General features: G+C 42.9%; 1 protein-coding gene across 1 annotated transcript; it reads left to right on the top strand.

The window, feature by feature from the left end:
• Positions 1 to 28736: 28736 nt before the first annotated feature.
• On the top strand, positions 28737 to 62223 carry DOK5 (docking protein 5; the record flags this gene model as incomplete). The annotated part of the gene is made up of 8 exons (XM_079543336.1): positions 28737 to 28802; positions 44690 to 44797; positions 53303 to 53417; positions 53516 to 53635; positions 54373 to 54562; positions 55425 to 55560; positions 60085 to 60205; positions 62156 to 62223. 8 exons carry the CDS (start codon positions 28737 to 28739, stop codon positions 62221 to 62223), a joined length of 924 nt encoding a protein of 307 aa, XP_079399462.1.
• Between the last annotated feature and the right edge of the window lie 9866 nt (positions 62224 to 72089).

Here is a 72089-nt window from a genome sequence, read left to right as displayed (position 1 = left end):
TATAAGGATTCCTGACAGAAGTAATATTGTAGTTGTGATCTCATTAGTAGAAGCAGCAACGGTAAGACGAGTTGCAGTCTGGATAAACTTACTGCCAAGGCTAAACTATTTATTTTCAGCAATATCCATCTTTCAAAGAGCAGATGGTTTAATTTGTGAAACAGCTGCTAATAAATGGGAGAAGGAAAATCAGAGTTGGAGAAGGAACTGTTATTCACCCTTCAAAATTCAGCAAGATTTAAAGGTATGCAAGTATTTCAACCTCAAGTAATAGATTTTTCTTTCCCTCAGACTAAAGTACTTACAGCCTCAAGTGGTATAACATAATGAAGCCTGTCAAATGGCAGTGTCTTCAAAGTTAGTTGAAAACACTGAGCTTAGATGTGCAGAGTGCCAGAATTTTGGATCCTGATTTTCGTGGTTAAAACTTGAAGCTCAGCAGGTGCATTAGTTAAACAATTGTATGGCATTTTCCTGTGTCACCACATCTCATAAAGACCATTTTCCCCTGTCAACACACATTTTCATAGCTGGTACCGCAGAGTTATGAAAGCTGTTCCCAGCAGTAGCGAAGATGAGACCTCTGCTGCTTTCTGCTTCGTGTCCTGTCACTCATGATTCAGTGGCTGATCAGGAGGTATTTGCTGGTGCCTATTAGGATGGGGACATTTTTCTTATCCTGTATACAGAATTACTCGGTAATTTTTGGTAGTTCTGGCCTTGGTGAACGTGCTCCTCCATGGAGCAGAACTGAGCAGTACACATCTGTACATCAAAGTCAGCTTGCAGCTGTAAATGATGTTCTCATGATTTAGAACAAATCATGGACTCTGACCTGCCCTTCTGAAGAACTGACAGTACTGAACAGGGCATCTTGGAAAGAGCTGCAGACCATAGCTGCACCAGGGCACTGGAAGCTTCAGGCTTTCCAGCAGTTATGACACAGAGTTGTTGGTGCTAATCTCCATGGGAATGGACTCCACTCTTGACATTTTCTGGTAGCTGTGCATTTAATAACCAGTTGCTAGTCAAACACCTCTCTAATGTAGGGGGACTGACCTCCTTCATCCCTTTATTAATCGAGTAATGGGCTGGAAAGGAAATGAATGTATCTATTAAAACTTTCCTGAAGCAGAAACCATTACAATATTCTGGCTCAGGAACAAAAACTAGCTTGCTGTGAGCCTTTGGCAGTGTTGAAAACCCACTAAAAGTAATGAATAGCACCGCCTGGGTTTTAACACCCATGTGCTATTGTGATTCCTTGAGGACTGGACAGAATGTGGCCTAAACAATTCGTTGACTGTCTCATCAGAGTAACCAAACAAGTTACACAGCTTCAGGTGCTCTCAGAGCAGTATGTTACCTCATGCATTTATAGTTCATTTCTTTTTTGTGTTCTTATTCTGGTTGGAGATTTGAATGTTCAGGAGCGTGGCGTGTTTTGTTTCTACTTCATTTTGTCGCTGTAGAGAAATATGTAGGAAACAAGAAAATAGGTTCCTCCTTCTCACTCTGTTTGATAAAATGTCATTACTCAAGAGAAATCTGTACATGTTGAATCATTGCCTCAATGGAGCTGAAATGTGTTTATGCAGTTCTTTGAATCAAGGTTTAGGCTATTTGTACTTCAAATATCAGCTGTAGATGAAGATTCAAGGTTTCCTTCCTTACAAACAATGCGTTTTTGAGACCATACAGATTTTTAGTTATGTTGATCTTTTGTAATTAATACTTACCATGAGTTGCTATCACTGAGTTGAGTCTGTATCCAGTGCACAGATTTAGATCTAATGTGCTAAGCGTCCTCTTCTTCAGAGCGGAGATGGTGATGCCAAATATAAATTCTCTTTCAGCAAGGAAACAGCAAACACAGACTGCATGATTTCTGCTGCTCCTTTTTGCCAGTAAGCCATATGGGAAATTGAGCAACAATCCTATCTAGATACTACTTGCCTTCCCTATCATTTAATTTTGTGAATTGCATTTGCTGTGTTTTTAAACAAATTGTATCTAAGACCATAATGCTAGTTATGAAATCTGGATGCCTTTCTTCTGTTTAATTTAATAGCAATCTACCAGGGAAGAGGACTTGAACCTAAATAACATCTTTCCCTATCAAATGTTTATCTGTGTTCCTTGATAATAAGCAAGCCTGGTACAAATGAAGATGCTTTATTGTCCATTAATCTGAGTAGGACACAGCATCAACCAATGTTTTAATAATTTAGTCAAGCAGCACATTAAGGCTGCTCAAGATTACTTTTTCATACTTACCTGAATTGATTAGGGCTGTTTAGGAAAGTGAAACTGGGATTTTCAGTTGTGAATAGCTCTGTAGAGAGGCACTCCTTTCTTCAAAGAGAGTCAGTAACTGTGATTTCCACTGGGTTGGTTAATTGCATCTCTGTATCCTGCCCACTTTTGGATGGCTAACCTTGTTATGCGTGGAATAGAGCAGTGACACACCCAGGTTTTAATAGCATCACGGGAAGCAAGGCAGGAGAAGATTTCAACCAAATTGCATGACATGGGTTATTTGATTCATTATTCTCAGTTTTAGGGCCTTCATAGTTGGGTGCCTGTTATAAAAAGGAAAGGAAATTGGAAAGGGTATGATTGGCTCGAAATGAGTATTGCAGTAAATTACATTGGGACTTTCTCTGCTTCACTATTCTCAAACGCTGTTTTGAAGCTCTGTGGTTAAGTTGGCAGCATTTCTTCCTCTTCTTACTGAGAATGAGAAAGAAAAATGGCCTTTAAATTGAGTAAGCCTAATTGCCACAAGGCAGGAGAACACGGGCCCAGCAGTAATTTACACTAACTGACCAGTGGTGAGAAGCACAGCTTAGAGTGAGTTCTGTGCGAAGCTGCACAGACAGACTTCATTAGGAGGGAAGTGCCTGCTGGGCGAAGCCATGTGTGTTCATTCCTTCTCTAACTCACTGTCTCTGTGTTAGCAGCACATTTCCATTGCTCACACCGTTTGTGCAGTTCTGCACAGAGGTGGCTGATGTGCTGTTAACCCTCCCCCAGCTTCTCTGTCCCTGACTCTTGTTCCTCGCCACAGAAATGGCTGAGGAATGGTCTGTGTAAATGTGAAGACTACACAGTCGAGAAGTAGCCATGCATCAAGCCTTTGGGTGCAAACTCATCGATTCATTCTAGGGCATTTCAGCTTATTCAAGCATTTGGGCCATTTGCCCCACTGGCATATGGATCAGTTTTTTCATCCTTTAAATTAATAGGATGGAAACTGTAACAGGGGCTCTGGTTTTGTCCTTCATAAATCTTCCAAGAGAAAAATGCTTTCTTGTCAGAATGGAACACTTTGGTTTGTCAGTTTTGGCAATGTTTTTTAATAAGAACATATGAAACTGCCATTTAGTCTCATTTTGTTCTGATAATCCTTGATTCTGTGTTGTTTACTTTCAGGTTTTAAATGCAATGATTATTAATCCTTATATATTGAATAAGACATTGTTTTAATTTTGACTTTGGATGAAGCATTTCTTACCTGAAACAACACGGAATTTTTAGTCTGTGAAGGATGTTTAAATTCCTTGTTCTGAAACAATGAAACAATGAAAATAGATGTCCAAATATACAAGGCTACATAGACATCTAGACAACAAAACTAGAGGAACATATGATGTAAAACGATGCATCATGAAGATGTTGGCAGAGTGGAGTAATGATCCTAATGTAATGTTCATTTTAAAAGTAAAAATGTAGGGCTTGCATTTGGCTCTGGGGACCCTACCAGTGCATGTGGAAGTGTCAGGTAACAGCATATGTAGTCAACCAGGATTTGCAAATTCTTGTCTATAATAAGAAGTTCAGCTTCTGTGGCCAATTTTTTTCACAACTGCAGTCATATTCGGATATGTCTAAATCTATTTATAATCATTCTGTCTATCTGGGTTCTAAAACACAGGAGTAGTCCTGATAATGCAGATATGCTGAATATTTTACAGTATCTAAATTTCTGTGAGTGCAGGAGACCACTGTTGCTCGAGGGCATATCAGAAACAAGGTGGGGAAGCTGAGTGGAAGGAGGCAGATGGATGACAGAAGAACTAATATACCAAAGTTTGTTCTCTTTTGGTGCTGTTTGCTTGGCATCCAATAGTGTTTGATTATTATTCCAATGAGACACAGGCTTTTTCCTCTTGAATGTCATTGCGGGATGTCTTGGTCTATTTTGGAAGCTATTTTCTTTTGGTATTTGTTTTGCAGATTCTTCTCTGTATCTGTGCATATTAATGGTTTTTATATCAGTTTGAATATACATCATTTGGTGCCACAGTGAGAAAGTGAAGACAATTACAAGCAACGTGTTTCTCTAAGGAAAAGGTAGTAACCATCATGGTAGACAACGATTTGGATGCCAGCAAACGATGAGTGATGCATGCCAGCTTCACTTCTCACAGTGACTGAAGAGGAGTAAGCTGAACACAGGCATGCTGGAGGTTGCACACCACCATTGCTGCTACAGCTCAGTTGGTAGAAGAGGATTCTTGGTGCCCAATCCGCGGTTCAGGTTCATCTCAGCCTAAGCAACCATAAATGAATCCTTTTGTAGAGTACTTGATGTCACGGTTAAATGTGGTTCTGTTTATGTTGTGGCTTGAACAAAGTGCTAGCAAAATGTAGAAGATTATGCAGGTGAATCTCTTAAAGCTAGCCAGCATGCTGCTATGAAGAGATGCAGCATCCAGCCTGAGTGGTACCTTTAGCATGAGGAATTGTTTGCAGCCCTGGAAATGTTGCTGTTTGTCACCAGTGCTTGGCATTCGAGATGGCCTTTTCTACCAGTGCTCAAAAATGAGACAGGTGGAGAGTTAAATTCCTTGGCCCTAACATCAGAGGACAGATCGTATGGCAGCTTGCACAATTAAGAGCTAATATACCCCATTAGAGGAGACTGGGAGGAAAAGAGAAGTCTGTGAAGCTATAGATCTAAAAAGTGAGGAAAGTGGGGAGAGAGAAAGGAACATCCATCTACAACTAGTTAGTATTTCATTTCAATCTTTTTTTTTTTTCTTTGGCAATATCTGCAAAACTTGGGATGCAATTCTGAAGCATCCTGGTTTGATCCCTTTGTGCTTCTGGAGTAGCAGCTTTGATAGCATTTACCTAGATTTAGCATTAAGTAAATGAAAACTTTTCATTTTATTATTCTATTTCTCCTTGGCATATTTCAGGCTGTTTACAGAATGCTGTGTGGTTAGAAAAACAGTAACAGCATTCTATAGTAATTTCTCTAACTTGTAGGTCCAATCTGATCAGCTTACAAGTCAAAAACTGCCTTCTGCTGTAACTGAAAACGCAGCTGAAATTGAAAGTCAAGCTGTGGGGGGCAAAGAAGCTCTAGCCTCTTTGTCTGTGCTTCATGCAGCTATACTGCCTGCTAAATTATTCTTTCAGGCTCTTTATAACTGCCTTTTTCCTCCTGGAATAACAACTTCTTAATTTCTGAAGTCCAGATTGTCTGAGCTCCACAATAGGATGTGGCTTCTCTCATACATCATCCTCAAATCATAGCTCCGAGTGCTGAGGGAAAAATGTATTTTTTCTAGTGAAGCCAAAAGATATGAATAAAAAACTTAAAGGAAACAGACTGTATTTTATGAGGTGCTATGTTTTTTGTCACGGTCCATTTTTTTGACAATAATCAAACTTGTCTGCAATACTGCAGATTGTAATATCTCTTAGAGAGTCAGCAGTAAGTTGCCCATTTATCATCAGTTTATCAAATTCCTCTCTTTGTGCACACAGTCCTTTTGTCTGGAAAACCAGAGAATAGGAAAAAGATGCTGCCCCATCTTACTGAGAAAGTCATTTGGGGTTGGAAATAGTTCCAGGGTTAGGGTGACAGCTCCATGCACTGAGTTGTGAAGGTTTTTAACAGTCCTCCTATGTTAGGCTCCTCCATCTGATGAGGAGCACCTACAACACCTGTATCATGATATTGGCTGTGTATTGCTTTGCTCCTTCAGAAACTTTGAATGTCAATGAGTAATGTAATCAGCACTTAAGAGAAAGAGGGAAATAAGGTGGTATACAGCTGAAAGGAAACAAGGTTCATTTGCTTAGGGCCCTAGAGAATTTGTGCACTGCTCGTGCATCATATACACCTGAGCTTTCCCACAACAGAAATAAATGGAAGGAGGTCTTTCTGTCAAGGATTGACTAAGAAAATGGAATGATCCCATACAGCAGTGTCATCATTCACAGAACTTTTTAAAATCTGATAATTTCAACACACGTTCTGTGAAATAATCTATTTTTGTCTTCTAAAAAGGTGATCACATTTTACAGGAGATATTTGATACCGAGGCAGTTTGCTTTTTTCTGAATGTTCCATTATGGTTTTAGACATTTACATTTCCGATGGTGTAATGTAGACTTTTTTGCTTCTGAAATGAATGCCTTGATGACTTTCATTAAAATGATTCAATGCAGTTACCATTTATCCTCTATGTAGTTATATACTTTTTTAGCTGGTATTTCAAGACCAAAACCCAACAACTTTGCTCATTCTCTTCCTTATGATTCCCCAGCCATAAGCAATTTCTGCACCTGTAACCTCTGGCCTGTGCAGCAGAACAGCTCTGGAGGTTCTCAGTTTTGGCACAAGCTGTGTCAGATTCTCTCAAAACTCTGGAAATATGCAGACCAGAAGAAGAAACAAAAAGATGCATTTGGTTTAAGCATGCTTACATCTCCATATCTTGGTTTCCCAGGAAGCAGGGGATGGCATATGGGAAATGCAGCCCTCTTATTTTTTCTGTGGATAGAAGGCTAGAGAATGTAGAGAACGTAGTGTATCAGAATGAAAGCTACTTAGAAATGAAATGGCAGTGCCGGAAACTGAAGTAAACAGCCTTGTTAAATTCTTGCCACCTAGCAAAGTGGGATCACTTCCATCTTCAGTTTAAAAAGCTAAATAAATAATAAAATTAGAAATTTGACTCTTTGACACCGGTGCAGAGCCAGCCTGCAAAATAACCACTGCTGCTTTTCTCTATGTACTCTTTTGGCAGGGTTGCCTCATCATTAAAAAATGAAGGCTCATTTCATCCTATGGGCTGCCAACAGCCGAAGCAACAAGACAGCCCCTCTGTAGGCTTATCCAAAATGAATCAAACACCACATTATTTAGTTTCAGTATTTCTAAAGCTGTCACAGCATGAGTTGACATGAACTGCATCTAAAGGACATTGTACCGAGTAAAGAGTAGGAAGAGATTAAAAATCTCCTTAAAAAAGTTAGGCCTTCTTTTCCCTCTCTTTTTCAGGCCAAGCAGCAGTGTAGAATTGCAGATGGAGAGGCTTCCTGCTGCTCACACCTCTGCTCTGCCTGGGAGCAGCAGGAGTGCTCACCCACACTGGCAGCTGCACGCTTGTATTCAGTGCATGGCTTTTGTCAGGTTTGTTGTAGAGCTGCCCAGATTGTGTTCTCCCTTCTTGGTGTGGAGAACTAAAGACCTTTTCCACTAGTGTTTACTCCCTGTGGTGTCCCAGGACACACGACCACTGCTCCTAAAGCAATTCCTGCTGTGAGCCTGCATGATGCCTGTCAGTGCTGCAAACCTCCTGCCATCATGTTAGGTGAAGTTCTCTGGATAGCTGCCACCTGAAGGGAGAAAGCAGAGCAGCTGAACAGATGTTCTGTGGTGCAACTGGTCCATGAACGTCAAGCCAACAAAGGCTCCTCAAAACTCTTCTCAGGCTTCTGGCTTCCCTTGCAGTCGGTTCTTTCTAGGCAGAGGTGAAACGAAGCTGTTAGATTTCTGCAGCTTGGACAACAGTTCAAAGAAACCACCTAGGTGTGGTACTACTAAATAACTGATTCATTATTTATAACACACAAAGCCTGGTTACATCTGCAAACAGCTGCACTGGCATGTTTCTGAAATGCAGAAGCAGGCAATGCTGCTAGAGAGCTCATCAGTCATGCAGAGGGCGGCAGTGGTGCTGCTGCAGGAGCTGCCCATCCTTTGGCCATCCCCGTCCTCCTGTGCTTTCTGCTGGCTTTGCCATTGTATCATTGAAATCCCACCTCCTCCAAAACCTTAACCTGATTTATTTGGTCAGACACTGAGCAAAGCTGTAGTGCAATGAAATAAAGAAAAAGTGTAGGTTTTAAAAATGCTCAGAAATGGGTTTTTTTTTCCATGACAATGCTACCATAGCTTTGGTAAAACAAAGCAAATGGTTCATATGGTGCTGCAGTACTGGAAATCACTTCAGTTACTAAATGTTGTAAGCAGCAGGGTGAGTGCAAATCTCATAACTTCACAACTTGTGAATAACTTCACAACAACAACAACAAAAAAGTGGGTTCCGTTGTTCTGATATATTTATTGCAAACTTCTGTTACTGGCCTAAATTAATTAAAACAAAGTATACTTTTGATTGTAATATTTTTACAACATTTCTAATAAAAGCTAAATTGTGCAATGCATTCTGAATATTAGCAAGTGCTTTCTCACCTGGTCAGAAGCTAGTAACAAGAAAGTATGACAAGCTAATTTCAATTCTAAAAAAGCTCATTCCAAAATTAACATTCCTTGCAGTACTGGCCCATGTCATCTTCTGGCCAGTTTTCCAGACTCCTAATCCATTCAGAGAGCTTTTAAAAAGCATAAAGAACAGACACAAACCCATGAGTATAATTTCTTTTATTGCATATAAAGTGCAACCAGTTTGTCAGAGATTGGGAAAATGGTATTATACTCCTGTGGGTGTGAGAGGTTCATGCTTTCTCTGTTGGAATAAAACAAGAGACCACGAAAGCAACCACTTTGAACATGTGTGGGTTTAGCTGATGTCTGTATCTGAGTCATATCTGCAGTGTTAGGAAGAGGGCAATAGACATAATTAAACTCTGTATAGTGTACCTTCCTCCAGCATTTCATTTTGGGTACTGATGGCTGATCCTTTCTGCACTGCAATCTCTCTGAGCAATCTTTTATGGCTGTGAACCCACCAAAGTGGATTCACCATTTTACAGGTTTGTTTTTTTTTAAAGGGCAAACTGCCTGGACCTCCCCTCTAACCTGCTTTGAAGCTTCCCATTTCAGATTGCCTAATGATGTGTCCTTAGAGGGGAATAGAAGAGTTTGTGATATCCCTCGCTTTCTCCAGGGAAGGTTTTCCTAGTGCAATGCATGTGATTATCTTTCTCAGTCATAACACCTCCATGACCTCAGTGTGACAAATGAGTCCAGCTGCAATCCATTCCTATACCTGCTGCCATAGGGGAAAAAACCACCCAGATGAGACTACTAAACAGCTTTGCTAAAAGCTGCCCTCAAATGTGAACCAGTCCATATAACTGCCTTCTATAAAGAAAGCCTCATTTCTTCATGAAAAACTCAAAATGCCTCCATGCTTTGTCATTAAATTGTCAAGTTTGGGGAATTTTTTTTACTATGCTCCCTTCTGTCTCTGTTCCTGAACTGTTTTGGAGGAATTTAGTGCTGCAACGTGACCTGAGTTCTTAAACAATGGATTTCCTTGGTTTTAGCTTCAGAAGTTTTGTGGCAATTATAAAATAAATGGGTATAATAATCTATGGCATCATAGTCTACTGAAATGTTAGCAAGGTTGTAGTGCATGGGAGAAAAGGTAACTAGGGTTAGTAGAGTTGGGCTGCAATTTCAGTCAGTAGCCAAATCATAAAAACACTCCACACGTTTCTAAGCTAGAAAGCCTACACCAGCATTTTCTTCTTTCTTCCATGTGCCCCAGGCAATATTTTCCATTGTCCCCATTTTCTTATCTTTCCACTTCTGGCTGCTTTTTGGATGCTAAGTAGTTAATTTTTCTAGAGCATTTGAAATTACAATTCAATATTCCTAACAGACTCAGATTTTTTTCAGGCTAAAGATGGGAGAAAACTGATTATTTTTCGCTAAGCCAGAAATTGGAAAAGTGATTACCTGTTAGCAGCTCCAGTTTACTTTGCTCAAGAAGAGGAAAACATTGACCTTTCTACCTGTCACCATGAAGTGAGTCACGGCTGACAAATGCTCGAAGCTGATGTGAGCTATTTGCAAGATAAATCAGTATTGCAAGTCACCCTGCTTTATTTTTGTCTCAATACTTTCGACGGGCCCACAGAAGAGCCTCAGGCTTCTCCTGTCTCTTCCAATTACTCACTGGGTGCAGCCACGCTGCCTCAAAATAACTTATCAGACCATTTTTTGCTCTTAAGGCAAACTGAGCTCCCACGACCATGACCTGTGTCTCCCAGCCAGCACTTGGGAGAAGGCACTGACTGGGAACCAGGGAAAACCACTGAGATGCAGCAGGCAAACCCTCCTCAGGCTGGCTGTGCTGCTAACCTCCAAGTGATGAAGCCACACCATGTCCTACAGGCAGCTGATCTGAGTGGAATGCCCTGCTTGGTTTGGGGCAGGAACCTGGTTCTGAATGGGGAACTTCCCTGTGTGCTGATCTGCTCAGCTTTTTTTCTTTTCATTTCCCCACTTCCAGTCTGTAACAGATAATGCACCAAGGCTCAAGACCTCATTTTCCAGCCAAGGTGAAGGATTCCTTGCTTATTTTCTTAATATAAAACTTAATAGCAAAGTATTGGCTATGACATTAAGTTTGGTTTGGAACTGATGGTTCGGTAATGGTTTTAATTTTAACTCTCTGCTTGAGAAGATTGACTCGTAAACACTGGCTGACGGGCATATCTTTCATCTCACTGACAGTAAACCCATCTGTCAAAAATTCCAATTAATGCTCAGAGAGGGAGAAAAGTAATGCAATTCAAATTAGGTTAAATCATTTGAGTTAGAATTTGGAAGTTTTCCCTTTGAATATCTAAGATCTTTAAGATACTATTCTTTGCAGGTAATGCCCAGTTGCAGTGAAGTGATGTCTGTCTGAATGCTGCCTTTGTGCCTCTTAGGAAGGAGTGAGCAGTTCAGGACTTTTGTTTTTAATGTCCTTTTCATGGTTCTGTCTTACCAGTCAGCAGCAATGCCACAGGCTGGGAAGCTTCTTGTTTCTATGGGTACATCATTCACTGGCCTTCTTGCATTTTCCTCAGCTAGGATATGTATATTCCTTCTGCACGTTCCATTAGCTATAGATACTTGAGAGCTTCTTAATTACATTTAAAAAGACACGAAGTCGAATGCACAGCAGGTCAGCAACCACTCTGCACATTCTGAAAAGTGTTTTCAACGTTCACAAATGAATCTGTAGAGTCCCCACAGAAGTGCCTGAATAACCACACTGCAATGCTATTTGTACACGTGACTTTGACATGCACAACAAAAGCCAGGCATTTTGCCCATGCAGATATACTAAACCTATATTTGTGATGATATTCAGTTGAGAATCTTTCCTATCCGTATTCTCACTTGATGCTTTTCAAAATCAATAGTTGAGTCTGTTTGGCAGCTTGAGAAATCAATAGGCAAACATCTTTGTCTTCTGTTCACTTTCCTTTTGCACCAGCCATTGCTCACATGGATGTAGGAAACGCAGCTGATGACAGCATGAATGTGAATGGGTACATTTATAGCTGGACGTACCTGGTCTCAAAATGCAGATAACTCCTTTCCTTCTTTTTCTCAATGCTCTGAGAGAAACACAACTGCCTGATTTTTGTCAGCCCTAATTCAAGTGTTTCTGATAAGTCAACTCTTTCTGACAGGGTGTCATACCTTTAACTGTATCCATTTCAATGCCAAACATGAACCACTCTGTTAAAAAAGCTGATATTAATAGCCAGTATTTCTCCAGTATTAGCCAGCTAATGATACAAGCCATGTGGTGTTAGGTGAGAAATGACAAGTGGGTGCCCTTACATTTGGTTGTCTGCTATCTGCACAGCTGGGGCTTCCTTGAACAAAGTCACCATAATGGAAGAAAACAAAATGAAGTGTTTATTCTTAAGTGCATTTTACTGCCATAGGAAAATGCCATAAAGTTTTCAAGTATTCAAAGGAATAGTAATTTGTTTCTTTTCTTGAGATTTGGAGGCGTCAGGCTTAATGTAAGAAAAAAATTATACAGCATACACAGCACATGTGATTCTTATATTAATACAAAATTCTTATATTAATGATAGGGGAGGATGACGTGCTAAGCACCTCCATTTGACCTGCTTCAGACTTCAAGGAGATCAAAGGAAGGCTTCTTGGTGCTTTGGGAGAGGTTAAGTACTTAACAACAAAGCCAGCCCTTCTGCAAGGTGTCCATATTTATTGCAGGCTTTCTAGGTAAGACTTTCAGAAGCTCAGCTTCATTTATGCAGCTTTTCCTCTTGTAATTTTGATTGCCAGAGTTCGGCACCCCATTGCCTCCAGTCCATACCCTGCATTGCATCCTCGAATGTCGCATTCACAGTGATCAGAAGTTGGCCTTCCCAGCCCACGAGCATTCTGGTACCAACCCTACCTGTGCCGTGGTGTGGAGTTGTTCACATCTGGGTGTGACACTGCAGCGTTGCTGTTTGTCAGGGATGCAGCCAATGCAGCCACTTTGCCTGCTTCAGTTTTACTTTTTTTATTATTATTATTGTTTCTGGGCACGTTTTCCAGGCTGTCTCTCACGGGTGAATCTCTCTCCTGTGACCCGTGGATACCATTGGGCTGGCGCCAGCCAAGTCGGCCCCAAGGGTTATGCCCCAATGGCTGCCCCCTCAGTCCAAGCATGGGCCCATTCTGGTGCTGCGTAAAAGCCTTTTGCTCTGCAGGCTTTTATAACAATGATTCTCTAGATGGCTTTTTTCTTACCTTCTTATTTCCATTTGATAGTGCAGCCCTGCTTCAATGCTCCCAATCAAGTGAGCTCAAATTTGTTACATAATTCTTTTTGCAAAATCAGAAAAAAATATGCCTGGCAATGCAAGGGGAGAAGTAACAGAAATACACTGTCCTTAGAAATACACTGGCATGATTTTCTTCATAACTGTAGCTACTGCTGGTACAAAATATGAATAATAATTAAAACAACAACAAAACAGAAAATACAAAACCATTCCATTCCAAATTTTAAAACCTGAGTCAGCCATACACGAAAAAGTGAAAATGGGAGCAATAAAAATCTGTCCTGAATAATACAGCTTCAGTAAATTCACAGAACGACTTACAGAGAGCTTTTCTGTGAATGGATCTGAAATTCTGTATCTCAGAACAGATTCAGTACACAGGTAAACTGGAAGATAAGCCAGGCTCCACTGAAAGAGAACTCTAATTTGCATGCAAATTTATTGATGAAAAACAAACACAGAACCCAGTAATTCCAGGTGTGAGATGAAAAGCATTTATACCTACACTGAGCATTAATCATGTCCAAGGTCTTCTGGAGTTAGAGGAAAAAACAGGTGTGCTTCCTCTCTGTAAGGATGAACTGTATTATTAATAATAATGGCTTTATACAAATGAAAATAGTAATTGATCTAATTTACATTATTAGTAAGCAAATTATTCCTTAGTGAACGGCATAGAATGCAATTAGACTAGCCACTCCAAAGCCTTGTTGTTTGTCTGTGTGTTCCTGCCCTTGGTGTGAGATACTTGCTGCACAGCTGGCAAATTCTTCACTGGTATTTAATTTCAGCAAAGAGCAGCGCTCTGCAGATGACGCACATGAAAACAGCTATCCAGAGTGTTGCAGTTTGTTATAGTTTTCATACATTTCACAACACAAAGTTCTTTGCTTTTAGCTTTCTTGCACTTTATTTCTTGCTATTTTTGATTCTGACACGGAAGCTGGCAATTAACCCGTATTGAATCCTATTGCTCCTCTCATTTAGTAAGCACGTGTCTTTGCTCTTCTGTGCAAAGGCAGTAAAACTGGACTGGCATTTAGGCATAAGACATTTGCCCTCTCAGGAGAAGTGCTGTTCAACAGACCACGTTTCTCACCTGTTCTCACAGACAAGCATTCATCAAGGTATTCTGAGTGCATGCCTGAATAACTCTCCATTTCTCATTTATACATCAGCTTTGCTGACGACTCAGTTCCATGGGACGATGGTTCAGATCAGTGGGAACTGAATGCCATTAGCAACCCTTCCATAGCAGTCTGCATCCACACGGATCAGCCCTTCTGCTCACCAGGGCTGCAGTTTCCTGTAGCTCCTTACCTGAGATATGGGGCAGTGAAAACCAGTGGGATGCTTTTGGGTGAGAGCTCCTCAAGGACATTAGCAGATGAGGCAAATGGTGTTTTCTCCAGCTCACCAAACTGCCCACAAGAAAAACCACCACAACAGGAGTCAGGAAAACCAAGTGGGCCAAATTCAAACATAAAATCCTTTCCATTGCAATAAATTGTTTTACATTCAGGAGTTGCAACGGGCCAAATGCTGCTCCCAGAATAACTTTTCTGTTCTTGTGGAACAACTGAAGGCAACGTCTGATCCCTGTTGTTAATCACTGAGATGGTAAAGAGAACCCAAAGTTAGGAATGCATTAACAGTAAATGAAAAATGGAAATGAAAAACTGCTTTGCAAAACAAAGTGGCGGGTGGATGCATTTGCTCATTATGCAGTAAATAACCCAAGCAGTTAACGCCTTTGCTGGTTAATTGCTTTGCCTTCTGTTTTAGACCAGAAGTCAGATTTGAATGTAAATTGAGGTGCCGTGTTCATCATGTAGCATTTTTTATGACTTATTAACTTGCTTCTACACTTAAACCACCAAAGCCATCTGAATTTTGGGCTTGCAAACACCATTCTCACCATTCAAAATTTCAGCAAGGGGTCACAGATGATCTGAAATTCATTACTGGCCATTAAACCAATACTTCAGATCACTGAAGAACAAAGTGCCACTGCAAAGATTATTTGTTGTGCGAGCGCTTGTGGAGCTCTGCTATTTGCAGAGCAGGCTAATGAGGTATGGACATGTTTATGAAGGACTGTTCGTAAGAGATCGTTTCAGTCACTCAAATCTTTCTGTTTGGAATGTTAATTGCACTTTTACAATAACAGTGGGGGTCTTAAAAGAATAATTTTATTATTGAAGATTCATTTTCAAATCAGAGGGATTTTTTTCTTTCTTTTTTTTTTTTTCCTCCTGTGAGTATCCACAAAGGTAGCTTGAATTACTGCACATGCTTTAGCCTGGAGGAAAGCATGCATTTTTAACAAAGTGTAATTGCAGAACACATTTCCACGACAGAGAGAGCTTTAGCACCGCTCATCCCTTGAACCTATTTTCTTATTTAATATTTTGATGACAATTTTTTCTGCTACAAATCCATAATGCTGAAAATCCTTTCAGATGTGCCAACAGCATGTACCCTGCCACTCGTGGTGCCCGATTTTGGTTGGCAGTGAATTGCAGTACCTGCCAAGATAGGGGGAACCTAAAGCACCACAGCACAGTGGTGTTTGGGAGGAGGCAGCAGTCAGCCTGGTCAAGCTTCCTTCTGTTCTCTCATTCTGTACTGTTTGCACTTATAAATCCAGCCCAAAATAGAAGAGGCCTTAACCCAATGTTTTCATTTTTCTGTTTTTCCTGGGGAAGTTGAAGGCGTAAGGAGAAGGCAAACCTTTTATTTGATCTGTCTAGCCTGGTGCTAGCTCGATTCCATCAGTCTGTGCCAGGTATTTCCAGGTGCTTACACAGGACTCACCAACCTGCCCTGGTGTGCAGATGTTCTGGTGACTGGATGCCAACTTTCCAGAATGCTTTCCTTCTTCTAGAGCGTTACTAAGACAACAGTTCCACTCAATTCTTTAATGCAAATTCTTTTTCTGAATGATCTTAACCAGTCCTTCTGCCACTCCTTGCATTTCTCCAGTCATTTTTAGCTCCCGCATTGCCTCAGGGTAGTTGCAGGGTGCTGACTTGTTAATTATACAGTCTTTCTATTCTCCGAAATGTCTAAGAATATGCAGGCAGATGCTGCTGTACTCAGTCTCATTTAGAACTGGTATAGGGTACTGGTGAAGAATGGCTGCTCAACGGCCGTCTCGTGGCTTAAGAGGCAAGTACTGGGCTTCTGGTACATACTTATGTACATATTCATCACAAAATGTAGCATCACATTGTGGTTTCAAAGCCTGATGATTCAGTTCACTGGTACGCCATTCCTCATAACGTGAAGGGGACTGAAAACCAAAGAGTGGGCTGAGAAGAATTTAATGTGAGGAGAATTTCAGCTTACTAAAAAACCTGTATAATAAAGATCCTTAAAGAATCCGTGAATGTAGCTCTGGTGTAGCATTGCTGAAATTAAGCATTCATGTGGAATATTACCTTCCTGGGGATTAGACTATTGCTATAAATTTTGCATTGAGGGTGTTCCATGATAACAAAGATGGTTGGCAGTACAAAATCTTAAGACAGGAAGAGAGATTAGATCAAGAAAGCACCCTAATCGCATAAATCATTACTCCAGGGCAAAATGTAATGAGTACTTTTTTAAACACGAGCTGTCTGCACTGTGGCATCCATTTAACACCATACCATCACGTCACACCAATAATTTGTTAACTTTAATGAAATCCTTCTCCCCGCTCACATCACCCATGCTTTTGATTAGTCTGAAGGCATTCACAACCCCACTCAGTATCGATTTCTCTATAAAGACTGATTCTTGGGCCCTAAGGAAAACATGGGAGCAAGTGACACTTACTGTGACCTAACAGATTTCAGACTGATGGGCTGCTCTGCTATGACTAAAAGAAATGATGGGCACCTGATGGTATTAATCACTTCATGACAGACCGTCTTAATTGCACTATTTTAAAATCTGTATAGAAAATTCAGCTTTCAGGGTTAAGCCATCCTATTGCATATCAATCATCCATCCTAGCAATGACATCTCTGTTTTCAGGACAGAATGTTGAATAAAAATGGTGCAAAAGAGCAGATGTTCTACTGAGGCATTTTCCAACTGTTGTGGCACCTTTGACTTTCGAGCAGATACAAACAAACTCCCACACAGATCATGACAGAAATGTCTCTGCAGTCACAGGTGAAAATCTGGAGCAAATGAAATAGCCTCATTTGAAAGAATAATAGCAAGAGAGGGATCTGTCTGAGATGCCGTATTTATCCACCTGATGCATATGTGTTTACATGTATCTACACAGGACTTCTTGTAATCAAACATGTTCTGAAGCATAAGTTAGGCATGTAGTGTCTCCTCTGGCCCCTCACAGTGTGCTGGAGAATAGAAATGCACATTCTTCCCTTGAGCAAACTCTCAGACACCAAGAAGTTTGTTTGTAGTGTGTCTTTGAGGTAGAAGATCCCAAATGTTGACTCTGCTTCTGGCTCTCGCATTCAAACAAAGTACTGCACTGAGGCATCAAAAGGCTGTAAACTTTATAAGACCACAAAAGCAAAAACCCTCTTGTTAGCATTTGCACCAGTTTTAAGGTGGGGAGGTCAGGGCAAGAACCAGGATTCCTCAGTATCATAATGATAAAAATAATGATACAAGGGTGGTTGTGTCTTAAGGAAAGGCAGTGGGGTCGGTCAATCTGGATGCACACCATGGGGAGAGCAATCACATCTGGGTGGCACTGGGCAGCCTGGTATAGCATTAAGTGGGGAGGTTGGTGGCCCTGCCTGTGGCTGGGGGTTGGAGATTCGTGATCCTTGAGGTCCCTTCCAACCCTGTGATTCTGTGAGATGCAGGGTGAATTTCAGAGCTGCGGATGGACACCAAGAAAGCCACAATAGCTGCCGATTTGCTGTTGCCACAGACTGTTAGTCTCATTAGCACACCGCTTCATTAAGTTTTCCTCTTAATTGCTTCTTTGGGTTAAGCTTCAGCAAGCAACTATTTTTCTCCATGCAGCAATAGAGAAAATGGGAAATGTATAATATGCAATATTTATGTGTTGTCAACAGAATAGAGCTGGGAACACAGCAGATTTTGGTTTTTTTCTTGCTTTTTATTATTAAACTGCAACATCAAGGGCTGTGGCCACAGTGAATGAGAATTACAGGGAATTAATGTGAGGCAGAAATATTATTTCTGAGCGTTTCTTTTTCTCTTTAATTTCACCACGGGCCGTGAAGGTTGATCACATCTGCGATACCAGGGGGAATCAAACTGAAGTTCGATTGAAGTTACAGTGGCTACATCTTAATACTCCTTTTGTCTAACTGATTCTAAAATTCCTCCTATGGAAAACATTAAGACTGAGCAGTAGATAATATTAAATGATAAAGTAATATTTGCTCTTACCTGACTCTAATATACATTCTCACTTGCTCTGAGTTCATTTGTCACATATATTGTAATTACTGTTAACTGTAAGAAGTTTTCTGCAAGAGAAAGGCACCGTCATTGTGGTTGTTTGCAGTTATTCAGTTTCACTGAAGCAATGAGCCTAAAACCCTCCTTAAATCTCATTATTTGTTTCAGGAGCCCTCTTCAGCTTCATCATACTGCATTGTAGTTCCTTTGAGCTTTGAGCAATTTTTTTTTTGGCCAAATATCCTTAGGAATAAATAATAATAATAGAAATAGGTTTTTCCCTCTCCTGTATTTATTGGTAAAAATATTCCCCATCTCAATCCATTCCTGACAACACTTACAAGGTGCATACACTCACAAGTTACCGTTTGATGTTTATATGGAAAATGGCTTTGTTGGTCAAAAAGCTTTTTGTGCATGGTATGGCTGCTTAGCTTTGGAAAATGAAAGACAGCAAGTTTTCTTGGCTTGATGGATTTCTGTGATCTGGATGTCTGTACCTGAGGACATTCCAATGGCTTTTCACCATCCTAAGCAGGTTAAAATTGCTGTCCTTGTAGCTGAGGTCTCGGACAGTATTGCTCCCTGCTCTGCCCTTCTGTCCATTATGTTTTATATATGATGGTATTTTATAGTTGCTAATGGTGCTTCTGCTGAAGTCTGGCATTGCTAAGTACACATCAGCTCAGTTTTTCATTCTGCTTAGCTGGTAGCATTAGCCGAATGGCCTTAAACACTGTCAGAAGTGAAGTCAACATAAATACATATAATAATTTTTCCACCTGTTAAATTATTACTTTTTTCTTCTAGAATGCAAGGTTAAAGTAAAACACATTCAGAAATTACAGAAAGATAGTTGGGAAATGTGGTCCAGAATTATTAAACTTGTCTGGGGCTGAGTTATCCATTAAGAGATGTGCAGACCTGGATGAAAACCGAAATCAAAGCTCTGGTCGTAAATCGTCTGACTCTAATCAGTAAGAGGTGGTGCAGGACAAGCCCTGCTCTGGGTCATGTTATTCCTCTGAAACCAAAAGGCCTAGAAAGGTAATTCACAAAACAAAAAAAATATTCAGTGGTGATACTAAGAGGGAGCTGGGGCATTAAGAACCTTCAGGTTCTCCCAGCTGTTGCAGTCCAGGCTTGAGAGGTGGCACCAATACCTGAACGTATTTAAATGGACTTACAGATTCCACCTGGTGTGTTTTAGTGTGTTTTATTCCACCAGTGCTTTCAAGCAGCTGTTAGCACTGCCATACTGTCAACTTGCTTAATTTAAGACCGATACATACAGAAAAAAGCTCATGGGGGAAAAATGCTGAAGAACTGTAGTCAACAAATTAGCAACTGACAACACTTTTAAAGCTAGAAATCTCACAACTGGACCTTTAAAAACAAGTAATTGGACATATGTGTTTTTCTCATGAAAATAACCAGTTGGCAAGCATATTTATGAAAACAATATGAGCAATTAGATTTACAATTATACGTTTTATTTTATTGGCAAACATTCCTTCTGCAGTTTGAAACGAAGAAAATGTGATGAGTAGCTTTAGGATGACACTAAATATTACACACAAATGCTCCTTAGCAAATCCAGCCCAAGCAAACCTAATGGAAATCACTGATTTTCATAAAAGGAAATAACATTCGGTTAAAGTTTAATGTTAAGGAAATGAACTGTCGCAAAGTATAAGGCTTGAACAGACTGAGAAGGGATGACAGCAATGCCTGTTTCAGGCCCAAATGCTGCTAAAATGCCATGGTAACACTCATGCATTATTTATTTCCATGACTAAATGTAAGCACTTTTGTTATCCTGAACTGAACCACAATTGGGAATTAGAAGGTTTGGGGGTTTTTTTCCCCATAAAGCTCTTCAGTATTACCAATCTATCAGTGGTACCAGGCAGGCTTAAAGTTCACCAAGTGCTCTGACCTTCTCATGCTCCACATCACCAGCACTGTGCCAGGCCAGGCGATGGGGACAGAAATCAGTGCCTGTGTTTCCACCAGGTGACAGATGCACTGCTGGTCCTATGAGCAGTGGCAAGAGCTCCCAAAAAGAGGCAGTAAGCTGCCACAAAGAATTATTCACCTATCCAGATCTTTCTGAGGAACCTCCTTACAGTGAAGCTGGCAGAAAATAAGTTGTTGGCCATGTGGTCTGCCCTGGCAGCTTGCAAGTTGTTGCTTGGGAACCTCCTGAATTAAAGTTTTAGATCTCATATGAATTCCTGCAGTAAAAGGTTAGTTGTGGACAATCTCTTGATGTCCTTAGTTTGCAGCAAGAGTCAGGCTTCACAAAGGATGGCTTTCAAGGCAAAAGCTAAAGGCTAACCTGTCCACTGGTGCAATATCATTCAGTGGAAGGGAATGGAAATCTGCTGGTTTAGATTCACCGAGACTCTAAAGAAAAGCCTGTAATAAAATTACAATAAGCTGACACTGTTTTCTCCATGAAAAACTCAGAACAAATGCTATTGATCAGGAATGAAACAGGCCTCAGAATTATTCAACTGTCATCCACAGAATTTAGGACCTGAAACAGCCACGGCCCCAGCACAGCAAGCACTACGATGTGAGTCAGGCCATTAATTCATACATTAATTCATACATTAATTCAATGTAAAGAAACTGCTTTACATTGAGTTCACAGATATGGCTCTTGGTGAGTCAGGGCTGCAGCATCTTAATGGTCAGGGTCAAAGGTCACCGAGAGGAGATTTGGAGATGTGCAGGAGGGACATGACTCCTTTCCACGAGTAACCTGCAAGGAGGGACAGAGTGCAGTGCCTCCTTCCAGGGAAAGTATGCTGCCTGGTCAGGCAGGTGCTTCCTTACTGGCATGCCTCAGAGCCAGGCACATTTCTGGAGCAGGGTTGTCCCTCGTTCTGCTGATGGCACCTTGCAGCCTTGCCTGAAACCTTCTGTGTCTGCAGCAGAATGGAGAAAGTCTGAATTCTAACCCTGAATGTCGCAAAAGCCTCCTTCAAAATGTAACAAATGGGCTCTTGGAGGAACCTGACAGTTAGGTACACAAATCTCACTGGAAATTCATTAAGAGCTGGCTTACTTAAGTTATTCTGGAAAGGCCAATACATACCAACTCTTTCTGAAGCATGAAAGTGATGCCCAGAAGTCCTGCAACAGTGTCCAGAGCAGACCATGCTGCCAGGATTCCACACCTGCTTCAAGCTTTGGCAATCCAAAAGGGACAGGTACTGTTGTTACAGCAAGATCAGACACCATTTAAAAATGACTTTTTCTCCCCCATTCTTTCGACCCTAGCTTTTTTTGAATGAAAAAAGGTTGAGGTTGAGTGCAAAGATTCCTAAGGACTCGCTCTGAAAGACAACAATTTGCATTTCAATACAGTAAGACAGATGGCATGTTTAGTTTGATCATAAATTGTACATGAAATCCTTCCATCCAATTTCCTGTTGTTTACTGAAATGTATGGAAAAAGATCAATTAGGAACTGAGTAGGTAATTATCAGGATGGTTGGTTATTGGCTAAAGCATAAAGTAGAGGAAGAGAGCTATACCTGCCCAAAGCACCCACGTTGTACAGGAATTGAGTTAATTCAGTAGTTAAGCTTTCAAAAGAGAAGTGAATATAATCTATTTACAGGGAAATTGAATTTGGTCAAAGAATGTACAGTGCTGAAGCATAGCAAAAGTGCAGAGAGGATGTACTTTTCTTTAGCTTTCAGATACTTTGCAAAGCATTGGTTGGATGCAGCCTGGCCTGCTCTGCTGGCCCTGATCCTCTGTATATATGTAATTGTATATTTTGTATATTGTTTTTTAATAACTTACAACCTCCTATCCTAGTCCTTTTCTCTACTCAAATTCACATATCATTAATATCCACTGAACATTTTAAATGTTTTGTGAACTACTTATTGGAAGAGTGTTGAAATAAAGTGATAGATGAGTCCAGCCACAGATGCCAGAGTTAAATTTGAATTAATCTAACATTTAAATGTCAGTAAGGAAATAAATACACTGCTGACAAGACATGCTAATGTTGTGCAGTGCGTGTCTCTCAAGTTGTCTCTGTTTTTGTTTATGAATGAGTGCTCTTTGTATGCTTCTGCCTGGGCTTTTCTCCCCCTTCCTGCTCCTGTTAGTCACTGTGTATATCCCCATTTAGGACAACGGATGAGTCCCCAGAGCCAGCTGAGGCTTGGCAAGAAAAGTCACCTGTGTTAATGAATACTCATTTGAAATAATTTACATGAGAGATGCAATTTACAATGTTTTCTGTGTAAATTGCATGAAAATCAAGGATAATTGGGCACTGAGTCATTCCTCTCTGTTCCTCAGGGAAGTAGCTGCACGAGGAAGGTCTGTGTAGCCCACCCAGTTCAGTCAGATGTTCAGTTTATGGCAGCTGTGTTAGAAAGCCTCATAAACTTTGGGCAGTGGTAAACAAATATTTGTACTGACAGTCAAAACACCTGACTTCTTCACATTGGTTTGGAGGGAGCTGACACATAATTGAAATTGAACTCTTTGGCAACCTTTTATTTTAGGTTAAAATCTAGAAAATCTAAATCTAAAATAAAATAAATTAGTTAAAATCTATACCAGTGCTGGAATCTCCTCCTCCAAATCTCAAACTACGGCCCCTGGGCAGCGTAAGGAGTGTGATGAGTTCCTGCTATTGCTGACCCAGAGCATGGAAACCTGCCAAGCCCTGTAGCTTTGGGAAGCCTTTCTCTTTTCTATACCAGGCTGTGGGTGCAGTTTAGAAAGAGAGACTAGGAAGCCCTGTGGCTGATACTGCCACCGTATTAGGAACCGAACCCAACCAAGTTGCTTTAAATCTTCAGTAAGACTTCAGCTTCTCTGTCAGTGCAAATGCAATTAATACATTGTGGCTCACAAAGAAAGGTCAGTAGCGATTCAGTTTGAAGCACTTGCAGTTGCTGGATAGTTAGCAGAAATCTGCAAAATCTGTGTTCCAAAGAGAACCTCTCACCGTGTGGTTGTGGAGTTATGAATAGTCTGATCACCACTGCTGTAGTGAAATAGAAATTCTAGATTAGTTCCTGTGTAATAAAAAGAACAACGTGCTGCCCTGGTGTCTGCCTCATTTGAGCTGGTCTTTGCTCTGTAATGGCCGTTTTGAATTTCCATCTTCAAAGTTCACGAGGAAACCCATCAATGTGGCTGCCCTGTCAAAGAAGTGGGGAGCAGGTTCTCTCATGTGAACTGAGGTTTCCCAATTGTACGTGCAAGAGGAGGTGATGCAGCCTTTTGTCTCAGCTCTCTGCAGCTAGCTGTCTTCTCCAGTACTGCAGCATAGAGCTCCTGTGATACAGACATCATTCTCTTAGTAGTTTGTCTTTCTCATAAAGGGGATGAGCTTGCTTTGGCTTTTCAGCACATCACAAAGCACAACTCTTCTTTCACCTTCCATGCAAAGGGATTGACATACTGGGAGGATGCCGTGGCGAATAGAATCCATCCTCCATATCTTCCCCTTTCAATAGCTCCAACATGCATGGCTCAGCGAGAGCCCTGGCTTCTCCTACCTGCAAGTCATGCTGCAGTGCTGAATGATACTTTTGTGTTCATTCATTTTATTCAGGTGCCCAGTTCTGGGAAATGCTCACACAAATTTCACTGCTTAACTACACAAAGAAACATTACAATCCAGCCCCAAATCTACTGATTATAGAAGGCAGCACACAAAATATCAAACTCTGCATTGCAAACTGGCACTATTTGATATCTTTTCCAAACGCCATCTGCAAATACTATAATTAGAATATATAGTTATTTCTACTTCATTTAACAGCAACAAAAAGATCAAAAAAACTTTCAGGCATAAATTTTCAGTAGATGTGCAGCAATAAATACGCACTGAGACAAGATAAGAGTTTGCCTTGTAGACATGTTGTTAACATAGACATCAAATTATCTTGACATTAGCTCAGTAATTAGTATTTAGGGCAAAACAATGGGAAATAAATTTCACTGGAATCAATCACTATTGGAATATCCACAAATATGTGCACTGAAGTCAAATTCAGAAACGTTTAAAAATGTGATATGATGTAAAGAAGCTTCCATCTGAATTTTGAAGTGTAAGTCTTAATATCTGGGTTTAATCTGAAACGTGGGGGATTGCTTTCTGGCAGCAATTTGAGTCTTGAGGAAGCCTTTCACTGTCTTGGAAGAGGTTGCCTTGTCCCAGGGGTGTCAGTTGATTATCAGTGCCAGTTGGGCCATTCAGGGCTTTTAGAGCAGCATTTCACCCCTTGACTGCAGAATTGACCAAGAAATGGACCTAAGAGATCCGAGCAGCCCAAGTCCAAGCTTATAGATGTGAATAAGTCCTCCCCATTGCACTGCTATGCCCAGTTGTGTTTTTTGGGACCTATGCTGGAAGCAGCATTCCTGTGCTGCCTGGTACAGGAAATATCAAACATGCAGCCAGGAAGGCTGCAATTACACAGGCTCCATCACTCCAGCTCCTCCACAGCCAAAGATCAGAGCGAGCTGTCAATCCCAGAGCTGTGCTTTGATACACTGCAGGCTCTGATAAATTACGTATAGGAACAGGAAGGATGGATGGTGACCTCATGACCTGCCACTCCGTCCTGCCTAATCCCCACAGCCGTGTTCTGCAGAGGCAGGAAGGCCCTTGATGTATGTCTGCAGGAAAATGAGAATGAAAAAGTTGCTTAAACGTATCAGTCACTGAAACACAAAGCAAGCAAAATGAATGTTGGTTGTTCAGTATCTAACGTTGCCCTGCATTCACTTGGCCTGCAGATTCACTCACTATATATTTATTTCTATCTTAACATGCATTGTGTTGACAGTAATTTTGTTAGGGACAAAATATTACAGTCAGAACCAGGGTTTCAATAAACAGATGCATTTCATTTGCTGTTTCCCTCCTCCCTCTCCCTTTTCTGCCTCTCCCTGCCTCGCTCTGCATGAAGCAAAATCACTGGAGTGAGTAGCACAGAGGTAAGGTACTACCAGATACTGCACTGCTATGCAAAATTACACATTGGCCTGCTTAATGGCTTATTTATTGTCATTAAATATTGACTATTGGCTGCTCACACTGATGGGCATTTATGGTGTGAGTAACTCTGTGCCCATGTTATGTAATGGGGGTGGGATGCTCAGTCTCATGAATCTCAGCAAGGGGACGAGCCACAGAGAGGTGACAAAACCAATCCCTGCACTGCAAAGTAGGGTAAATTCCAAGTAGACTCATTTCCATTTTTCAGAATTAAACAGGCCGAGGTTTGCTTAATCATCCAAGGCAACCCTACAGATTTTGCTTTGCACAAAGAGGATTTCAGGGTTTGCAACAGATTAGTAAAGCGAACAACAAAACCAAGGCAGCACTTTTTTATAAGCAATGATCCCTTTTTATTTTTGCTCATTATCAGCTGCATTTCCTTGCAGGTAGAATTAGCCCAAATTCACAATTTCCACAAAAATAAAAATGAAATGTCAAAAATTTGTCTCACACCAAAGCAGAAATAGGAAAAGGAATGTCAAAGGCTCTTCAGGGAGGTACTGCATGTGAGATATTGCATTCTGCTAACCTCCGAGCGCTTGATAAGGTCAGAGCACTTCACTGTGATGTTATCATTTCTAAAATACTCTGAAAAATCAAAAGAATAGTGGGAAAATGTTGGCATCCTGACCTTACGGAAACAAAATGCTATGGGACCTTTTAATAAAAAAAAAACCAACAAACTATTGATGCATGTTGTACATTTCCAGAAAATAATTTCAGGGTGATCACATCAGGACCTTTCTTAGTCAGGTTTGTAGCAGCTCCATCTGTGTGCACGAGTACCAGAAAATGCTGCTTCCTTCCAGTGGGCTCTGCAGCTCCCCTACCTGCAGTACAACCCAGCCATCTTTGCCACACGTCACCTTTAGGCTGATGAAACCACACTGCAAACACAGAGGATGACATGCTTCAAATACAGAGAGGTGAACAGAGAGGTGAAAAGAGGCTTCTTTTGCAAATGTCAGTATGGCATTTGGAAAAAAAATGGATCCCTTCATTTTCAGTGAAAATGCATACCAGCCATTTCTAGCTTTGGAGCCTCCAAAGTCAGGCAGCTCATTGCAGGGCAGTATGGTGACGTGGCACTGTGAGATGAGAAAGCAATAACAATCCACTTAAGCTATTAGCAGCAGTCTGGTACTTCAAAGTGACCCCTGAAAAAAGAAGTGTAAGTAAATAACATTGCCATTAAAAGGGGAAGAATTTACATATCAAGGAAAGCTTATTGAAAAGGTTTTGTACAGTTTGGGATAAAGATAATGGGGCAGCATTTCCTTACAGGGAGTGCTGATGGTCCATAGGCCCCAGGGAATGGGAAGCACTGCTGTCAAAACAACAAGAGAACTCATTTGTATCAGTATTGAAAACCTGGTCAGCAGTTTTGTTTCACAGTGATGACAGCAGGCTGAAAACCCAAGCAATGAGATTTTCTGGCACGTTCTTGAAGCGTGTTGTTGTACGCATGGAAATTAAAATGCATTTTCTCTTTGAACTATAGCACGCGTGAGGGATTTGGGTTGTTCAAAGGCGAATCATAAATGAACACTAATATCCTAATTCATCAAAGAATGAGCACAGGATTAAGTCTGCCTTTAATTAGCAGAGCTCTTAGGGATGTGCGTACCTGCAGGAGCGCACTGCTGCTGACCAACTCGGTGGGATGTGTCTATGGGCACTGGGGGGGATTAGAAGCAGAGCCTAAAATTGCTGAAAAGACACCTAAAGTGGTTCTGTAATTTGTTTCCTGTCACAAATATCTGTGAAATCAAAGTAAATGCTCTCTCATTTCAGACTACACTTGATTCTTCCAGCATTGCTGTTTTCATGGTGCTTGAGATTGTGAAATACGTTTACACACTGAATGCACACTGCTCTGCAAGGAGCAGCAGGGTGGGAATCTCAACTCCTCGAGCTTTCAGACAGGACTGACATCCAACCTGTCAGGGGACTGATGTTATTCGTGTTCTTGGATACAACATGTTTTAGAAGATTACACTGTTTGGCAGTGTTTATCTGTTTGTCTGAACTGTTTGTCTGAACTGAGGTTCATATGCTTTGTAATATGCAATTTCTGAGGACATTTTTTCTTGAGTGCAAGGACTTGTCTTAGAATAATCTGATTTCTGGAGTGTTTTGGTTCATGAGTGTTGCTGCTTTTGTTGCTTCTAACTGTGTTATTTTATGTGTTCTGTGAATTAGTGAAAAGGAGAGAGAAATGTGAAATGGTAATGTAGAATCTGAAACAAGACTGCAGAGTTGTCTCATTCATCCTAAGTGAATTAGCCCTTCAGCTAGAAAGCCTTATGCTCTATCTCCATAACCACTTGTCAATTAATATCTTTGTAAACCCTTGCAAAGCACAGTCACCTCAAGCAAGAGCAGAAAGCACCAAGCTGCTCCCACAGCAGAGCAACCAGCACTGTTGTGACTGTTTCCAATCTGAAGGAGTTATGGATTTAGAAAAGGGCCAGTCTTACTACAAGCGAGTTTTGTAGTAACTGAATGACCAAATCAACATAGGCATCATTCCCACCTTGCCTGGTGCTCGGCTCAAGTGCGAGGTGCTCTCCTTGCTGAGCTCTGCTCTGCTCTGCCTGCCTTCTCTCTACTCACTTTGTCATTTGCAGGGCATGATAATTGTCAAAGTCATCTGGCTGACCTCCTCCTCAGACTGCCTATAATTGGGATGCTATTAAAAGATGTGATAAGGAGATGAACGGTTCCTCTTTCCAGGACACAGTATTTATAGCGTACCACTAACAGGTAACCTACAGAGAGCAAGCAGGGTCCTTGGAGCCCCAGAGCTTGACAGTGTCTGCACGTTCCTGGAAAAGGAGATGTGAGGCTGCAGGAGGGAACCCCCGGGCCCAGCGCCAGGCGCTCATCCCTTACTGCAAGCAGCACACAGTGCTGGAAAATGCAGCGCGTGCTCGTGTGACATTTCCAAGACGGGAAGTGTGCCATGGGACCCCATCCCGAGCGCAGGGCGCAGCTCCGGTTACCGGCCGTCAGGAGATGCTGGGGCTGAGCCACTTGGCAGGCTTTCAGGCATCTGAAAGACTTTCTGGGAAACTCACTTTCCTGAGAAAAACCGCAGGTTGGGAGCGGTTTCCTCGGCACAGAAGGGCAGGGCTGACCGCTGCCAGCCCACCTTCCTGCAGCCGGGCTAACAGGGGCACGGCGGAGCGGCGCGCACCAAGGGGGCAGTTCAACGCAACTCCCCAGAAATGGACAACCCTCAGTATTCTGCTCCTTAGAAACGAATTGGACAGCTGGGCTCAGAAGAGGAGCGATGGAGGACGCGGGGCGGGCATTAGCGCAGCCCTGCCCACAGCCCTGCCCGTCGCGGGGCCGGGGCGCTCGGTGGGGCGGAGCGGAGCGGGCGCGGTTCTCCCGGAGGCTGCTGCCGTGCCGGTAGGGCTGCCTGAGCCGCCCCGACCCCGCCGGCTGCCCCCAACTTTCCCGGAGAAGGATGGCCTCCAATTTCAACGACATCGTGAAGCAGGGCTACGTGCGCATCCGGAGCAGGCGGCTGGGGGTGAGTGTTGGTCCCCTCCCGGCGGCACCTGCCTTGGGGATTTGTTTTCTTCTTTTTTTTTTTTGCTTTTCGTGTAATTGTCTTTGTCTTGTTTTTTGCAAACTGTGCTCTCCGAGTGTCTCCGCAGGCGAGGTGAAAATCTAGGGGGAGATGAATCAAAGCATCTTAAATGCATGCATCTGCGCGTCTCATACGTGCTCGTATGCGTATCTGTATGCATATATGTATATTTTCACTCTCTCCCGGTGGGTGTGCTGATGCCGAGGTGCCGCTACCCGGAGCCGGGCATCCGTCCGCCGCCAACTTTGGGCCGGGGCCGCCGGTGGTGGAGCGCTGAGAGCCGGGGAGGAGGAGGAGGAGGAGGAGGAGGATGGCCGGAGGAGCGGGGCTGCAGGTGCCCTCGGGAACGGGGCGTGCTGGGGAACTTTGGGCAGGGAGGGCCGGGGCTTTGCCTTGCGGTGCGATTTGCAGCTGCCTCGGTGTTCCTGGGATGGGGTTGTAACGCATCGAGGTTTTGAGCTCGGTGTGGGACAGGTGTAGATCTTGTCGGTACCTTTTAGGGCTTTTAAAGACTATCGCGTGAGAGTTTGACAAAACAAAAAATCCCCAGATCCCCATTCCTCCTTTAGTTCCTTATTTCATTTTAAACTTAAGTCTGTTCTTGTGCTTTCGCGACAAGCTCCTGGTTTCGGCAGTAGCAGCAGGTGCCCCTCGGGCATCCGCTCTGACCCTCCAGAGCCGCTGCACCTCCTGCTCCTTCCTGCGGTGCGGGAGCTCAGCCCGGAGGGAGGCTTTGTGCCTATCGAGTGCCTTCATAAACGAATCTGCACCTCACGACAGGAAGGCAACTTATTTCTTGTGTTTACTGACAGCTGATGGGTTATTAATTGGGCAGTTCTGAATTGTTTGTAGCGTGAGTTTTACATCCAGATTTATTGTGGGGTGTGTTTGGTCATCGGGAAGTGTTTGCCGATGACAAGTAAGCTTCATTCTCTTTGCATGCCCATGTTCAATAGAACCTATAGTGTTCATCTCCCTGACTTGTTTGGGTTTTTAATATGTTCATGCACCAAAGGGAAGATGCTGTTTTTCTTGTACCTGCACTTCTGGGCATTGTTCACTCTTTAAGAACCATCTGATTCAGTGACAGATGGAGATAACGTCATTTGGAGAGAGCCTGTAGTAAGTCTGGCAGGATCAGTGTACCATGGCCATCCTTCCAGCACTGAGTATGTATTGGTATTCAGTTTGTTCCTGCGTGAATAAAAAGTAAGATTAAACTTTGACACATCTTTCCATTTTGTGGCAGTGAAACCTAGCAGGAGTGTGAACAAAGTGCATCTGCTCTGAGATGAGTGGAAGCCCTATTAATGGAGAAAGTGCTTTAGTGAAGATGTCCCAGAGTGACTGTGCCTTAGAGAGTTGTTAAAGTGAAGAGCCCAGAACTGGTCATTCCAGGCTTCCCTTTGCTCTGGGAATGCTGTCCCATTGACTGTCCAAAGGGAGGAAGCCAGCAGCTGCTACCTGGTGACAGAGGCTGGAGCTGTGGGCATGAGGTGCCCTGTTCATGTCCTGGTGCCCCCTCTTACCTGGGAGTAAGTAGTTTTGTTAACAGTAGAGCTTTTTCTCCTTAAAGCTTTCAGTTTAAAATATTGCTCGGACGTTTGAAATACAATTGCAGGCTTCCTCCTGTAACTTGTGTTCCCTACAAGCTGCTTAAGAGCCCAGTGTCCTGATTTATGAAATCCAAGTGAAAGTGGGTACTTGAGTTAATTACGATTAACCTGAGATCTTCAGATACAGGACAAGCATGTTTGCCTGAAGCAGCACTGCAGCTGCCAGCACCCACTTCACAGTACAGCCCCAGTAACTCTCCTCACCCCTGCTGGCTTTTCCTCCTCAATCAGCTGTGGATGTGCCCAGCCGGTGCAGAAGAGGCCTGAGCTGCAGCTTGATATTAGACAGAGCTTGAGTTCAGTATTACTCGATGGCAAATGGGAAGTTGGCTCCTTGAGAGGAGCTGTGGGACAGCTTGGTTTTTTGGGTAGCTGCGCTGGGAAGGGCTCTCCAACACTCAGGAGCTGGAGATGGGAAGTGAAAAATAGTCTAAACCTTAATCCACAGAGTGGGAACTTTTGCAACTTTGCTGTGCCCTGACAGCATCAGGAAGGACAAGGCTGCTCCAGCCCTGCGTGCAGCTCCTGCTGGTAGGGAAGGGCTTGGATGCTGTGTGTGGTGAGGTGTGAAGGGAGCTACTAAAATATGCTCACCGCTATGGTGGCACAGCTGCAATCAGTGCGTTGTCCTTTCAAATGGAACTCAGCTCCTGGGTTTTTCCTCTGTAATGCTATGGTAATTTCATCACCAAGGGAACTAGAGCAGCGCTTGTGTCTACAAATTACTTCGAAAAATGACTTTTTGGAATAACAGGGGTGCAAATGCTACATTTGTGAAGAAAGGGGTGCAGAGGAGCAGCTAGCTCAAAACCGAGCTTCTTTTGAAGGAAAACTGACAGTTCTTAGAGGCTCTACTTTGTAATTTCAAGTCCAGTGTAGGCTAATTAGGTTTCTACCTGGACCGTTTGTGTGCACTTTAAATATGTAAATTTAATTTAATATTATTTAATAGAATAGTTTCCATAGTAACATTTGCATCACGTGTGTCTTCCACAGAGCCAAATATATTCAAGAGAAAGAGCACTCTTCCCAATTCTTTCCATCCTTATAGGGAAAAAATAATTCCCTCAGCCAATGATCTCTCTCAGTTCCGTTATTAGCGCTGACATGGAGGAGATTGTGTTCTAAGGAACTGCTGACAGTGCAAATGCACGACCTCACGGAGTTCTGTGCAACATAACAGATCAGCTTTGTTCTGTGGGCAGCGCTTCCACCAGTGACCAGCAGACCTGTGTTTGGGGAGAGGAGATAAGAGACGCCGTGCCGCACTGAGTGCTTTTGCCAGCGATTACCTTTCACATGATAAAGCACTTTGTGTCTATTTACATGAAACACAAGTTGTTTCGTGGCTTCTAAGCCTAAAAAGGCTTTTTTTTTTTTTTTTTTTTTTTTGCCATTGTGACCATCAATTAAGGTCTCTTTCTGTGACACAGGTCTGATTTTTTGGGAGTGGAGGATTTCATTATGGGGATGTCTGCTCTCTACACCGAAAAAGCAGTCCCTGTGTACTCACTGTAAGGACAGGTGTGTGTGGTGCTGGTGAATACACCTGGGCTTTCATTTTGGTTGAACTGTGTCAACTGAGTGTTCAGTTAACAAATAAGACTCAGAACAAGAACAAATCTTAGAAATAAAGGACCTTCGTTACACTGATAAGCCTGGCTTGTAGCTGCTGCTGTTCTCACATCTAACTGGTAGCCTGGCTTCAACCTATGTGCTTCCTGGCAAAGTTTTCCTCGCCCTGAGGAAGCAGGTTGCAAGGAAGTGGTGGTGTTAGGAAGCACAGAATATGGCAGGTATTGTACTGAGAAGGTATGTTGCTGGGATGAAAGCTTGCCCAAAGAGCTTTAAAAGCAAAAGGGCACTTGTTGCTCATGGGAGTTGCTCGCCTCTCTTGCTGAGCTGCGAGGCTCCTGGCAGTGCTTTTGTTACAGTCTGACACTTTTATTAAGCCCTCTGTTGTTGCAGTTTGGCTTGCCCTTGCCGTACCCCCAATTACATTTGGGGTTCTGGAAGCAACATTTCAATTTGTGTGAAGGCTGCAGAGTGAAGCTGCCCTAGGGTTATCCCCCGCTGCTGCTGTCAGGGTGCAGGCAGATGGGAGTGCTGAGGCTCCCAGGGAAGCAGTGATGTCCCTGAAGCAGCACTGGGCATGCTGATGGCACGGTACCCAAAAGTGCCCTCCTCCTGCATGGAGTGTTGGAGATGATGCTGTTCCCCCTGGGAGACCCCACAGAACCCTCAGGGCTGTCCCAGCCTTGTGATGTATGGCAGACTGCTGGAGTGAGATGCCGTGGGGTCAGCTGTCAGCCCCTGGATCTCGGTGTGCCAGGAGCGCACGTGGCGTGTCCTATTGCATGAAGTGTCTGAGCTGTCTGCACCTAAAAGTGCAATAGTGCTGATTAAACAAAAGCACCTCAAAGAACCAGCTGGGATGTTCTGGTCAGGCACAGAGATGCTGCTGATAATGACTTGTCCATGGCCAAACTGCACAGCATCCAGCTTGGCTCCAGTCCCTTGGCTGGAAGGCACTGGCTTTTGGAAGCCTTCCATCCTCTGGCTTTCTTGGAAAATGCACACCTTCCTAATGAGGGTTTTGCTGCTGTGTGTGGCCGCTCCCCAGGAGGGCAGCATACCTTTCTAAGCAGTGTGTGCACCTGAAGCTGATACATACAAATCTTTACCTTTTTCTCCCAAGTTTTGTCTCCTAGGAATGCATGTGACTTGTGGTTTTTTTATTACAGCTTTGACTCCCAGATTCCAGAAAACACTGAAGATTGTGTGTATCTAAAATCACAATGGAAAATACTAAAATAATTTCGATATAAACATTAAGATGATCCGTATTCTGAAAAGAGGATGACATTTTCTCCCTCACGAAATAGGGTTAATAAAATTAGGGCAGGCTAGGACAGCACGTGCTGCTGAATGCTGCACATACATTACTGCTGCATGACAGAAGTATTTAAAACAGTCCTCACAATTTGTGGCTTGCTGGAAAAGCCTTACGAAGTGTTTCTCTCTCTAGAACATATACAGCTGCTAACCAGCTACGTTGGAGGTTTACCACGAGGAACAATCTGCACACTAACTTTCTAAATTGCCATTATTAGAGGTATTCTGATATATTTTATGTCTGCCATGATGTTGTGATGGTATTTCCTGTGTATGGAGGTCTGGGAGCCAGCTCTGCAGTTTGTATTACTATCACATTATTACAGACTGCTAAAAATGCTCATTTGGGAGGATCCATTGCCTTTAATGGAGCTGTGCAAACAGCTGAGTATCTGTTCCTAAAAGATGCATGTCTCCAGAGAGGCATCCTGTATGTTTATCAGTGAATAAAGCTCCCAGAGAGGAGTAAAGGGGATTTTTTTTTAACCTAGCAGTGTGTTTCTTATACCTCAGCCTGGCAGAGGAGCGCTGTGCAGTGTCCTCTCTCAGAGGTATCCTCACTTTGCATCATCCAGGCATGGCTCAGAACTCTCCTTGCAGCCATATCTGCTGAACAACACTTGTAATTAAATCCTCAGCCTGCTCTCGGGGTGTGTGTAATCCCATCTGCTGGAGGCACCTCTTGGTCATGCATGGCATGGTCAGCTTCCAGCGTCTTGCTGTGGGACCCCCATGGAAACCTGGGCCAGAGCCAGGACAGAGATCTGAGCAGGTTCGCCAAGTTTCAGCAGCTCAAGTCCGAAAGTGCAGTTCTGACAAACTACTCTGTCTGTAGAGGTTTCCCAAGGATGCTGAGAACAGCTGGTGTCTCGCAGGGTTTCAGTCGTGGCAAGTGTGGGTTGTCCACATCTGGTGTGCTCCTGCTGCCCTGTCCAGGGCTGTTCTCTTGCTGTCCTGCTGTTCTCTTGCTGTCACACATCTGCAACAGATGTGTGGCCTTTCCTCCCCAGTGTCTTTAACCTTGCTGATGGGGATGCATGACTGGATTTGCACCTTTCCAGTCCATTTTGGTGTGGGTAAATGATTTCTCGTTATGAGGGTGACCTTGGGCAACTGGTGAACCTTACCAGTGGTTGCTGGGTAGGACCTGCCTTCTAGGAATGGAGGGGAGGAGGAAAATCAGAAGTTGTCCTTCTGAAGGCAGCGGCGTTGAAGGCACTGCTCTCAGTGGTACGAGGACCTTGTTAACGCAGGAGAAAGCATTTCTGTGGGTGCTCCTCTTTAATGCTGATCTAAATCAGTTTAATAAATGTAATGAAGTCCTAATGGTAGAGAAATTGGGGAAGTAAAACACAGTGAAACTGTAACGGGCTTTAATGAAATATTTGGCTACTGGAACTAGTGTTAGGCTTGTCCAGAGAGAAACAAGACCTGTGTGCCACTGCTTTGCTTGATGGGTCTGACTTGTCCAAAAACTCTCAACCACATCAGTGCAAAGGAATGTGATACAAGCGAGTTTGCCAATGCAGAACTAGGGCTCTCCTGGCCAGCCCTATAATAGGAACTAGTAATAATTTAGTCTTTAGAAGGGCAAAGAAGGGAGATGGCTTCTTCACAGCTTTGTGGTTAGTTTCCTGCTGCTAGAACATAGTTGCTTAATAGCAAGTAATCTGTACTGTGGTGTTCCTGGACTGGTTTGAAAACTCAGTGTAAAATGGTTCTTAGGTTTCTGGACTGCTTCTCACCTTGATTAATGCTTTACTTTAACATTTAACATTTAACATTTGACATTAACAGAAGTATTCAATATTTAAAAAAAAAGAAATCAGCAAAAATTCACCTAAAATCAGGAGGGCTTTTCTTTCTCATACATTTGAGGAATTAGATTGTGTATACAGGCTATATGTTAGAGGGGAAATGCAACAATTTTGTGCTGCAGCACAAAAAACCCGTGCACCAAACAGCCTGCAGACTGCAGTCTTCATCTGGTATGGCATTCCTGCTTACAGCACACACTTTAGGACTGCAATGGGAAAACTTCTGATTGGTGGTCAGAAGTTTGGAAAAACTTTATACAGAAGTTTAGTGCTTTCTGTTTCTTAAAGAATTTTATACACAGCTGAAACTTTTGACTTTCAAAAGCTGGGAAGAATTAAGCTTTTGGTGTTCTCACATCTCGATTTTAATGATGCTCATTTCCATGGGAACTTTAGTGAGAAGAGAATGGTGTTGAGCATGGAAAATGACATGTAGTTTTTGCAAGTTCTGCATAGTGGTGTTTCTGTGAAACACTGTGAGGAGAGGTGGGACAGGGAGAGACAACCTGCAGGACTGGAACCATATGGTTCACAGACTGGTGCTTGGGTGAGTGTGCTGGAGAGTCAGCATGGGGGGGTCTGAGCAAGAGCTGTGAAAACTGGAAACCACAGTGACAGGGGACGTAATAGGGGGTAGGAGAAGGAGAAGTTGTCTGCCTGTAGCTATCTATGTTTGAAGCAGCTTCAGTGATCAAACTCCAGCATTCACCTTTATAGCTCCTTTCAGTCTGGAAGTATTTGAGACAGAATAAAACGAGCAGATTTTGTATGCACCAACTTCAGCGTGCAAGATATTAAGCTTGTTGGATTTGTATTTTTAGAAAGCTCTTAAATAAGGTGTTGGAACATTTTCACAGATACGATTTCTTGCTGCTTGGATCTTGGTGGTGGTGGCAGGGATAGGATCCAGGACGCTGCTTGGAAAGCATGAGCTTGGACAGGTGTCAAGTGGATGGGGCCAGGCTCCTCCTGAGGTGTGCAGTGACAGGGCAAGGGGCAGTGGGCACAGACTGAAACACAGCAACATAAGGAAAAGCTTTTTCACTATGAGAATGACAGAGCACCAAAACAGCTGCCCAGAGATTGTAGTTTCCTTCTCTGGAGTTACTCAAAACACACCTGGATGCTTTCTTGTGCAATCTACTGTAAGGAACTGCTTTAGCAGGGGGTTGGACTTAATGATGCCCAGAGGTTCCTTCGAGTCCATCTGATAATATGATGAAGCTTTCTTGTGCTTTTCAGCATTCATTTTCCACTTGGTAACCTTCCCTGTCATTCTTTGGAAGACAACCTTAGGTATTTAGAAAAACAAAGAGACTTCAAATTTGCCATTTCCCAAAACTGAGATAACTGGTGAGCAATGGGCTCTCACCTGTTTGCTGTCTTGTTCTGAAGATGAAGTCTTCACTTTACCAAATCTAATTCAGAATTGAGTGCAGTGCTCTTGTTCTTCTGCTTTCATCTCAGATAATTCCCCCAGTTTTTGCCAGCTGTTTCCTCAGCTCTGTATCCTCACCGTTTGCTCTTTTGTTGCTAGACTGTATGTTTTCTGGAGACGTTTGCATTAATTGTTATTGCACACAAAGGATATGCCAACAACAATTGTGAACACAGTGACAGGAAAGTAAAACCCCGTTACAAACAGGGGAAGCTCAGTCTGTCCTCATTTCATTGCCTTTTCATCATCAGTCCATTACAGCACGAGAGCTCCTCTGCTGTGGGTGTTACTCTGAAGTTGCACCCGCCATAAATTAATGTTTTGCAGTGTTTATGGAGACACTTGAAAGAAAGCAACAGATGTAAGGTCTGCACCTGGGTTGACATCTTAATGTGATGTTTCAGGTATGCTGTGGAAGTTGATGGAGTATTTCTATTATCTTCTTGTCTGACTTCATCAAGTGCTGTCACAAAATACCAGTGGAAGTTCAAGCAAGTAGAACAGGGTGGGGTTTTATCTCCCTTTCTTCTGCTGAGAATAATGTAACTCTTTTCAATTCAGAATGCCACTGCCGTGAAATCTGTGGTATTTCTTCCCAGCAGTATTAATGTAGAAGATAAAGCGGTTCCTTTCCTTTCCAAGGAACTTGTGATGTCCTATGGTCAGCAAAGGAGATCTACTCTTAATGCCCTCCCTGGTGGCTGTGCCCCAGTGAGGACAAATGTTAGCTGATGGTGCCAGACTTATAGATACAGCTAGATGGCACAGGGCTTATGGGAATGAATTTTTAGAGCTGATCTGACCTCTAGAAAGGTTGGGGGAATGAACCCCCACTGCACAGTGTTGATGTTAGGAGAAAAAGAGAGCTGTGGAACTCTATCTCATCTTAGCTGTGCGGGGAACCTTGAGGCTGAGTTGAGGTATGAGGCAGATGTATGTCAGGATGGGAGGTGATGCACATGGTTTGTTGAAGCAAACCTGTGATGCTTCCTGGAGCTTGCAGAGAAATTAATTGGCGAATGGCAAAGAATGACAGCAGGCCAAAAATGGCCAGTTGTTGCTAGTTAGGGGCTTGCAGGGCATTTGTCATCCTTGGGTGTCCAAGCAGCACACAGCAAGCCTCATTAACTCCATTTCCAGGTGGGCAGATGGCAACAGGTACAGCTGAATTGCTCAAAGTCACTCACTGATGTCTGGAAAATTAAAATACTTCTCTTGTGTCTGGCTTTGGGTGATGGCAGCTCACTGTTGAAGAACGTATTCTTCTGAGATAAAGGCTGGATTTGTGTGCACCTTCTGCATTTCTTCTCTCATTTTGTGCAGTCTTCAGATTGCAAGTCCTGCCGTGAAATGCAGCTCCCACAAATGGCTGAGTGATATGGGAGGCTACAGCAAAGCCTGGGAGTTTGTGAGTGAATACAGTTCATCTCCAAACATGGAACGAGTCCCCTGTGCCTTCTGGAAGTGCAGCCCAGGAGAGCATCCCCCTAGCACTGCTTTTTAGCATGTGTACTGATTACAGCTCTGGGTACTTTGTAACCTCTTTGCATCTGATGTACTAATTAGTGAGCTTCATGATCTGTTAATGAGCTATATCAATGCTATTTCCCTCTCTATTCCATGTAATTAAAGTATCCAAGCTGGATAGCAGAGGTGGGGAGGTATTCCAAACCAGAATTCACTGCAGCAATTTCAAGTTATTAAGCAGTTGTCTAATCCTGAGGCCATACTAAATGGTGTTAATTCACTGGGCTGCACTGATGACCTGACCCTCTAGGGTGGCTCCTCCAGCTTTTTCTCCCTTCAGCAGTTACGGTCCTAGGCTGATTTTTCACCTGTCCAGTTTCATGCCTAGAATTAACTGTGCTTATATATAAAGCTTAGCAGATGTTAAAGGAATGAAATCAGATACTTAGCTCCAATCTGACATTTTTAAGCTGTCACTGGCAAGAAGCTTTCTGCTGTAAATGCCTCTTGGCACATGGAGGCACTTTCCTCAAATGGCCCAGTGGCACAAAGCTGACCCTTTTTTGTGCGCTGGTGGATGAGTGGGGAAAGTGGTTTCAAAACCCAGACCACTCCATGGCAGAATTTCTAAGTCCATGAAGGAGGGCCTGGAGGGGGAAGGATGCTTTGGGTAATGCTCTCATTCTAAAGATACTGCCTCTAACTCTTGACTTCTGCAGAGAGGGCAAACTGGAAGTTGAAGTCTTGCTGTTAATATTTTTAGGCTGTGAAATTCTCAACAGTCCTTAGAGAAACTCTTAAAATAAAAAAAAATAATAATAATTGGAATTGATTTCTCTATGAAACAGCCTCATTTCTAATTTCTTCTGCAAATTCAAGCCATCGTGCTGTGAGTAGAAATGAGAAAGAAGTGACTGCTTTGCAGAACTCTTAGGATACCTGTGTGGGATGGGCACATCCTGAATCGCAGTCCTGACATCTTAAAATGGACATTTTAAATAAGGACAGATATCACTCTTCTGTGTTGTTTTGTGAACAGATCTTACAGCCAGTTCTGGCCAGTGCCAGAGTTGGATTTTGTAACTTTTAGGGAAAAATGTAGCAATATTGAGCAATTTTGTGCAGGGGGATAATATTACTATTTCAATCCCTATTAGCAACTGTGAATTCCTACTGTAAAATATTGTTTTGAAGATGTATACTCAGTGTGAAGGAGGGAAATTTATCTCTAGAAATGTGTTTCTCGAGGGAAGGAGAAATCTAGATTGTTTTCTTTCATCTCCCAGAGAAGATTGCTTGATGTAAGCCAACTTTGATTTATGCAGTCATTATAACCTGATCACAATGAATAATGCAATATAGCTTACTCATAACACACTAACATTAAATAGGTATTCTGGGAATGGGAAGTTGTCCCATTGCCAAGTACAGCTATATCTTTACAGACAATGTAATCAATTTTGCTGCTTATTTCACAAAGCCAGTGAACCAGTCTGCGTCTCCCTGCAGTATTTAGGTCATGCTAAGCACGCGTCAGCACAAGTTAGGTGTGTTTACAGCTCTGTGGTTCTTTCTAGTCATCCATCTATTTAAATACAGGAATTAGGATTCAGACTCTTCATGCTACCTGGCTAATTTTGTGTGATCAACTCCCCTCTGGAAGGATCTTTTATCCAGAACTCAGTCTTCTGGACGCTGCCTGATAGAATTGATCCAAGATGCTCAGATGGTTTTTCCATTTGCAGCTGGAGGTGCTTCAGTGGGTGAGCTATCTGCTGCTCTTGGGTAACATGACAGCATTTTTTGTCCTATGAGAACATTCAGGAAATGCGGTGATAAACTTGCTTGTTTTTGTGCTGTGCCTTTGTCAGATTCTCTGTTTCTGCAGGCTGTTGGTCATAAAAGATAAGTTCCTAGCAATTGCTCAGGCTTTCTGGTAGTCATCTCAAGCTGTATGATAGTACTTTCATCTACTGCTTGTAAAAAAGCTGTTTGTGTTTATCTGACAGCAAGTTCAATGTCCCTATAAATGCAGCTCGTTGGAATTCTTCGGTTTGGGGAAGAGCAGAAAAACACAGCACAGGAATAAAATAGGGTAGCTTTCCCCAGAGGCTCGTTTCTTGTTTGCAAAAGAGAAATTTGCCAGATGCGACTTTGTACTACTGACTCCCTCTTAAATAACAAAAAAGGAGTGGGATCGTCTGCTCCAAAGGAAAATACGCACGCTTTGCCAGAGTGTATTGGATGACAAAGGTGTAGGAATCTTAAATTTTTTTAGTTTTAAACTCCCCAGCCCCAAGGTAAGAGAAATATCCAAATATTTAGAAATTCAGGGGAAGGCTTTTTCCAGAGACTTTTTAAAGATCTGTTGCTGAGCAAAGCATTGAGGAGTGGCATAAAGTTACTACAGACCCAAATGTAAATTTTAGTTGCTAAATTCAGAGGCTTGTTTCCTGTAGTAGTGTTTTCTCCATGATGAAAAAGTGACATTTTAGGAACTCAAAACCTGGCTCCATTCCTGGCTTTTCTGCTCGCTTTGGAGGCGGTGAGGTGATGCTCCTGCCTTCTCACAGCCATTCCCAGGGGCAGAGCAAGCTTCGGGCTGTCACGTAGCACAGAGAGCCTCTGGTTTCAGTTTCCATCTCAGCATGAGCATTCTCAAACCATATCTGAACCCTGAAATTAAGTAAGTCAAGAAATTTTTCCACCCTGCTTGGCCAGATGCTGACCCCTCCCAGCTGAGATTACTGGTGCCCGTGCTTCACGGTGCACTTCCCCACTGGGAGGTGGGGATGGCTGGGCAGTCCTGCCTGGGTCATAGGGAACGGCTCTGAGAGGCAGGAATGCAGATACTCAGATTGCATCGTTCCTTTGAAGTCACTCCTTGACTTTGGTTGTGGCTGTGATTTATGTCAGCTGATCCTTGGAGCCAGGAATAGCAGTGATTTGCCTTGACCTTGGACGTGCATGTTAGATCACCTGCCTGGGGTTCGGGTGATCCACTTCATGGACAGCCATGTTATTTCCCTCCAGTTTCATGTTCTTGACTGTTGGAAGCTGTAATTTTTAGAGACTGTAAGAAGTAGATGCTAGTTTTTCTACTTGAATTAAACTTCAGGTCAGGCATCTTGTAGGATCCTGCAGGGAGAGCTTTGGGAGTTTCAGGTGTTACGCAAATGACAGCTCTTACTGTTCTCTCTCATCAGTTCCTGATTTGCTGCTTGGATTATCTAATCACTGTCAGTGCAAGTGTTTGGGGTGAAAGTAATTAGAGCAGTGCTTCCAACTAATTCCTATTCATGTAGTAGTAGTGTAAATGTTGATTTGAGGGATAAGTGAGCTAAGTGTTCGTGCTGAATAGGCACCTGGGAGCGTCTGGGGCTGCTGCTGGTAGCTGCTGTCAGAACAGCTTCAACAGTGTAAACAGTTGGGGTACTGTTGTCAGTGTGAGGAAGTGCTGACAAGCCTCAGACACATACTCCATCATGATGGATCAAAGGCCTAATTATTTGCTCTGTATGCGCTCCTAATGGGGTCTGTGATTAGCTCTCTGTCTTGGGCTCATCACCAGCTCTTCTGTGCATTGACTGCATTGAAGGGCTTTCCGTGTTCTTGCATAGAAGTTGGGTTTGTGCAGCTTCTGCTCAGTCAAGGTGGTGCTGGGTGTTCTTCTGCAATGTTGTGGGATCACTGAAATGATACTGTGATAATGGACACCCACTGCTGATGGCAGCTATCTCAGGATTTCGTTTTTGAAAGTGCTAAGCAGGTTTTAAGAGAGAGCTTGCGTCGTCTTTTTGAGTTTGTTCCCATAAGCTGTCAGGTGAGAGTTAACAACCACAGCACTGATGTTAATGGGATTCTAACAAAAACAAAATACTTGATAATACTTCAACTATTGCAGACCAGTATGTCAATCTTATTTTCGTGCTGTCTCTAAACACTTGTCCTCCTGTTTCCCACACCACCCAGTAACGGTGGCTGTTTCGTTGCTGGCAGCGCTGAACAAAGCTACAGTGAGGGATGAATTGCATCAAAGTCACTGGTGCAGAGAAGGCCTAACTGGCTGTTGATGTTTCTAGAGTTTGTGTAGCTGTATGGGTTTAGAGAACTCAAAACTCTTCTTTTAAGACTTTAAACATCTTTCTATTAATTTAACATCCAGGAACCCTGATGGTGCAACCAGATTGCACAGTCAGGTGGTACGCAAACATACAATTGAATTGTGCAGTCTGGAAGGAGGCAGTTGTACGACAGATGAGTAATGGCATTTCATTAGACCAAGTGACTGCCTAGATAGCATGCAGGAGAACTGAGGATTCCTGGTTACGGTCAATGCCTTGAGAAATGCAGGCAACCTTCCAGCTGGTGTTGAGCTCACTATGTAAGCAATACTTCATTGTTCACAAGCATTTGTATTACAAGTGGATTACAAGTGTTTCTTGGGATAAGACCCAGTAGTAATGGTATTAACGGGGTGATGGAGCCTGTGCAATTACACAGGTGGTTTGTTAATCTACTGGTGCAACTAAGTAATTGCTGTTCAGTACTTATGAGATTAAATCTTGTCTGTGAGCTAAACTGCTTCCCTGTTCTTTGGAGAATAACTCTTCTGATGAGAATGCTACCATCAGATGCAAAAAGAGTTGAGGTTTTTTTTTTCTTGTTTTTTTTTTTTTTTTTGTTTGTTTTCCTATGGGCTACCATATGAATAGTAGAGCATAAATTGGAGGGAGGTGGGTCTCAGCCATGTTTATGTACTCAAGCACAGCTTAAGTGCTTTTCCTAATTCAGGATGAAAACAAGCAGCGTAGTGCTCTTAACCTGGCAGGTCAGAACACAAATACCTTGGCCTTGCTTCAGCTCAGAGATGCCAAAGGAAAGAGAGAGCTGATGCAGGAGGAGGAGGAAGTTCAGAGGGGGGACCCTTGTGCCCTGATTTTCCTCCGTTTCACTCAAATTAGCATCATGAATGCTGTCTGTTCTTCATAGGCATAGTTACTTGGGTTGGCATGACTTTGTCCTGAAGGCAGTGATGTATTGTATTGTGTTAGAGAACTGCTGTACTGTTGGGAGCAGAACCAAAACGCAAAAGCTGAGTATTTATATTTGATGCTGATTTGGCTCCTTTGCTTACATTTAACAGGTGGTTGTGGTTTTTTGTTTTTTGGTGTTTTTTTTTTCCAGCTTTTTTACCTTGATTCTGTTCTAAATCCAAAAATTAGTCTGGATTAGTTGTTGTTGAGCTACAGTAACACCAATTTACAACCACCTCCCATGCTTGTATGGAGTTGATTGCTAGTGGTACTTATGGTCCCAACAGCGTTTGGAAGGTTGTGCTCCTGGCCAGAGGTGGAATGAAGCTTTTCTTCCTTGGACAAGGAATGGGTGTCCACAAGCTGGGAGGAATAATATGACTCCCTGAACAGCTAAAAGACAGTGGAAGAACAGACAGCTGGTCAACTCAATCATTTTCATGCACAGAAAGAGTTACAGCTACTTAGTTGTAGCTACTTTCCATGGGCATTACTATCAAGGGATCCGAGGTTGGAGCTCTCTTGTCTGGTTGCTTGTTGGGCACTGGCTTGGTGGGAGGCAATGAGAAGTTCTGAGGGGTCCCATCACTGATCAGTCCATTTGTGCTACCCTGGAGCCCTGCCAGAGCTGTGCACTACTTGATAACGGCTGATAGGGACTTTTCTTTGAAATCACACTACTTTTAGTGGCAGTCTTGTTTTATTTCTGTCTTACCAGGTGTCTCTTTCAAATTACTGATTAAATGTAGGCTGTGAACAGTTGGTAAGGCTTAAATTTTTTTTATCCTCTATGCAGACAGTATGTTATCTAAGTTTTGAATGTAATAAGATGATAGGAAGTGCTGCACAGTTGAGGACTAGGTGGGAAGATTGCAAGAAAGGGGACAGAAGTTTGATAAATGAATTGGCAGGATGCTGCAAGTGTGGAAAGGTGTTTCTTCAGTCACTCTGTGCAGAAAGAATCTCATTCAAGTGACTCAAATTTAAGTATTTGGACTTTGAAAGCAAAAGGACACTTGTCGGAATCCTGTATTCTACTGTGAAATGGTCTGTCCAGTCATTCAGTTACCCAGTAATTGAGCTGCTTTTCACTGTCTATTCACATTTATTCTTTTACGTATTATACACATATTCTGCTTTGCCAATTCACACACCTGATGGAATTTCATTCCTTGTCTGCTCAAGCTTTGTGTCTGTCTTAAGCATACAAGACTGGAACAAATAATGAATTAACATTGAAAAGTGTGTCCCTTTATTTTGAAAAAGTTGTTTCCTAGAAAGTCCTGCATGTACAAGCAGGAGGGCTGCAGCTTCTTTCATTAGCACCCTTCATGCAAGCATCCTCTGTCTTTATTTATGACTTAATTTATGACTGCAATGTAATTCAAAAGAAATATGATGTAAGTGTCCATTAGCTTGATCTTCATTTTGTCTGAGCTACTGAGAGCCATTAATTGTAGCTCCAGAGCAGAATCTGATTTATAAGTCTAACTTCTATGCAAATGTTAGTAATATTGAAGTCATTGGAGATGCCAAGTTTATTCTCTTGTGTTTCTAGATTTACCAGAGATGCTGGTTAGTATTCAAAAAAGCTTCAAGCAAAGGGCCAAAGAGGCTGGAGAAATTCTCAGATGAACGAGCTGCTTACTTCAGATGCTATCACAAGGTAAGGCCTGATTATATTCTTGTTTATCAAACTTGTTTTACATGCAGTTGGGAATAAAATCTGAAGTTGTCACGTATTAATTGGCCTGAAAACTGGAACTTTCATTTTCTACAGTCGGGGTCCAAAACCCATTTGTATGTTCCTTCAGTAAAGGAAGGGGAGATCAGAAAGTTGGGTACCTAACAGCTTGGGTCTTGTGTGTGTGTGGGAGGCACTAGACAGCTACAGAAATGATGGGCAACGTGCAGATCTTTCTTGCAGCAGTGATGTGAAAACCTTCTCTGAATTCACTGATATTAAAAGAACGTTGCTTTCCCTCTAATCGCTTCTCTGCAGTTCTGTGTGCATTTCATACTCATCTGAGAATTTACATGTGTAATTCTCCTGGGCATGGAGATGAAAATGAGAAACCCTTTAATTTATAATCATTGTTGGCAAAAGCTTAATATATTAGAAGATTAGGATTTATGTGCATAAATTGCTGGGAGTCAGCGAGCACAGCTCAGCTCGAGGCTGATCTGCATTTATTCACTTTGACGTACGTTTAGGAGGAAATCTGGAGGGAATACTGAGCCTGAATTCAGACTTGTCGGTCTGCATGCCATGTAATTTGTAACTGATTGATCATAAAACCTGTGGCAATTTGCAGTAAGTCGTGCCCATAAATACTCCATCTACATTTTGATTAAGAAACTTTCAGAAGTAATGAACGGTGTGTTTGAGGGTAGCACGGTGTGTGTAAGACAACATCTAGCTTTCAGTGAGACGCTGCATTTGTATCAGCGTGGCTCTGTCAATCTCATGCAAGTGTTTATTTCTTCCATTGTACAAATGTAACGCATCATTGGGTTCAGATTAGTTAACAGATGTGAAATCTAAAAGGAATATGAATGAAGCTGGATTTCTTTTTCAAGAGAAACTGAGGCTGCCCTCTAGTTCTAAAGCCATCAGCTATACAAGCTGATTGGCTCTGCTTGCTTATAACCAACCTTACTTGAAAGGAAGCTGATGAGTGTTAAGTAGTGTTCTTGTGCTCTTTGGCTAAAATGTATTGACTTACAAAGAGCACATGTGGCTTAAAATGGCTTTATCCTTTTTTAAAAAAGCTTTGTAAATGTGTGAAATTCAAAGGTGGGCAATGATGCAACTTCCAGCATGATTATCTAGGAGGTGTTGAAAGGGAACATGCCACTGCTGCTCTGTGTTGCACTGCAGTTGAATTGATTCTTGTAAAAACAAACAAACAAACAAAAAAACAACACCAAAAACATAATAATTAAATGAAAAGAAAAAGGAAAAGAAAAAGGAAAAAAACATCTTAATATGGCAGTCGCCAACCACACTACTTCTCAACTGTTTTTATCTATCTTGTTAATGGGCTTGATGGTCAACATATCATCCAGTGCCTGCAATAGTCATTGCTATTGTTATACACATCTGGTCAGCACAAGCTGTTGAAGGCAGCATCCAATCTAGACACTGGAGGAGCCCTTGCTCACCCCATCAGTCTTTGTGGAGATTTAATCTATCATAAGACTGTGAAAATGAAAAATGATGAATGCAGCAAATGTTTTAATAGCACCTGCCTCCTTCACTGGAGTGCTAAATTGTTTCTTTATTGTGCGTGTGTGGTGAATTAAAGCACAAACATTACTTCAGTTTATTAGTGGAAGGAGCCTGGGGCGCTTCTTGTGCTGGTCCTGCAGTGGTGCCTCTCAGTCTGAGCTGGAATGGACTGAGGCGTAAGTCATCCTCACCCAGACACGATTCCTTCTCCCTTTGGAGTCTGGGTTGGAAGTTCAGTGTTTCTGTCACACTGGGGGATCCAGTTTGTTCGTGTTTGGGAACACGAGGGCTGTGTCCTACTCTGCAGCCCTGTGCCAAAGGTGGAATCTTGACATCTTTGCTGCTCCCATCTTGCTGATGTGACACCACCTCTTCTCCCTGCTCCATGCCTGGGGCTTTCCCACATCATTTTGATGGAGGAAGATTTTCCTGTGTTGCTGCCATCATCCATTGTGATGCCAGTAGTCTGTGGGCTCCTGCAGGAGATGATAACTGCTAGCTTGGCTTGGCGGCTGTGTTTTAGAATGAAGAACATTCATTCATTGGTTCAGGTGGTTTGGACGTTCAGCTCTTAGACTGCTTTACTTTGTGCTTGCCTGAATCTCCTATGTGTATTTCTGAAAGAAATGATGCAAGATGGAATGAGTATTTTTATGTAAAACATTCAAATACTTATAATTTAAGTGCATCTCTGCCTGAATTTCTTATTAAACATGATCTAAAGGATCCAGACTTGCAGTTAGTTGGCAAAGTCAGTGACTGGGGAAGTTTAAAACAACAGAAGAAATAATACTTCTGTGTAATATTGACTTTAAATACTTTTTAATCTCCTTTTTTTTTTTTTTAACACAAAAAGGTTGAAGTGCACTAAAATACAGGTCATCTGAAAATGGTCATATATAACTTAAGTGAACTGAAATTTTGCATACTCAAAATTACTTAATTTGGGTCTACAAGGATGAGAAAATAATCTGGATCTGGGGTGCAAAATCTGGGCAGAGAATTGCCTTTCAGGTAACTGTATGGATTTCATTTGGTATATAAAAATAATCATCCACAAATGACCATATGCTTTAGCAAGGTGATGTTGGAAGAATGAAGGAATTTGTGTTTCTCCAGGTGATTTTGAACTCTGCAGGGTACCAGAATAATCCTTAATATTCCAACACAAAGCCAACTAATTCCATACTGCTCACAGGACTATGCTGATTCCTTGAGGGGATCTAAGTTTTCATCCCATTGTATTAATCTTGCTTTGAAACAGCAGAAGCAATTTAAACAGTCTGTCTAGTTATGGAATAATCCAGTTGGAAAATTGAATTGTCATTTGTAATTGTTTTCCAGCCTTGCTCATGCAAAACTGTACCAGTGGCAAATTAAATGTTGGAAGTATGACCACTCTGCTTATAACTGACTGTTAAACATTTATTTTAATGAGTGCTATCACTTAACTCCAAATAAAATGTCTGCTTTGAGGTTTTAAAAGAATTAAAGCAACTCATTGGGGACGTTTTGGTGCCTTTGCCATGCAAATATGTGTGTTTACCAGCAGATCTTGTGCCATGAATGAAGCTGGGCTGGGATGGCTGTGCTGTATTTACCAATGAATTTCCCCTGGTGGGACTGGGATGTTTTGCCTACAGCCCTCTGCTGGGTGAGTTTCCAAGCAGCTGAGAAGCATAAAGTCCTTAATTAAGATTGAAACCAAAGATGCATCCAAACCACTGAGCGTGGCAGTTGTGTAGGCAATAAATGTGATCCCTTGTGTTCTGTTCTGAAAGGCTCCCCGTATTTGAGAATTATGTCCTAATTCAAAGGGTTGTTTGAATTCACGAGGCTGCTAGGGCTGTTTTCAGTCAACTGTGTGTTTGGCATGTTAGAGGAGGGGATGGAAGAGGGAAAATATTTTCCAGAGTGTTTCTGGCCATGATGAAGCTGTGTCTGCTTGTGCTATCGGTCAGGCAGTGAAAGCTTAATCCCTTATCCTGATCCAGGATTCCTGCCGCACACCTCTGCAAGTTGTTTTGGTCTTTAATCAGGTGTACTTCAGTTGTATGGGTTGTCACCTTTGATGTAAAAGAGCCCTGAAAGCAAAAGGGAGGAAAGGAGTGCCGGGGCTGCAACCCTTCTCAATAGAATAACATTCCTCCTCTTCTTTCACTGTTTAATACTGTTGTGGGCCTGAGATTCGTAGCTCATCCAACTTCTTAGAATTAAGCTTATAGATGTACACTAATTTGGGGGAAAAAAAAAAAAAAAAAAAAAAAAAAAAAAAAACAACACCCAAAAACTTACTAAACTATGACAACACTTTTACATGTCTAGCAGGAAGAGAATAGCAGCCTGGAATACTGGCAGGTGCTTGGTGTCTGCTCCTGACTCCTTTCCAAAGCCTGGGGAGGGGAAATTAGCTGTCTGCCACTTCTTAGTGCGAATTTGGTGCCAGACAATTTGAACCATCTGTTGCATTCGTGAGAGCAATGGTGAGGCTCTTCAGGCTGCCTGGGTAATGAGGGTGCTCTGTAGCACCTTGCAGGGCGATGCAGCAGGTTGGGTGCCGGGTGGTTTTTGATGAGCTCTCCCTTGGGAGCACAGGTGTGCTGTGAAGGCTCTGCAGTAGGATCTGCTCCTTGGCCAAAGCTGGGCTTTGCAGGAAGGGGCTGTGCTGTGCCACAGTTCTTCTGAAAGGTAAGGACAGCTCCAGCAGTGCAGCCCCAAAAGGAAGAGAGGGCAGTTGCTGCGTTTTTGCCAGCTGTAAAAATCAGGTGCTATGAAGTTGTATTTGGGACCTAAAGCATGTGTGAGCTGAAAGATTGAATTTGGGGATTTTCTGTATGCTATGACTGCAGCCACAGACTTCAGAAAGCTTCCCAGCGTGCCAGGTTTGCTCCCTCTGTTGTTCTCCCTGTGTCCTGTACTGCAGTCTTGGTCTGAAAACAGCCTAAAAGAGATTGGGAAGGGTCAGAGGTCAGCCTTGGGGCTGCCTGTCCTGCACACCTGAGGGAGGTGTTTTGGTCTCAGCCAGTGCAGTTCTATAGAAACAAATGCCTCCAAGAGGCAAGGAGGATTTTCAGTCTGTGCTATGAAGTGCCATTGTACAAGAGGGCTCCAGCAGTCAGCACAGCACTAAATAACCCCAGAGCTGCCAGTTACTGTAGCTAGCATTTCTCCAAATGCAAGCACCCATTTTCCCAATTCATGGCTAAAACATGAGTCGCAAATGATTTGATGATCAATTAAATTAATGACACAATGCTATTGATTTCAGTACATTCTCGAGATAACACTCAAAGGATGCATCACATACAGTGTTACTCGACCAGGCTGTGGAACGGGGCTCTCAGAAGGAATTTATTCACAGTATGTGGCAGCTCTGCTTTTCAGTACAGCATTCACAGAGTACATAAGGTGATTCCTGGAAGCACCTGCCTGCAGTGTGCATATTTGGGTTGCTCTCCTTTGCATCCTCCCTGATCCAGCACAAAGTACTTGGAGGTGGGGACAAAGTGTTGAGGAAAGACTTTAGGTTAGAGTCTTGTAACAGCATTAAATAAGGCTTCATTCCAATGAACTGTTGGCTGGTATCCTAGAAAGGAAAAACAGACCACAGTGAATACTGTGAAGCCAATGGATAAAGGATAAATGATGTTTCTGATAATCTGTGTTGCTTGCTTCATACCACAGTGTGGTTAGAGGGAGTATGACAATAAGGAGCAAATGCAGGAGAAGGTTTAATCAAATGAAAATACTTTTTGTGTTCAAAGGATGAACTCTGGGATTTCAAGCATGAGCTGCACCTTGGAAAATCTCTGTTGGAATATATTATTCTGCCTTTGAGATTACTGTAGGAAAGTACTTCTTTGTAACTATCTGGCCTTTCAGAGAAATTTATAAGGAAAAAAAGATATTATTTATAAAGATAATTTATAAGATATAAAAAAGATATTATTGCTCTTCTCAATTCCAAAACAATGAAGCCATTGTGCTCATGCTTATGTTTAATAATTTCTGAAGGGGAACATGGTTGTGCGTTATGCTGCCTTCAGGTCAGGACACCCAGCCATGCACTTCTGTTCCCTTTGGGTTTTGCTTAACTCCCTTATGGCCCAATGAAGTGACTGTAGCATAGAGTGACTGTCCTCACTTAGAAGAAATTACTACTGTCATGGGCTGCAGGGTGAGGGAAGAGATGCTATGTAATTTCTAGTAATCTTTTCTTGACTGGGAGAACAAAAAAGAAAGGAAAAATGTTGGTTTACAAGTATGGCTGTAGCTTCTGTCCTACTCTATGTAATGACCAAATTGGGGTAACCAGCTGGTTCTGGTGTAAAGCCTTAGACCAGAAAGGGTCACGGGTGTGTTATATTTGGCAGGAGGAGATCTGAATCCCAGTGGCTGGGCTCAGAGATGATGCAGCCTAGAGCTGCAATGTGGATGTGGCACTGAGACACAAGCAAGAGTGCAGGAGGCTTTGGGTTGGTAGGGGTGAGCTGGGGTTGGAGTCTAGGTAAAGGAAGGTGTGATCACAATTTGCTTCTTTTATGTACAAACACAGCAGATGCTTTAATCTCATCCTTCTCATCTTCCCAGCAGTGCTTTGAACATCCTCACCCGTCTGGCCCAGAGGTACATGACTCAGTCTGAACACAAGTCATTAGTGGTACTGCTGGTTGGTTGGTTTGTTTGCTCCCTTTCGAGAGCCAGCAGCCTCCTGTGCTGCCCAGTGCTCCGTTCCCTTGTGGGGCTGCCCTGCAGAGCTGCATGCCCTGTGTGCTCTGGGAGCTGGCAGGGGGCTGGGGCAGTGGCTGGCTTGGTCCTGAGCCCCCAGCTGCCACTGGATCCCACAGAAGCAAGGAGAAGCAGTTTTCTGTATAAACCTTCTCTGATCATGCTGCTGAGCATCTTGGGATTCATTACACTAGACACCAATTAGTGTGCTACCCAGCAGCAGGAGTGTTAGACGCCAGATTTTTGGAAATGAGCTTTCAATTAGAATAAATCCTGGATAACTAAATGATTCAGTACCAAAATATACGGCCCAATTCTGCTTCTCCTGGCTTCTGTACTCACAGGTACTTGCTCACTCACTGGTGCCAATTTCATTAGCACATCCACTTGCAGAAAATGTGCTCACTGTAAATGTCAGAATAGTTACTGCCCTGAACAAAAAGTCTAACTTCAGTTTCTTTCCTTATTGCATTTGAATATTTCCTGGCAAATGAGAGCTGAACCTGGCAGCTGGCAACTCAAGCTTGACCTGTCATGTACTGAGTACGATGGGAATGAGCCACGACAGATTTGTCATATTTAACAATGAGTTTGTCAGTGTCTTGTTAGCACTGGGGGATGTACTTCCATCACAGGATTTCCTAGAAGAGAGAAAAATCCTCATGCAAAATTAAGCGCAATCAGGAAGTCTCGGTTTTGACACTTCTCAAAATCTTGAGCCCAGAGGCTATAAAAACCTGACTCCTAGATTTGGCAGCTCAGCAGAAGACTTGATGTGTTCCCTATGGATGTTTCTTTCATTTTGTTATTCCTGTTGCTAGCAGCTGCAGAGTGAATTTCCAGACCTTAGGTGTGCTGCTTATCTGGGGGATAGGCTGCCCACTGGCTGCTGTCCCTTCCAGTCATTGATCTCCAGGCTCTTGCCTGAAAGTTTGACTTTGACTGTCCATATTCCCTTGCTAAAAGAGAAGAGGCAATAAATTGAATCTAAGGAGAAGGTGATTGAGGGTTAAAGGCTGGAGGGATGCAGTAGGTGTGCTGGGGAACCCAAGGAGCTGTGGGGGATCAGCCCCTTTCTGGACCCTACCGTGAGAAGTTGTGGCAGTTCCCAAATCTTCCAGGTAAGGTGGAGTGCTGCGTTTCTTCCTTTACAACTGCAACCATAAAAGAGCGTTCCACAGCCCTAATGAGACTGAAGTAATTAAGCACTTTGGTTGCAAAGTACAGCTTTGGGGATGTTTTTCTTAAACTCCTTTCTGTCTCTGCAGTCCTTGGCATGTAAAACGATCAGTGAAGCTATTTCTGATATTTCAGTAGAGCTTCCTGATGCCTTGTCTGGGTATTAATCTTTACACTAAAAAGAATTTTAAAAGTGAAAAATTTCTCTTCAGTCAAATTTATGAACATTATTGATGAGGGTGAGCGTGAAAAGTGGATGCTAGAGCCTCGTGAGGGAACCATGGCATGCATTTCCTAAAACTCTGTGAGGTAACAGATACGTGTTCATTTTTGTTGGATTGAAAGAGATTCCAATCGGTTTTTGGCAACCAAGCAACAGAAATCTGCATCTACAAATCTGAGAATTCATTCTTTGAATCTTTAAAGGGAACAAGCTTTCCAACTACTAAAACTGTGATCTTCAAAAAAAAATTATTTCAATTTTTCATAGTTATTTTCTCTATGGGCCGTTATAACAAACCACCAACTTTCCTTAAACGCAGTTTCAGACACTGACTTTACACCATTCTCAGTTTTGTCCTTACGATGGAAGCCGTGCCGGAACCGGATTTGCTCCACCAAATGGGAGACTCTTTCAGCTTTCTCTCTTCACCTCCTTTTATTTCTACTGCAACAGGTTGGTCTTCTAAATGTCCTGCCTGTAAGTATTTCTCGAAGTGAGCTTTGATTCTACCTGCATCTTGGCTTAAATCCTGCTTAGGTCAGTTTGCGCTGAAGCTTATGTGGATGAGAGGGAAGTGGAGAATGTCTCCTTCACCATCCAGACTCTCCAAGTAGATTGCACAAGGTGATTCACGTCAAGGCTGCGTTTCCTTGAGGGCAATCAAATATTCTCTCTTTGTCTGTCCTTTGCAGCTCAACATCATTCTTTTTTCAGCTTCTCGGGTCAATAGTGGATATATATCTTTTTAGGTCTTAATTACATCCCCAAATTGTTGGTTTTTTTGGTGTGTTTTTCTTTTTTTCTTCCAGGTCACAGAGCTCAATAATGTGAAGAATATATCACGGATGCCAAAAAGCACAAAGAAGCATGCTGTTGGGATCTACTTTAACGATGACACCTCTAAAACTTTTGCTTGTGAGTCAGGTGGGTAAAATGGCAATGCCCATGAGAACATGAGAGCATCAATTGTGAAATCATAAATGTATTATACCTACACACAGACTTTCTGGGCATTTATACAGAACTTGAGGCAGATGAGTGGTGCAAGGTATTGCAGATGGAGTGTCTTGGGACAAGAATTAATGACATTAGCCTTGGAGAGCCTGACTTGTTGGCATCAGGAGTGGAGAGGGAGCAGAATGGTATGTACATAATGTATTGACTTCTTAAGTCTTTTGTTACTTTATTTTAAAGTCATTTGGACTGCACATAAGAACACAAAAAATAAATTGGTACCAAAAATTGTTTTTTGGTACCAATCAAGAAACCAAGTCCCCCATCCTGTTTGTTTTGTTTTAATTGCCATCAGAAATAACAAGCATGGTAATAAGGTGCTGTAATTCAGGGCTTTAAAATTATTTTGGAATAGCACTTTTCCTCTCATACAATTTAGCTGACCTTGGAGAAGGAAACTGTATTTTCGTTGTGTGTTTTCTTATACTGTGTCTGTACAACAGTTTCAGCCTCTGACTGAAGCTATTTATCAACATTGTTAAGCAAATAATAAATAACAATAATTGCACTCAAAACCTGAGCTCTCAGCTACTTCATTTTCCTATGCAAATTAATTAATTATATGCACAAAAGCACTTGCAGTGTATTTATTCGTGCACACAGTTGTATTAATATCAGGATTATGATGGTGCAGTTCTTCTGCATCTCAACACGTTCCCAAGTGTTTGCCCTTTCAGCGCAGTGTTTTGATTGCTCCAAACATTGAGTTAGTTGAGTTGTTGGAAGGAATTGAGTCTTTATTTTTGCAATAATTGTTTGAAGTGAAATAAGATCTTTTAATAGAGGTGGAAAATAGGAAATTCCTTTAATGACTTCGACAGTTAACGGGCAGGGATTTTAGACTAACCTTTTGTTTTTCTCCCAGAGAGATTCAATGTGTATTTGATGCCATCCCCTAACTTAGATGTGCATGGGGAATGTACCTTGCAGATAACATTTGAGAATATCTGTCTTTGGGACATCCAGAATCCCAGAGTCAAACTCGTCTCTTGGCCATTAAGTGCCCTCCGACGCTACGGACGGGACCCTTCTTGGTTCACCTTTGAAGCAGGGAGGTAGGTGTGTGTTTGTTGCAGTGCATCACCTTCCTCCATCATTCTGAAGTAGTGGAGAAGGGGGTCCTCGTTTTTGTTAATCACACTCCTGTTTTCTATCTATTATGACAAATGGGTTTATAAGAAACGTAAATGCAGTTCCTCCTTCTAGAGTTGTTGTTCCTTATCGCTTCCTGCAGCTTGAACTTAATGAACTGAAGTCTTTGTGTGGCTGAGGCTGGAGCACCTGTTGATTGAACTAAACTCCCAAATCCTTTTTAAAGGCTGTGGTTGCTTTATTTTAGATAAGCACATTAAAGAATTACAATCGTAAAAGAGAAACACATCGTACAATTAACATATCTGGAAAGAGAAGAGGCATTTAAACGTCCATCCTCTGTACTGCTGAAGAATTTAGTTCTCTCAGGAAAAGGGATGTGTTTTTAGTTCTCTGATTGTGCATGAGCTGTGGTAAGACATTACCGTTGGGATGCTGAGGATAACGTGTTTAGGGTTTCAAGTGAAAGACAAAGCTCATTACAGGCAATATGAAAGCCCTGAAAGGGGAAGAAGGAAAATTAATCCCCTCTTTTAAGTCTAAATTTCAAAAACCTGGGTTTTGTGCATCAACTCTCTAGAGCTCATGCACTTTCAAGGGTTGTACTCACCTGAGTCTGTGTTTGGCCAAAGTGTGGGTTAAAACAGTAAGATTGTGCTAGGGCTGTTAAAGGCCGTGCAAATAACTTTCTTCAGTTCTTCAACAACCTTTGTTTCATTCTGCTTGTGCAGTGATGGCTCTAAAGCTGCACGGCGCAGTGCTGCAGATCCTTGCGAGCAAGTGAAAAATCTCACATCTGGCTCCTGTCTGCTCTCACTTTGGCAGGATGTGCGACACAGGAGAAGGACTGTTCATCTTTCAGACACGAGATGGGGAAGCAATCTATCAGAAGGTTCACTCGGCTGCTCTGGCCATAGCAGAACAACACGAGCGCCTGCTGCAGAGCGTGAAAAATTCAATGGTACGGCTGTGCGCTCCACTTGCTATTTCACATAAGTGAGCGATGCCTCAGTGTGACTTCCTTTAGATTCACAGGCAGAAAGCAGTCTGAGTATTGCTCTTAGTAAATTACTCTCAATTATTATATTTAGGTTAGTGTTTGGATCCTTGAAAAGCAATCCCAGTTACAAACAACAAGGAAATGTATAGTCTTTGGTATCTGTGGTTGGAAAGCCACAAGTGTGATTTAATACAGAGATGATGAGCTCCCATCAATCCGTAGTTTCCTTTCTTATTAACTTATTCTAATTAGTCACCATCATGAGTTTGTTTAGAAACATTTCTCATCCATCTATTTGCAGAATGTGGCTCGTGCTCAGTTTTTTGTTTGTTAATTGATGCCTACGCTTCAAGCATGACTTGGAATGAGTTGTATGGCTCAGGTTAACCTGTGGGAGGGAGGACTACATGTTTGTCTGATCTCTTGGTGGATGCCTGTTTTTCACAAGTGCTTTTTGTGTCTGAAATTCATTTTATGATGCTCATTACCCCTAGAAAGTATAGGAGTATAAGGTGCACAGTTAACCTACGAACTGAGAACAGATAGTGTGGGATCTCCATGTGTGATGTCAGAAGAAGGTAGTTTGATGGTACTTGTACATAGCATGTTTCCAGGTCTTATTTTCTATGTTTTCTCATGAATTCTGTGGGGTCAGAAGGAATCTTCTGTTCATCCTGTGTCCACAGTCAGTCTCTACACTGTAGGACTCTCAAACTTTCTAGAATGCATAAAATGTGCAGAATGGACAACTATGGAAGAGCCTGGCCATATGCAACTTCTCTACTTCAGGCAGTACTAATTGGTTCGTGCAATCTGCAGTCAAAACTGTCTTTTCCTTTCTATGAAAAGTGCTGCTGTTATCCACATCCATGTCTAATCCTTTCAGTAGTTCTACTCATTTCCTGAACTTGAAACAGAATGGAAGTCAAATCTGTGATAGGAAGCTATTTCTCTTAACAGTATAATGATGAGGAGCAATAGAAAATTATTTTCAAGTGTTCTGACAGACTTTGTGTACTACATAGCTGCTTCAGCCCAACATGCAGCTGGATGGGTCATTCTGTCATCGCTTGTAGAGCAGGTGAGCAAATGAGTGAGAAAGCACAGAAGACTCGAATCTGTTTAGGGGTAATGCAGGCCACATATGCCCATTTCCAGCAAGAAACAGACCAGTTAGCATGGCAGTTTCCAGTTGGTGCTACCCAGTTTACTTCTGGCTGGTGTCACCTCAGTGAAGCCGTGTCCATGAGGACAAGTACTGACCCAAAGCCTGCCTTGTTCAAGAATGCCCAAAATTCCTTGATTTGAGACAGATGGGAGATGATGTAAGCATGCATTGGTAACTAACTGAAGCAGATTGGAAGTAGCCTAGTCTACGTCAGTGTGCATAGCAAACATTTGTAGCAAACCAGCATCAGATGGGACTGAGCAAGCTGTTGAGAGCATGAATTTTGTTGTTTTTTTTTTTTTAAAAAAAAAAAAAAAAAAAGGCAATTCATTAGCTTATACCTGCTGAAGTGAATAGGTTTTCAGGCTATTTCCTATTAGTGGTTTTGCATTCACGTAGTAGCATCTTTAATACACGATGTCTGACAGTATGCTGTAAAATTTGTTTTACAAGTGCCCATACATTCAACAGATGCACAATTGCTATAGATTTCAGCAGAGAGCAGCTGTACAACCTCAGAAGCTTTTTCATGAACACTGTGTCCAACCACAACCCCTAAATCTAGTTTTATAGACCCAAGAGCACTAAACAGGAAATAAGAACATATTCCCGTCGAACTGAAAGCCGTGTAATTTAAGATCTGAATATAATTGCTTCAGACAGGTCCATATGCCCATGAATATAAGTCTCCCAAGTCTGTCATAGAAATGTCTGGTCCCAGTATAGTCAGGCTTAGTTCCTTCTTTTGGTTTCAAGGATGCTCAGATTTAGGAGTTCAGACAGAAGATCATAACATTAATGCAGAGATCAGATAGCTGCTTTTGCTGATCACAGGATACCTTGTGAGGGTCATCTTCATTGTTCAGGTTGATTGATTTTCCTGGTACTTTAATTCTGCTTGAACACTTCCAAGGGGAGTCTATATGGAGGCTTGCACTTCATGCCCAGCGGTCTGAGCTGCATTAGGTTGTTATTGTCTCCAAGAATTAATAACCCCTTGTGATTTTTTTTTTTTTGTGTGTGTGTTAGTGAAGCTAGAGCTACTATTTACAGAAGAGATAAATAAGGGATGGGAGACACTGGTAGTGAGACATGAAGTCTCCTCTGAGTGGCTTCTCCTTTCTCCTGGCTGCTGCTACATCAGTGAGGTGAGCATGGGAGACAGGGCTGTGGTGCTGAGCACCTGAGAGCTCCTGGGGGCTGAGCAGTAAGGGGGAGTTGGATGTCCCATGCTGATAAAGCAAATGGAGCTGCCAAGTTCTGCTGAGCGTGGGCTGTGATGTCTGACACCTCCCCAGCAGCCTCGTGCTCCATAGCTCAGTGTGTTGGTGCAGTGTGGCTGTATCTGCCTGTGGATGCTGCAAGGATTGTAGGAATGAGCGAGGTGGGCTTCCTCAGCCAGAGCCTCCCCCTGACAGCCTGTGGTGTGTGATGGCGTTCTGGTGAGGTCTGATGTGCTGACCAGGATCTGACACACATTCACAAGAGGGCTTTGGTTCTTTTGCTTTCCAGTGAATTCAAAGATTTCTTTTTTTAAAGAAGGAAAGAGCAAATTCTGCTTAGCAATGCATGAAGCTGTTCTGGTCAGTGGCAATTCACCTTGTCCAGCTGCTCCTTTTCTGCATTGCCGGACAAATAAATGAAAATACCTATTCAAATTGCAGGCATATTTTCTTTCCTTTTCGAGCAACCTTCAAAGCTAATACGGAAGAAAGCTAACTCTTAAGCAGGCAGTGGTTTTGCCTCCTGTGCTAGTTTCACTAATTGCTAAGAAGAGAGTGAGAGGCTGTGGATTAGGTGCACTCCAATTAACAAGTTATTCGTTATATTAATGGTATGTGGAGTTTTATGTCTTGCTTGATCCTCTGCTTGCAGCCACTGCCCATGCATGCTCCAGCATGGAGTTCTGGCTGGCTTTGACCTGCTTATGGTACTCTGTGCCTCTGTGGAATAAAGCCAGGCCATTAGCAAGCAATTCCTGCTTCCTCGGTTGCCACAGAGATACAGTGGGCTAATTGTGAGAATGAAATCCATCATCATTACAGCTGCTTTTGCTCACAGTCTGAGGTGTTTTGATGAAGTGCTATGTATTCAGGACATAACATATTTGTTCTTTTCCCCAGCTGTGGGTTTTCTAATTCTTTCCCATGCTGATTGAGATCAGGTCAGGCATCTCTTCTGCCCCTTCTGTGTCTTTATCTTCTTTCTCAGGCAGTGTGTTTTTCTCCACTGATACCCTCCTGGCTGTTGCTGTCCTCCTGGCAGCTGGGCTGTGGCTCAAACCACCTGAGTTTGCTGCCCAACTCACTTGTGAGTGCACCAGCCTAGAAGTGCCATCAGTGAGGAAGGACTTTCTGCTCCGGCCGTGGGTCTCTCGTTGTTTGCTTCCATGGAGCTGTTGTGTGTGGTGACACCACAAGTGATGTTGGGGCTTCAGTGATGGAACTGTGATAAATACTGTGCGGTGGAGGTGGCAGCTCGTGCTGTGCAGTGACTCACCCTTCCGACATGGGGGTGTGTGTTCTAAGAGCAAAGGTTGATCTGGGTTTGCTTTTGTTTTTGTTTTGATTTCCCTTGACGTTGCAGGCACAGCATCCACCATACAGAGGGAGTTTGAGGGTTTTGGCCCCTCTAAAGAACCTCAAAATGGCTCTTCAGTAACAGGCAGCTCTCTTGTAAAAGGTTCTGTCACCTCAGGTTTTGTGAAACTATAATGTAAGAGCTTGCTCTTTTCCTGAAAAGCATTTTTATAAATAGAAAAGATCAAGTACAGGTTTGGTATCTTCAAACTAATGTTTTTCTGAGCTTTGGAAAAAAGAGAATTTTAGTTCTACTATGAAGTTTATGATAAAACCCAGCTATTATTATCAGCCAGCATATGCATACTACTGAATTCATGTGAAACATGTCTAATCAGGTTCTTGGTGTGCTGAGGTTGTACGTAGCTTTGGGAAGCTGCTTACGTAGTTGCTGCATAGCTGTCAGAGGAGGAGCATTTTTCTGCCTCCCACTGAACCTCAGTTTCTGTTTCAGCTACTTGAGTTAGACCTCCCTGCAGAGGCAGCAGTGCTGGCGCAGGAGCAGGGCAGCACGAAGGTGAGCTCTGGTGTGCAAAGCAGTGTGACTTCCTAACGTGTGGTGTGTGCCCCCAGCCTAACCCCGAGTCAGTCCCTGCTGGCTGCAGGATGGGCAGATGGACAGAGGGTGACGCTGTGCTGAAATGCCATTAGAAATCTTTTCAGGCAGTGGTTGCGCTCTTCCCTGAGGACCTTCAGTGTGCACAACTGCCTCCTTCATATCCATTTACTGCTTTACAGCTTCAGATGAAGATGAGCGAGCGAGCCGTGTCTCTCAGCACCATGGTGCCCCTGCCCCGCAGTGCCTACTGGCAGCACATCACACGGCAGCACAGCACCGGCCAGCTCTACAGCCTGCAAGGTAAGGAGGAGCTGGGGAGGGCTGCTGAGGCAGAGCAGTGTCTCTCCATCTCTCTGAACACTGATGCTCAGTCTCAGCCAGTTGCCACTGCTGTCGAATTAATGGAGGGAAGTGCTTGTCCAACCTGAGTTGGAGAGGTTGGCATCAGAAGGATGCTTGTCTTGCTTTTCAGTGGAGGGGTGACTTCATGGCATGGTTTTCTCTCTAGATCTGTGTGACAGGGACAGCAGGTCCCTGGGCCAGAAAAGGGGAAAGGGAATGAAAAGGAGAAAAAGAGAAATGGCAATGATCTGAGGAGGAAAACAAACTTTGTTTACTAATTAGGATTGAAACTAATAAATAGATGACAGTTTCTGAAACATTGAAGTTCTTACTCTGAGCCATCAGGGAACAAAGACAGTCTCTTGACTTCCACTCAGTTTCATTTTTCCCTCTCCCTGGAAGACGGAAATGAAAAGTGAGGTCTTCTGGGATCTGTAGTTAAACCATGGAGGCGAGAAGCTGTGGTGAAGCTGGGTCCACTCCTGGTCCTGGACTTGGTCAACAGTTTATGCCTAATATGTCCACAATCAATGTAAGGCAGGACCTTACTGAAGCTAACAAGGCCTAAAACAATGACTTACCGAGGGTCCGTACCGGCAAGGCGTCTTGGTGTGGAGACGTGAGGGATGTCTGTGCAGGCACAGCTCCAGGAGGGCTGCGGGGTTTTTCCGGAGGGCTTCTGTCCCGGCTGCGCTCCGCGGTCCCCGGGGGCCATCTAGTGGCACCGCGCTCCCCGAGCTGTGGGATGGGCTGCAACTGGTGCTGGTGAGCTAGGAAGGAAGGAAGGGAGGGAGGGAGGGATGGAGGGAGAGAGGAAGGGTCGGGGTACGCAGAAGAGACCCCGGAGAACAGACGGGACGCGTGGTGCAGGTGGGGCAGCGCGATGCTGAGGGGCAGAGCTGTGGCTGGCTGCGGCTTTCTTCTCGCAGTGTGTAGATGGATGGAATAACGCTGTGCTTAGGAAATCTTACAGAGGTAGTGATTTTATTTATTTATTTATTTATAGCTTTTTTTTTTTAGTCCTTCAGGTAGGAGGAGAAGCAGTGATTCTTAGATACTCATTTTACACGTTTAAATTAAGCAGGAGGCTCCGACTTCTGCAGAGCACGGAGTGTCAGCGGTTGTAGTTAGAAAATCCCCAGGGCTGACACCCGACACAGGCGGCTGCGCTCCATTCTCATCCCTCTGGCTGTAACGGCTCGTCGTTTTGCCCCGTTCCTTTTTTCGAACGCTAGAGGGGGCATGCAGCGCGTGGAAAACCCCAGCGAAACCTCTGCCGTGTTTCGGACGGAGGGAAGAATAACACAATAGAAGCAGCACGCGAACGCCTGTTGGCGCTGGTTCGTACCGGGATGCGATGCTGTGACTCACGGGAGCGGCGCTGAGTCCATCAGGCACTGCTATGGCTGTGCATTGGTGTATTTTTAGTTGTTAGTGCAGTCATTCAGCACTGTGTTGACTCAGTGTAAACAGACTGTATGGAGACAGACCACTCGTTTTGTATTTAGAACAGCTTGTTAAACTGGAAAGGGGATCCTTGGAGGTTGTGGTCATGAGAAAGCAGTAGAAGTCTTTGAAAAGTCCTGGTCTTTGAGAAGGAAAAAATAAAGCCATGCAGGCAGTGTTGTAATCAGGATAGATAGTGAAGTTGTCTCTTTCGGCTGTCGGGGACTGTCCCAGTGCCACCCTGAGCATCTCCAGTTAAAGCACATTGCCCAAAGCTTCAAATGCTTCAATTCATATTGAAAATCTGAGTGGAGCTGTTTCTGAGATGAAGCAGCAGGTTAATTATACCTATCCCTACTTTAAGGACGTAAGCTGTAGTTCACATAGTGATCTACAGGGCGCAGAGTACAGTCGCTGTGCCTCACTGAGCGCTGTTCTGTTTTTCATCCCGGCACACACCAGATGTCTCAAGCCCTGTGAAGCTCCATCGGACAGACACGTTTCCAGTCTACAGATCAGATCATCGATAAAGGGCTGCCAAGAACTTTACAAACTCTTTGTCTTCTGATGTGCTGCCCTGGTACCGGGATGACACGGATGATGCAAAGCGAGGATAGAAACACTGAGAAGTGTGGGCTGGATGTGAAGTTACTGCAATACGAAGGTGGCGTGTCGTCTTTTGTTTTGTTTTTCTTTCCAACTTTGCCAAAAGTTAAAATGATTCTGTAGAGACTGGGGGTGGGAACAAAACCGTCTCACCCTGCAGTGGTTCTTTTCTATCCTACAGCTGGACAGACAAATTGCTCCCTAAATATTTCCAAATGTTTTTGTATGATACCTATGTTGTAAATAGAAGACTTTCCTGTTGTAGTGTGGTTTCATCCCGTCCGTTACAGCTGACATCCTTGTTTGTAATGCTTATCTTCAGTTCTTAACGTGACTGTTCAGCATAACCCCCGACCTTTGAAATAGTGGCCAGTTTTAAGCAGCTGTTGGATTTCAGTCTTTTCCTGTTTGAACCCCGATGGAGACTTGGTTTGTTTCTATTAAAAGCTCACTCTCTGTCATCTGTTTCCTGTATTTATTTCCATCCCTGTGTTTGAAATAAAAACAATTCCCAGTTAATTGGTGGTGCAGCACTTCGTGTTGTCACCGTCAGCACAGTGAGCAGAGCTGCTGCAAAGCCGAAGGGACAGCGGGGGGGGGGGGGGGGGGGGGGGTGAGGGTCCCCCCTTCCATCTCTAATGACAGCTCCTCTCATTGAAGTGTGGGGGAGCAGACTGAGCAGGACTCTCACAATGCTACACAGCAGAAGATTTTCCTGTCTTGTGACCATAACCACAGCATCTACCACTGCCATACAGGCACCTTAATTCAAGAGAAGAAAAAGACTTCCAAATTAGCTCGGTTGGTTTTTGCACAGTGGCCAGAAGAAAAGAGGATAGAAGGCTGTGATTATCCTGATTACAAGTGAAGCCCTGCATTTAACTGAATGTATTTAAGTCATTAAGTTTTGCTTGCTTGATGGGGGGGGCATAAGTAAATTGCTTCATCATTTCAGTGGAACAGCTGTATTTCTGTGGGTTGTTTTTTTTTTAATGTTTGGACTGTTGTTGATATTCAGAATTAAAATTGTTAGCATTTAATTCCGCTTTCCTTCTCACACCTTGCAGCAGAAAAGCACAATTAATATTTAAACAGGTGAACAACTCTTGAAGCTTGTGACTCGCAGCCAGAATGTCGTTAATTTAAATAATCACTCAGATAAATGAATGCAGTAAGAGTTGTATCCCAGTCCTGCTGCTGAGCAGATCTGGAAAATGCATGATAATAACAGCGCTGCCTCAGGCGCTGGGGTCGGGGTCACGGTGTGGTGTTTCTGTGTATTCATTAACTTTCACAAGGGCAGATTGATCTTCTGTTTTTCAGGAGCAGTAATGAACCATTTTCTTATTTTTAGGGAATATTCTATCACTGCTTCTAGCCATGTAGCACTTGACGACAAGCTGTTTGCAAACAGGAGGTTCTAATTAGAACTTGGGTCTCAGCTGCAGTGCTGATTGCACTGTGCTTCTTGGGTATTTGGGATTTACAAGTGCCAGGAAATCAACTTGCCAGGGAGAAGGTTTGTGTTGTGGTGGTTTTCTCTCCAGCATGTAGCCCACACACCCTTCTGTTTTCTGACAAGCCTGTAGAAGGGCCTTAGCTGCAGACACGCAGGCTGGGTGGTTCTGGATTCGAGTATCTCCCCAGCTCTCTGCCTTCTAAATGCTCTGGAAACATTAGAAATAGAAGATGTGAGGGGTTTGGTTTGTCCTAGGCTGACTAAAATAAATGCACAGTCTCTCTGTGAGGTGAATGCCTGCCCTTTCTCTCATTTCTCTGGTTGCCATTCCTTACTGTCTTGTCCTCTGCTTTTACACTCTGCTGAGAGCTTAAAGCTAGCATATAGTCTGCAGAACTGGACAGGCTGCTTCTGTGTAGTGTGTGAAATCGTGCTTACATGAAATTACAGCTTTCAAGAAGATATTGTCCACATTTTGAGATCACTGGATAAAAGTCAGTATGAAATAGAAGAGCACTGGCAATGAGAAATTCACTTGTTAATTTAATTTATCCTATCTCGCTTACTGACTGAGCAGAGGGCTTAGTTTTATAGAGTGAGATGAAATATCTGCAGACCAAATATAGAAAACCTTTTGTGCTGAAGGCATCGCATGCTCTCAGAATATATGGTCCATAAAACTGAAGTAAATAGTTGCATAAATATTTATTTCTCCATAAACGTGTAATGATGCGCCTGAAAGCCACACAGTATTAATGGTGCATGATCTCTATTTTTGGCACATTTAGTCAAATTAAAGCATACCTACATTTAGCATAAATGAAGCACATAACTATAGCTCTGCAATGCAGGAGGGGAAAAGATAGCAATGTCAGATTGATAGCTGCTCTGCCAGCTGTGAAGGATGCGGAGCTGCAGCTGCTGGAGGGCTCTGCTGTCCCTTTGGTGCCATTGAAATCTGACCTACTGAAAACCACACTTGAGTTTGGGAACTATGTCACTTGGGTAGAGTTCTGTGTTGGGTTTAGCTGGAATTAATTCCCAGCTCATCTTCTTTCTGGGGCTGCTGGCACAGGCCATCCAAAAGCAGAAGCACCAAGCAAGGGCAGCGATCTCTTTCAGTGTTGGTGCTGAGCTGTGGTGGCTTATGAAGATCGCTGAGTCGTGGTGTGAAGCTCTGCCTGAGTCAGAAGTGAAACAAAGGGAAGGTAGGTGATAACGTTCAGGGGTGAATTCTGAAAATAAACCTTTGCATGAATCATTATCAAGAGCACTTTTGGTTTTGTGTGTTACTCAAGTTTATTTTGTTTCACTTTATTGTTGCCAAACAAGGGTAGGACTGCCCATTAACTTCAAACCAATTAGGTTTGTGTTGTTTTATGACTGACAAAGGCTTTTTCGTGCCAGTTAGGGAGAATTTGGCTGGAAAACACTTGTCTGTAAGATAACTGGAATTAAGAACCCTTGGGTAGAGGCACTTGTGGAAGATTGTTTTGTGCTTTTGTTTGTATTCTTTCCCTGGGGATTCTCGTCCTGCTGCAGTGTGTTGTTTTACTGAGGAGCAGGCATTTAAATCAGAGCACCAAGCAGATGACATCAGGAAGGGTTGGTTGTTTCTGGTGTCAGAGCTCCTCCAGGCTCTCTCCTGGAGCTGCGCAGCCCCAAATAAAACCTGACATTTGAGCAAACCCAGGTGATGTTTGTGTTATTTGCAATAGTCACCTGATTCAGCTTTACACTGGGAAATTGAACAACTGAGCTGCTGAAGGCAACAGGAATCCTTTCCTCTGGAATAGCTGGGCTGTGGTCAGGCAAGCTTCTGTTAACACCCTTGGGACTCATCACCAAACAGCAATGGCATTATTACCAGCTGTCACTGCTGATGTCCATGTGAGCATTAGGTCTGAAACACTCTCTGTCAACACAAATCAAGAAATCCAAGTCCAGTGAAATAAGAAAAGAAAATCGTGGGAATGGAAAGTTCACATTGCAATTTTGAATCTATTTGAATCTACTGATAGGCTGGTGGTACTTCTTCATGTATTAATTGGTGATATCACTGCTAGTTAATTTGTTTGGTCAAGATTAGGGGATTCTGAAGAATAATGCTATCTTTTTATTAACAGTATTTATGCAATGCAGGTTGGGATGCCAGAGAATGAGCCATGCTATGTTTACATGCAAGCTGGAAGCCCCAGAAACAAGAATGTTGAGTTACTCATGTTATTTTACTAGCATCGAACCCAGCTACATGCTGATAACTTAAATATCCATTTCCTCCCTTCACAGCATAGATTGAAGATAGAATTCATTCCATCAGGGAAGCACCCTCAGGAAATCCAGAGCTGTTGGCTGCAGCAGAGCTGGGCATGAAACACCTCTGGATCTATTAGCATGTGTGTCATTCCTGATGAGAGTCTTTAATCACCCCCACCCGATCTGGGGAGACAGGAATCTCCTGTTTTTTCTTTGCAGAATGAGTGGTGCAGATTTTTATTATTTTATTCAATTTTTTTACTTTATTATTTTTAATAAATAGAATCAGCACTCAGTATATCCTGTATACTGTATACCAATATGACCAGTAACTAACTGCCCTTGCAGTAGAAAGTATGCAGTTTGGTTTTGTGCGTGGTCAGATGTGGCAATTGAGCCAAGGGGAACGATGAGCCACGAAAGCCATCGCTACCTTGTGGAAACCTGCAGATTGCCAATAATTTAATAAAACATGTGCTGCCTTAGATCAAATACTCCTCCTTTTGCTCCGCAATGAAACTGTGAGATCTGAGCAGAAGGAGTGCTGAGACATTGTGCTTTCTGAATCAGGAAATTGCTGAGTACCTACAATCATCAGCTGCTTCGCTTATTCTTGGTAGCGGGGCGTATCTGTGTTTAAATAGATGTTATGGTTCTGGCTGTAAGCAGGAAATGAAAAATAAAGTAGAAAGAAAAAAAAAAACCCAACAACTCCATTGGAACAGAAAAATAAAAGCAGATGATTTCCAACCAACTGTTAAAAAGTGAGGCACTGAATTTTAGAATATAAAATGCAAAGCCAATACCAAGAGCTGCTCTTGCTGGTGGCACTGCTGGGGCTGGCAGGGGAGCTGGGCAGTGGGCTGATGGCTGCAGCATGGCACACACGCAGCTGTCCTGTGTATTATGAGCACCTGCAGGGTGAGTTCACATAGGGAGCGAATGATGCAGTGCATCACTATGTGGTACTGACGCCTTTCAAATTATACATGCCCAATATTTATATCGATTGGTTGCAGAACGAATGCTTCAAAACTAAATTCCCATTTTGGTTGCTTTGTAAGGTGCACAATTGATGGCCCAGTGATTCTTCCTGTTCCCTTTCCTCCTGGCTCCAACCAAGCACAGCAGATGGTTACGTTTACTGCTTCACCTCAGAGCACAGAGGAAGGTGCTGACTCTGCCATTATGCACCGAAATCCACATCTGACCCCAAGGACTGCGGCAGGAGCAGAGCCAAATAAGAGCCCCGTTCATTAACATGATCTCATTCCCACAGGTGTGATTTTGCTGTTTCTTCCCTGGAATCTGCAGACTTTGGGTTGGTGGTAACCAGTCAGTTTCCTTGTGGGAATGGGCTGAGTGGAGAGACTTGTGGGCTGTGAATTCATGAAGATTTTTCTTGGATTTATTACAGATAACATTCATGCTTATTTGCTATTAAGTATGAGGGAGGTTGTTTCGTGTTGTGGTGTGCTTTCCATTCCTTGAAGGATGCACGTTACATAATTCTTTTCATGCTGCACTCAAAGTTAATAGGCTAATTAATTTGGTGCCAAAGCCTAGCAAGAATACTTAAATCTCATAGCATAATCGTGCTGGGGTCAGGTAAGGTGGTGGTTGTGGCTTTGCTTCTGTATCTCCTATAGTACTTAGTGGTATGAATTACACAGAGTGATGCCATCAGAGGGGCTGCTCAGTGCAGAGCCCAGCAGTGGAAAGGCACAGCCCTGGGTCACACAGTGTGCACATGGCAGGAGCGTGGTGCTGTGTGTGCAGGCAGTGGCTCCAGGTGACTCTCCATGCACTGAAATGTCTGCCTTTGGGCAGCAGAGATTGAATCCCCGGAGTAACGAAAGTGCCAAATGCAAAATAATATCAAATGCCTCCTTTATTTTGATAACAAATGTGCTCAGGAAGGTTATAATGCAGCTGAACGACCGGCACACCTTCACAATGACAGTGGTAGGAGCAAAGGACCAGCATGGCTCTTGCAGTGACTCTCTAGCAGCAGGTGGGGACTTGTTGCACTCTACAGACTCAGCTCCAGTGACCCGGTGGGGTAAAGCGGCTGAAATCCACTCCCCAGGAAACTTCACATCTATGGGTGGAAAGCTGCCGTTGCTGCTTATCTGCCAGCTGGAGTCTCTGTGAGCTGTATTTCTTTCTTGAGCTTGTTATCTGATTTCAGTTCTGTCAGTGAGATGATTCCCAAATACCCTGGGGGATGTTCTTCATTCTGGGTGTTCGTTGTCTGTAAATGCCCCCAGCCGCATATATTTGTTTTCTGCAGACTCGAGTCTGAAAATGAAGCAATAAACTCTGCAGGTTGTTGTGGCTGTGCAAAATCTGCAATCTGATTTATTAATTCACCTGTTCTGAGGGTTTTGTTTTCAGTGCTGTCTGCTGCAGTTCAAAGGGTCCTCTGTGTTTCCTTTTCAGTATTTTCCCCCTAAAGCTACAACTGTTTTTTCCCAAATGCACTGTTCATGCCATTCACCTGTCATCAGCTCTTCCACAACCTTTAATAACCCAGCAACAAACAGCCCCCAAACAAAAGCAAAGATCTTGATAGATGTAAATTATTACCACTTTTCAAAAGTCATCTTGGTCTGCTCCTGATTTCTAACCTCATTAACAATGGTACTGAATAGTATGAAAGGACTTCTTTGCACATTTGACATAAAGGACTTCTATAATAGAAGCGGTAGTGAAGGAAATGTCATTTTAACTGTTTGGGGTTGTCCTTAGGATTTATCTTTGCTGTGGGCTTAAAGTAGTCTTGCCCGCATTTCCCTCAAACTCCTCTACCCTCTCTGCCTGTGTTCCAAGGTCCTTTTACAGGACTGGAGCACAGGCAGAGGAAGAACAAACATCAGAGGCAAATCATGCAACCAATTGCATCCTACTTGGCCTTCATACAGATCGTGGTGCTGTTAGCTGTGAAAGGTACTGACTTCAGATAAGGAGCATTTCCATCACCAGTGTGGAAGAGAATAATTTTTTGGTCCCAGAACCCTCCTTTGATGACACTTAAGTGCACCATGCTCGTCTCCTAACTGCCAAATGTCTCTCCAGGAAACTCATTTTGAGTTCTCCCATTAGAACTCAATGTTACTCAGAAATAAGTGTTCTGCTACTGGGTTCTCAGGGATCACTGTGGATAGCTACCATACAGAGATGCTATCAGCTTCAGATAAATGCATTGCAGTCCAAGAAGCACGCTGTATACTTTGGCTTTTTGGTAAATATTGATGTTCCTTATTCAGTAGAACACAAAAAATTAGGTTTCTTAACTGAGCTCTATCAGTCTCCCATAAATATTTCCCATTCCTTTGGACTGTTTAAGTATACACAGTAAAAGAACATTTTTTAAGTGCCTGAAATGCCTCATTGTTATACACTGAATAATAAAGAACAACAGAATTTTGTCTCTTTCAAAACAGAACAGTGAATTTTGCCTGGAATACTGCTGACCCTTTTGAGGCATCTGGTTGCCAACATAATGGGTCTCAATGGGGATTCATAGCTATTATTTTTCAAGCTACAGTTTAAAATTTGGAAGTCATACAACAAAATGTTTTCCCAAGCTCAGACACCTCAATAGTCTTAAAAGTGATCAGGTGGAAGCCACACAAAGACCAAAATTAACTGCGAATCCCACCAACCCACAACCTTCAAGTAAAGTAATCCTGAAGCAGTTTTTGCTTTATTTCCTGAAACTGAAGGCTTTAACTCATCTCTCCTTCTGTGCTGCAAGGTCCCAGGTAGGTTTGGGAGTAAGAAAAATCAGGCTGAGGGTTTCAGGCAAATCTGAGGGAAATGAGAGGTGGAATGTAGCGTGTGGCACACTGTGCCATCCTCTGGGATTATATTGGACAGAACTGTTTGGGTGCATAAACAAAACTGTCTGCAAGCAGTGGCTGCTTGTTGGCTGGTCTGTCTGTCCCTGCTGAGACATCTGAGAGGGAGGGAGGAAGTATTTCTGTGGGATCCTATGGCTCCTCACTGGAATTTCTTATGTGTTCCCTATAGCACTGCGTTTTACTGTGTATCTCTTAAGGTGTCTTTTATCAAGTAAGAGCTTCTGTCTTGTTGAGTTCAACATGGATGGGAGGAGGTGTCACAGTCATGTTGGACATCAATGTGGTCTGAAAGAACAAACCTGATGTTCAGATAAAGCTATGTAAATTATTAATGGAAAGCTTGTCAGATCTGTTCAAGATAGTGCAGATTGACATAAAAATAATGTATTTGGAGCTGGCAAGAAAGGAAGTAACTGAAGGGTTTTGTTTCATTTATTGCTATCTTTGCCTCAGAAATATTAAAAAGATGAATAATGGTGAAGAATTCTTGTGCATTTCACTGGTTTTGGAGAAATCAAAGCTAGAAGGTTGCAGAGTGCAGTAGGGGAGACCTGGACTCACCCAACTTTCAATAATTTCTATTGCTATCTGTACTCAACTGCATGAACTGTTCAGTGCATCAGCCCAATGAAGTGAAAACAATGCTCCTTAATTTCATGACAGCTCAGATACAGGAAATTTGGGCAGCAATGTGCCTGGGTGTTCAAGCCTGATGTAATGCAGTGATTCTCAACAAGTTCTAAGGTGAAGTCATGACTACTGCTGAAACGCAGCCTCTGTTCCCTTCTAAACACGGTGTGTGGCACAGAAAGGGCAGGTGATTACTGTTTCACCACAAAGTCAAATATATTTGCCCTTTTTATTAAGTACTCTGGCAGCAACCAAGAGAAAATGACTCAATTTGCGATTCAATTAGGTCCTTAAAGACGGTGATACCACACAGTCATTTCATTAAGCTTTTGGTTTTTAACTTAATTAAATGTTAATGTTCCAAGCTAATTCCTCATACACAGAGAACCGATCAGAGAAAGACCAATGCTGGAAATCAGCAGGGGACAGTTGGATCCATGACATAACTTAGTGCAGCAATAAGGCTGTTTTACTTTGGCCAGAGCGCTTCGCTCAAAGCCGATTTGTCAGCTTCAGACCTCAAAGTTCAGCTTACCAACTCAATGCCCTCTCACTTTGATCCTGCCTTGATGTAGAATCGCTTGTTCTAGCTAACATGTGGAGACTTCGTGCACAACTAGGCGTATGGAATCGCCAAGTCACAGCCTGAGCCAGCGATTGAGCACCTGGTGAAAGAACGCAGCCAGCCCTGGGAGCACAGGTGAAAGCAATTCAAATATGGGACTGGAAGGGGTGGAATGTGGTCCCACCCCTCGCTAAGCCTCATTTAAGGGCTGGCTGCCACAGGGGTTGGCTCTCTACCTAGAAATCCTTCCTTTTGGATTATTCTGTGAGCCCTACCTTAGGGCAGGTAAGTCTTTTTTTTTTCTTTAATTTGGTTGTGCCTATCACTGTTTTTTTGGGTAGTTCAGAACTGGTTATCAGCTGTCACCTTTCCCTGTGTTGGGAAAGGAGAATTTTTTTCAATATATGAGTGTGAAGTACTGTGATGCCTATTGACTTCTACTTTTTTTTTGTTTCTAGTTAACCAGATTTAATTTGAAAGCGTATAGAACTCGCTCTCCCACGTTGCAATCCTTGCTTATTATGAGATTCCTCCTTCCCTGAGTGTGTAACCCCTACCCAAGTCTAATGGCTCAGTGTCTGATTACCCATTATGAATAGAGGCTATCTGGAAAGGAGTAGTCCTCCCATAGGAGCTCAGTGGAGAGCTGCTTTTCAGCTCATCTGCCTCATACTGTTTGCTTCTTGCTGCAGCTGTGCCGACAGCATTAACCACGCTGTTACCACAGGTGGAAATCACCTCTGATGGATTGGAGTTTTTTTACTGCTGTGGTCAAAGAACGAGATATTAGTGAGTTCGGGGGGGTGAAGCAGAGCCTGCTGCTAGGGTTGGTGAATACTAGAAACAAAGCTCTCAGAGATTGGTGGCTATTGTTGTGTGATTGGAGACTGTCTCCAGTGGTGTTACTGATAAAATGTATCTCCCTGCGTTTTTTTTAACTTAAAAAAGAAGCTATTTTGGATCCTTAGGAGTGAATTCACATAAAGGGAGTTGGTGCTATAGCAACCGTTCATC

The sequence above is a fragment of the Tetrao urogallus genome, assembly GCF_951394365.1.
Source record: "Tetrao urogallus genome assembly, chromosome: 16".
Classification (NCBI taxonomy): Eukaryota; Metazoa; Chordata; class Aves; order Galliformes; family Phasianidae; genus Tetrao; species Tetrao urogallus.
Note: the sequence above shows the minus strand (reverse complement) of the source record. Positions and strands in the feature narration are given on the sequence as shown.